Below are 72,089 nucleotides of genomic sequence, written 5' to 3' on the forward strand. Positions count from 1 at the left end.
GCTATTGTGAATAATGCTGAAATGAACATGGAAATGCAGATATTTCTTCGACATACTGATTTCAAATCCTTTGGATATATATCCAGAGACTGAATCATATGGTAATTCTATTTTTAGATTTTGAGGAACCTCCATACTATTTTCCAAAATGACTGCATCAATTTACATTCCAACCAACAGCATACAAGGGTTCCCTTTTCTCCACATCCTCACTAACAAATGTCATTCAACTTTTTAATAATAGCCATTATAACAGGTGATATCTCATTATAGTTTTAATGAGAACAACCTGCTGCCACCACAGACAGCATTCACTTCACCTCACATGCCACCTGCGAGCCAGTTACTGGCCCACCCACCTTGTCGTACTACAAGCACCAGTAGAGACCTCTTGGGAGCCAGAAGCTTATCACACTACTGCTATTGCCATAACCCATGCCATATATGCTGTCCAGAAGCTCGAGGACATGCTTACCCACCCAGCCCACTGCCACCATGGCTGGCACCTAAGTAAGCCACCTGGAGGCCCAAGAGTGGACCCATTAACACCAGTACTGGTTATGCTACACTGAGGCCCAAGGACAGTCATGCTCAGCCCACTGCTGCCAACACTAGGTCCTGAAGACTGACCCATTAGCATCCCAATCTCCAGAAAAACTTCACCATAGCCTCCACTAATAACCGCAACCTAAGTAACTGAGGAAATCACAGACACCACTGATGTTCACAGCTGAAAAAATTATAAAAAGGCAAATAATTATATGAGATAATTCTGCATATAATCAAAATTAAAGCCAAAGTGCTGTACCCAACAAACAGACACATCTTCAGGAACTCCCCCCCAAAAGCAAATTCAAAAATTAGAAGAAGGACTGTTACACAAGAGACATAAATATTCATGTAAGAACACAGGAAACTTTAAAAAATAAAGAAATATGACACCTCCATAGAAAAACAATAATTCTCCAGATTCTAATCAAAAAGAAATTTACAAAATCCTTGATAAAATATCCAAAATAATTATATTTTAAAAGCTCAGTGACAAAAGAACAAAAAAAAAATACAAAAAAATCAGACAAATAATTCATTATGAATGGGAAATTTACCAAAGAGATAGATAACAGAAAAAAGAACCAAACAGAAATCCTAGAACTGCAGAATTCGTGGAATACAATAAAAAATACATTAAAGAGTTTCAACAATAGACTACATCAAGCAGAAGAAAGAATTTTAGAACTTAAAGACAAGTCTTTAGAAATAACCCAGTCAGAAAAAAACAAGGAAAAAATCATACAAAATCATGAACAAAGCCTGCATGACATAAAGGACACCATAAAATAACTATTTGAATTTATTTGTTTCAGAAGTGAAAAGCAAACCAAATAGAAAATACATTGGATGAAATAATAACTGAAAAGTTCCTAAGTCAAACAAGACATTTAAACATTCCAAAAAAAGGTCGGGATTTCCAAATAAATAAATACAATTCCACAGCATAGTATAGTCAAATTGTCAAAAGTCAAAGACAAAGGAGAGAATTTTAAAAACAGCAAGAGAAAAGTATGGAGTCACATATAAAAGAACTCCTGTAAGAATAAATGTGACTTTACCAACAGAAACCTTATAGGCCAGGAGAGAATGGATATATTCAAAGTGCTGAAATAAAAAAATATATACTCCCAGTAAAGGATACTATACCCAGTAAAATTATCCTTCATAAATAATGGAGAAATAGTCTTTCCCAGACAAGCAAAAGCTGAGGGAACTCATCACCACTAGACCAGCCCTTCAAGAAATGCTTAAGAGTGACCTACACCTGGAAGCAAAATCACAATATCTGCCATCATAACAAAAAACACAAAAGTATAAAACTCACCTGTAGAGCAAACACACAAATAAGGATGGAAAAGGACTTAAATACTGCCACTACAAAAATATCACCAAACCAGAATGATAAACAACAGAGAAAGAAACAAACAATATACAAAACAACCATAAATCAATGATAAAATGACATGAATAAGCACTCACATATCAAGAATAACCTTGGATGTAAATGGACTGAACTTTCCACTTAAAAGATATAGACTGGCTGAATAAATTTTCAAACAAATGACTCAACTATATGCTATCTACAAGAAAATCACCTCATCATAAAGACACCTATAGAATGAAAGTAGAGGGATGGAAAATATATTCCATGCAAATGAAAACCAAAAGTGAGCAGGAGTAGCTGTACTTGCATGAAATAAAATAAACTTAAAGTCAAAAACAGAAAAAAGAGACAAAGACATTGTATAATGATGAAAATGATTCCATGAGAGGATATAACAATTTGAACTATATATGCACCCAACACCAGAGCGCCCAGATGTATAAAACAATTATTATTAAATCTAAAAGAAGAGATAGACTCTAATACAATATAGTGGGGTCTTCCACATCCCACTCTCAGTAGTATACAGATTAACTGGACAGAAAAGTAACAAGATACATTGGATTAAAATTGTACTTTAGACCAAATGGACCCAACAAACACATACAGAACATTTTATTCAACAGCAACAAAATATTCATTGACACATGAAACATTCTCCAGGATAGACCATGTGTTAGAACAAAAAATAAGTCTCAACAAATTTTTTTTTTTTGAGTTGGAGTCTCACTCTGTCGCCCAGACTGGAGTGCAGTGGCTGCTCCCGCCCACCGCAGCCTCGACCTGCTGGGCTCCAGCGATCCTTCCGCCTTAGCCTTCCGAGTAGCTGGAATTACAGGAGTGCGCTACCATGCCTGGCTAATTTTTTTTTTTTTTTAATTGTAGAGATGAGGTCTCGCCAAGTTGCCCAGGTGGGTCTCGAATCAACAAATTTTTTTAAATCATATTAAATTTTTTCACAGAACACAATGAAATAAAATGATAAACTATTAGCAAGAAGAATTTCAGAACACACAAATACATGAAAATTAAAGAACACGCTTCTGATTGACCATTGGATCAAGGAAGAAATTGAGGAAATAAAAAAAGTTCTTGAAACAAATAAAAATTGAAAAATAACATACCAAAACCTGTAGGATACAGCAAATTCAGTGCTAAAAGAAAGTGAATAGCCATACATCTACATCAAAAAAATAGAAAGATTTAAAATAAATTATCTAATGATGTACCTTAAGAAACAGGAAAAGCAAGAACAAGCCAAGCACAAAATCGGTAAAAAAGATAGAATCAATAATGATCAGAACACAACTAAATGAAGCAAAAGCTTTTTGTTTTTGTTTTGCTCATCCTTTGCATTTTTAAAAATCTCTGTTTAATTTAGTTGTTCATATATAAACAAAATCTATAAACCACTAGCTAGACTAACCAAGAAAAGATAGAAGATCCAAATAAACAAAATCAGAAAGGAAGAAGGAAACATTACAATTGACACCACAGACATAAAACAGATCCTCGGAGACTATTATGAACAACTATACAGTAAAAAACTAAAAGAGCTAGATAAAATGAATAAATTCCTGGACACATACAACCTGCAAGATTGAATCAGGAAGAAATAGAAAGCCTGAACACAGCAATAATGAGCAAAGAAATTAAATCAGTAACAAGAAGTCTCCTAACAGAGAAAATCCCAGAATTGGATGGCATCATTGCTAAATTCTATCAAATTTACAATGAAGAACTAACATCAAATCTCCTCAAACTGTTCCCAAAAAAATTCAAGAGGAAAAAATCCTCTCTAGCACATTCTACAATGTCAGCATTATCCCGATACCAAAACTAGACAAGGACACAACGGCAACAACAAAAAAGATTACAGACAATATCCCTGATGAACATAGACACAAAAATCCACAACAAAATACTATCAAATTTAATTCAACAGCACATCAAAAAGATAATACTTCATGATAAAGTGGGATTTATCCCAAGAATGCAAGAATGGTTCAATATATGCAAGTCAATAAAGTGATACTTCACTTCAATAGAATGAAAACAAAAAACACATGCTCATTTTAATAGACGCAAAAAACATTTGACAAAATTCAATACCCATTCATAATTTTAAAAAAACTCTGAGAAAACCAGGCATAGAAGAAACATATCTCAAAATAATAAAGGCCATATACAAAAAACCTACAATTAATGGGGGACAGCTGAAAGCCTCTCCTCCAAGAACTGGAACAAAACAAGTATGCCGCTTTCACTGCTCCTATTCAACACAATACTAAAAAATCCTAACCAGATAAATCAGGCAAGATAAAATAAATAAAAGGCATCCAAGTACAAAGAGAGGAGGCCAAATTGTCCCTCTTTGCAGATGTCATAATCTTACATGTAGAAAAACCTAAAGATTCCACCAAAAGATTCTTAGATCTGGTAAGTAAATTCAGTAAAGTTGCAGGATAAAAAATCAATGTACAAAAATCAGTAACATTTCTATACACTGACAATGAACTAGCTGAGAGAGAAATCAATCTCACTTGCAAATCTACAAAAAAAATAAAACACTTAGAAATAAATTTATACAAGCAAAACTATAAGATAGATCTGATAAGTAAATTCAGTAAAGTTGCAGAAAGCAAAATCAACATACAAAAATCAGTAGCATTTCTATACACTGACAATGAACTAGCTGAGAAAGAAATCAATCTCATTTACAATATCTACAAAAAATAAAACACAGAAACAAATTTATACAAGCAAAACTACAAGACACCGATAAAAGAAATTGAAGAAGACACAAACTAATGGAAAGACATACAATGTCATGGATAGACAAAATCAATATTGTTAAAAATATCATACTACCCAAAACAATCTACAGATTCAATGAAATCTCTATCAAAATCCCAATGTCATTTTTCACAGAAATACAAAAACAAACCGTAAAATTCATACAGACCCAAACAAGAGCCCAAAGTTAAAAGCAAAAAAAGCAAAACTTAGAGGCATCACAATATCTGACTTCGAAATATATCACAAGGCTGTAGTAACCAACACAGCATGGTGTTGTTATAAAAACAGACACATAGACCAATGGAACAGAATAGAACATCCAGAAAGAAATTCATGTATTTACAGACCACAGATCTTTAATAAAGGCACTAAGAACACATATGGGAATAAGGACATCCCCTTCAGACAACAGCTCTGGGAAAATTGTATATCCATATGCAAAAGTATGAAACTGGACCCCTATCTCTTATCACATACAAAAATCAGCTCAAGCTGTATTAAAGACTTAAACCTAAGACCAAAAACTGTAAAACTACTGAAGAAAACATAAGGGAAACACTTAAGAACATTAATCTAGGCAAAGATTTTATGCTTAAGACCTCAAAATCACAGTCAGCAAAAACAACAATACTAAACAGCTTCTGGACAGCAAAGGGAAAAATCAACAGAGTGAAGAGACAACCTCTTGAATAGGAGAAAATATTGGTAAACTATTCATCCATCAAGGGACTAACATCCAGATTATATAAGAAGCTCAAACAACTCAACAGTAATAATAATAGTAATAATAATTTCATTAAAAAGTGGGCAAAAGACATGAATAGACATTTCTCAAAAGAAGACATACAAATGACCAATAGGTATGTGAAAAATGCTCAACATCACTAATCATCAGAGAAATGCAAATCAAAATCACAATGCAATAGCATATTACCCCAGTTAGAATAGTTTTTATTCAAAAAAAAATAATAGATGCTGGTAAGAATGCACAGAAAAGGGAATTTGAATTTATACACCTCTTATGGAAACAGTATGGAGATTTCTGAAAAAAACTAAAAATAGAACTACCATACAACCCACCAACCTCACTACTGTGTATTTATTCAAAGGGAAAAAAATAAGTATATCAAAGAATACCTGCACTTACACATTTATTGCATTACAATTCATGATTGCAAAAATTGAATCAATCTAAGTGTCCATCAGTAGATGAATGAATAAGGAAAAGATGGTATATGTACAGTACGCATGGCATACTATTCGGTCATAAAACATGAAATTGTGTCATTCGCAGCAACCTGGATAAAACTGAAGGTCATTATGTTAACTTAAATAATCTAAGCACAGAAAGACAAATATTGCATGGTCTCACTCATATGTGGAAGCTGAAAAAATCTAGCTTATGGAGGTAGAGAATAGAATGACAAATATCAGAGGCTGTGAAAGGCGTGTGAATGAGAGGGTGGGAATGAAGAGAGGTTAGTTAATGGGTAGAAGCATGCAGGAAGATAGAAGGAATAAGTTATAATGTTCAATAGCAGAGTAGCATCATTATAGTTAACAAGAATATATTGCATATTTCAAAGCAGCTAGAAAAAAGAACTTCAAATTTTTCCAACACTTAGAAATGATAAATATTCAAAGTGATGAATACCCCAAATACCCTGACTTGATCATTACACATTCCTTGCATGTAACAAAATATTACATGTACCCCATAAACAAACATTATGTATCAATAAAAAGACATAATTTAGCAAAATGGTTGAATAAAAATAATGTATGAAACAAACACTGCTCTTATATGGTAATAGCCGATTACATTCATAATGGAAGAAAGAGATCATTTGCAATAGCTACAAACAAATATTTGGGAATAAATTTAATGAGAAACATGCAGTGTCTATTTGAAGACAACTTTGAAATGCTACTGAAAAACACAATGCAAGACGTGACAAGATGGAAAGGCACCCGTTTTCTGCCCCCAGTGTATTCTATAATTATAAAGAGATTTCAACAAAAATACCAATAGGGTTGGGGTAAGGAATAAAACAAGCTAATTCTAAAATATATGTGAAAAAATAAAAAAGAAAAGTCAGGAAATTTCTAAGAAATAAGATGAAGGAGGAATGCTATTGCTAGATATGTAAGCATAGTATTAGGCTACAAATATTGAGAGATATTGGTGCATGATTAGACTTATAACTCAAGAGGAAAGAAAGGAAAGTCCAGAAAAAACTCAACTGTGTGCACACACACATACACACATATAAATTAATTTTTTTATTTTAATTTTTTTTATTATGAAGTTGTGGGGTACAGTTAAGGGTTAGGTATACAATTGCGTTTCATTCAGGCACCCTGTTGATATGGGGTGTTTCCCCGTTCCCAGACAGATATCTGCTACTGTTAATCCTATCTCCCTCCCCCCACCATAGTTTCCCAGTATGGTCAGTCATTTTCGTATAGTATTGCATTGGATGTTTAAGGTCCATTATATGAGTGAGAACATGTGATACTCGGATCTATTTCTGTGAGAGGTCACTCAGTATTATAGACTCCAGTTCCATCCAGGACGTCTCACTCTGTCGCCCAGACTGGAGTGCAGTGGACACTCCCGGCCACCGCAGCCTCGACCTGCTGAGCTCCGGCGATCCTTCCGCCTCAGCCTTCCAAGTAGCCGAAATTACAGGCATGCGCTACCACGCCCGGCTGATTTTTTGATTTATTGTAGAGATGAGGTCTCACCAAGTTGCCCAGCGGATCTCGAACCTGTGGGCCCAGGCAATCCATTCACCTCAGCCTCCCAAGGCACGGGGTTACAGGCTGAGCCACCGAGCCCAGCTAAATTAAATTTTTGATGAAGGTGGAAGGTGTCATTTCAAATTGTGATAAAAGAGAATTTGATTAACAAATTGTGATGTAATTATTGGGTAACTATCTGGAGAATAATATATACTTGGGAAATTATTCTATATCTCATAATTCACATATAAGATCCCCTTCCCAAAATGCCCTTTATCTATCTTTAATTAGCAATGCCCATTTGTCCCTCAAAATTCAAATCAAGCACACCCTTTCCCTTCTTCCTCTTGGCTGATCTAATTATCATAAAACCATCAAGTGGGACAGATCAAGGGAGGCATCTATGGTGAGAGGAGTGGACCTACGGTGGCCTATATTGAAATGTTAGAGTTGGAATGGGGTGAAAAGATATCCAAGCAGTCAGAGTAGCCTAGCATAAGGGGTCAGAACTCAAATAGGGTGCGATGAGATCCACAGGTAATGGGAGCAGCATACTATAAACTGGTACAGCCTGATTAGGGCAAATAAGACATCCATGCTAGAACCTGTCCTGGCATGAGCAATCAGTGCCCAAGTCATATTAGGAGGGCACCCATACAGGAGAGCCGTTCCATAGCAGGATTCAGCTAAAAGCGGTATTCAAACGAGATTGACCCAGTATGTAAAGTCAAAGCCTGAGTGGTTGAGAAGTAAATTTGCAAGGAAGAAGCAGGCTGGCATGGGGAATTAAAGGCCAAGCAAGGTAAGGAGAGCATTTTCACATAGGGCTTGGGCAGCCCTGTGTGGGCATTCAGGGGCTGAGTGAAGTAGGGAAGGTGTCCACACATGAGAGAGTCCCAATGAATGGGAGAGTCAAAATTTAGCAGGGTGTTGCAGGCATACTTGTAAAAGGATGGCCTATTATTGGGTGTCAGAAACTAGGCAGGTTGAAGAAGGCATTAATATGGGCTGGGAGCAGTTCAGCATTATGTGACATCAGAGTCTGAGTGGAATGAGAAGGATAGACACATACACAGACACACACACACACATAATTTTTCAAACTCTGTCCAATTAAAAGGTCTAGAAAATAATGAGTATATATAGCCTTAATATATTGGCTACTAAATTCCACTTTCCACTGAAAGAAATTGAGATTTTTCTGAGAAATAGCTAATTCCATCACTGGGGTGGGAAAGTATAAGATAAACTGGGAACATTTCATTCCAAAAGCAAGGCAGTACTCAAAGAATGATGGGCAAATGTCAAAAGGACACAGAAGCCAACTTAAAGAGATTCTTGCTGACCAAATCTGGAACAATATGAGTATCAAAATAAATAATGATAGTAATGGATTATACCATGTTGACCAAAACAGGAAACTACTCACTAAAATAGATATAAATAAATCTGAATACTGATGAGAAATAGGATATTTACATACTTTAAAACACAAAACACTTGTTAATTACAAGGTGGGGGAAGAGTAACTTTATGGTGAAGAAGCTTAGTAGAAAACATGTTAATCAAGTAATCAAACTGTGCATCACTGAAATTTTGCACCTGATAGAATGAGTGAACACAACATCGCCTCTGCAATGTTCCTGTCAAAGATGCATAACATGAAGTTAATCATGAGGAAACACTGGACAAATGAAAATTGAGGAGAATTCTACAGAATAACTGGCCTCTAGTTTTGGCATCAGGATTTTATCGGCTTCATATGATGAGATGGGAAGCATTCCTTCCTCTTCTGCATTTAGGAAAAGTTTGTGGAATTGGCATGAATTCTTTAAATGTCTGATTGAATTCACTAGTGAAGTCATCTGGGCCCAGGCTTTTCTTAAGTAGAGGCAATTAAAACTATAAATTCGATCTCTTTTCTTTACTATTCAGATTTCTTATTTCTTCTTTAGTCAGTTTCAGTCATTTGTGTCTTCCTAAGACTTTTTTCATTCCATCTAAGTTTTGTGATTTGTGTCATAGCATTTCCTTACAATAGTTTTTATTTTTCTAGGGTTTGTAAAATTCCTCCTTTTTCATTTCTGATTTTAGTAATTTAGTAATTTGAGTCTTCTCTCACTCTTTCTCTTCTGCGCCCTCACTCTCTTCTTCTCACTCACTTTCTCCTTCTGCCGCTCCCTTTTCTTTTCTTTCACTTTCTTTTTGGTCATTAGAATGGCCAACAAGTTGTGCTGATTTTATTGATCTTTTCAAATAATTAACTTTTGGCTTCTTGATTAGCTATGTTGTTTTTCAAGTCTCTGTTTCATTTGTTTTGCCCTAATCTTTATTATTTACTATCTTCTACTTGCTTTGGGTTTAGTTTGTTCTTTATCAATGTCTCAAGTGGAAGGTTATTATTTTTTTCTTCTTAATTATATGAATTTATAGCTATCATTTTTTCTGGTAAGTATTGTTTGCATGCACCCCATAAGTTTAAGTATGTTGAGTTTTTGTTTTCGTCCTTCTAAAAGTATTTTCTATTTTCCCTTGTGATGCCTTCTTTGAGCCATTGGTTATTTATGAGTATATTGTTTAATTTCCACGTTTGTCAATTTCCTAGTTTTGACTTTTTATTGTTTTCTAATTTTATTACATTGTATTCAGAGAACGTAGTTTATATAATTTCAGTACTTTTACCTTTATTTAGGCTTGTTTTATGTCCTAGCATATGGGCATGTGGTGTGTCCTGAAGAAGATACCACTTGCTTTTTAGAAGAATATATATTCTGCTGTTGTTGAGTTAATTGTTCTATAGATATCTGTTAGGTCTAGCTGGTTGATATTACAGATCAAGTATCTATTTTCTAGCTGATCTTCTCCCTACCTGTTCTATCAATTATTGAAAGTGAATTGTTGAAATCTAACCATTATTAATAAATTGTTTCTTCCATCAAGTTTTTTTTTTCTACATTCATTTTGGGCCTGCCTTATTAGATGCATATATTATTGATGAACTCACCTTTTTATCATTACAAAATGTTCCTCTTTATCCCTAGTGACATTCTTTTGAACTAAAATATTTTTGATTTGACATTAGTATAGGCAATTCAGCTTTTTATGATTAATGTTTGCATGGTATATCTATTTTGGACCTTTTATTTAAAACCTGTGTCATTGACTAAGTACCACATGTTCTCATTCATAAGCAGACCCTGAACATTTATCATAATACTATAAGAAAGAGATTGCCAGTTTCAGAACACTGTCAGGGGAGGTGGGGGGGACACATAACATCAATAAGTGTTCCTGATCTCAAACCAGGTGAAGTGGGAACAAAAGGGAGGCCCAAACTTTACCTGTAAGATGACCACTTATGTACCTAATCCTGAATTGTATCCCACATCTTTAAAATAAAAAATAAAGACCTATATCATTGATCTTTTTGCAAATCCAGTTTTGAAATCTCTGCCTTCTAAATCATTTAATTCATTCACATTTTATGTTATTAATAATATGATTGGGTTTACAAATATATTTTCACATTTTTTCTGTGTTTCATGTCATCTTGTTCTTCCTTTCCGCCTTATTGCCTTCATTTGTGTTAAATAAATATTTTTAGTGTAACATTTGAATTGATAATTTTTCACCATGTTCTTTTTGTTGTTGTTGTTCTTGTTGTTGAGTTGAAGTCTCACACTTGTCGCCAAGGCTGGAGTGCAGTGGCATGCTCACGGCCATCACGGTCTCGACCTGCTGGGCTCAGGTGATCCTTCCGCCTCAGCCTTCCAAGTAGCTGGAACTACAGGCACACACCACCATGCCCAGCTAATTTTTTGATTTATTGTAGAGACAAGGTCTTACCAAGTTTCCCAGGCTGGTCTCGAACCCCCAGGCTCAGTGAATCCTCTCACCTTAGCTCCCAAAGTGCTGGGATTACAGGCTGAGCCAACACACCTGACCTTCACCATGTTCTTAACATTTATTTTCTTAGTGGTCATTCTAGAGCTTTCAGTATAATATCTTAACTTACCAGATTTACTTCAGATTTATACTAACCTAATGGCAATGAGATACAGAAATGTTACTCCTCTGTATATCTATTCTCTCTTTTGCCTTTTTGTGCTATTATGTTGTTATGTTGTTAAATATATTACATCTATATATGTTACAAAGCCAGAAATACACTGTTAGAATTATTACTTTGTATAACTTAATGTCTTTTAAAACAGTTGAGAAAAGAAAGGGGAATGAGTAATACTGATTGATTTTGTTCCATGAAGCTTTTTATTTTTCACATCTGGTTCCATTTATTTCTTCCTGTGGATTCACGTTGTCATCTGGAGTCATTTCCTTCCTCCAATACAATTTTTCTCCCATTTACCTTCCTTGTGATGTTATTATCAAATAGAATAACATTTCTACATGATATAGGTCTAAACATATAATTTATACCTTTTAAAAAAATCTATTGCTTTTCAAATTAGTAAAGAGAAGACAGGAAATGTGCCCTTGTAATGTCTTTTATAATTACATAATTACTTTCGTCAGTGTTTTTTGGGTTTTTGTGTGAATTCAAATTAGCACTTGTAGCCAGCCTGAAGAACTTCTTTTAGTATTTCTTGTAAGTAATATTTGTTAGCAAATAATTCTCTTAGTATTTATTTATCTGGGAATATATATATTTTGCCTTCACTTTTGAAAGATAGTTTGACTGGATATAATATTATTCTTGGTTGATTTTCTGTTTCTTCAAAAATTTAAAAGACCATTCCACTACCATTTGTTCCCTATTTTTTTTCTGATAAGAACTCAGGAGTTAAGAAGACACAAACAAATGGGAAAATATTCCATGCTCATGGATAGGAAGAATCAGAATTGTTAAGATGTCCGTCCTACCAAAGGCAATCTACAGATTCAACACAATTCCCATTAAGCTACCAGCAGCACTTTTCTCAGACCTGGAAATGACAAGACAGAAATTCATCTGGAAACATAAACGACCACAAATAGCCAAAACAATCCTTAGCAAGAGAAACAAAGCAGGAGGTATCACACTACCAGACTTCAAACTTTACTATAAGACTACAATAATCAAAACACCCTGGTATTGGTACAAGAACAGGCACATAGACCAATGGAACAGGATAGAGATTTCGGAAGCAAAGCCTCAATTTCTCAATCAACTCATCTTTGACAAAACCTCCAACAACAGCCACTGGGGAGAGGAGAACCTATTCAGTAAATGATGCTGGGAAAACTGACTGATCACATGAAGAACATTGAAACAGGACCCCTACCTATCACCATACACAAAAATTAACTCTAAATGGATCAAAGACCTAAACGTAAAACCTCAACCTATAAGACTCTTAGAAAACAGAGGAGACATCCTTATGGAAATTGGAACTGGCAGCCAATTCCTATTCAGAACCCTAAATGCCCATATCTTAAGAAATAAGACAGACAAATGGGACCTCATCAAACTAATGAACTTCTGCAAAGCAAAAGAAACCATTAAGAAATCAGGGAGACAACCCACAGAATGGAAAAAAATATTTGACAACTGTATATCTGTCAAAGACCTAACATCTAGGATATACAAGGAACTCAAATGCGCCAAAAGGAAAAAAAAAACAGGCCCATTAAAAAGTGGGCAAAAGACATGAATAGACACTTCTCAAAAGAATATATACGGGTAGTCAACAGACACATGAAAAAGTGCTCAGCCTCATTCATCATCAGAGAAATGCAAATCAAAACCACATTGAGATACCACCTAACCCTAGTAAGAATGGCCATCATTAATGAAACAAACAACAACAGATGCTGGCAAGGATGCGGAGAAAAAGGAATGTTTCTACACTGCTGATGGGAATGCAAACTTGTACAACCTCTCTGGAAAACAGTCTGGAGATTTCTGAAAGAACTAGAAATTGACCTTCCATATGACCCAGCAATTCCCCTATCGGGAATATATCCGGAGGAACTCAAATTATTATATGAAGAATATACCTTCACATGAATGTTTATTGCAGCTCTATTCACAATAGCAAAAACATGGAACCAACCATGTTGCCCATCAAAGCTGGACTGGATTAAAAAAATGTGGTACATATATATAATGGAATATTATGCAACCAGAAAGAACGACAAATACATGGACTTTGCAGCAACCTGGATGGCTTTGGAGTCAATCATACTCAGTGATTTATTACAGCAACAAAGAACTGAGTTCCTTATGTTCTCACTCATAAGAGTACCTTGAACAATTATAATACTGTAAGGAAGGGATTGGCAGTAGTGGGAAACTGTCAGAGGAAGGTGGGTAGTACTGGCAGTTGAAGGAAACTGCTAGGAGAGGGAGGGGCATACCTCATTAACAGGGGTACCCGCATGATCAATGTTTGTATACCTAACCCTTAATTGTATTCCACATCTTTACAATAAAAATTTAAAAAGTAAAAAATAAAAAAAGAAGTCAGATGTTAATCTTATTAGAGTTCTTTGTGAATGTCTTTACATTTATCCTACTTAGAGTTCATAGATCTTATTGAATGCATAAATTAACGTTTTCCATCAAATTTGCTTAGTTTTTAGTCATTATTTATTTAATATTTGCCTGTTTCTTTCTTTCTCCTTTTCTTGTACTTCCTAAGATAAAAGTTGGTGCTTTTAATGATGTCCCACTTTTATATTTTTTTCCTCTGTTCTTCAGATTATAATCTCTATCCATATTTCTTCAAATTCACTGATTCTTCTGTAAATTCAAACCTGTTTAGCCCCTGAAGTACATTTTTCATTTTAATTATTGTATTTTCTTTTTTTTTGAGTTGGAGTCTCACTCTGTCTCCCAGACTGCAGTGCAGTGGCCTCTCTCAGCCACCGCAGCCTCGACCTGCTGGGCTCCGGCGATCCTTCCGCCTCAGCCTTCCAAGTAGCCGGAATTACAGGCATGTGCTATCACGCCCGGCTGATTTGATTTATTGTAGAGATGAGGTCTCGCTGCCCAGGCAGGTCTCGAACCCGTGGGCTCAGGCAATCCACTCACCTCAGCCTCCCAAAGGCGCGGGATTACAGGCTGAGCCACCGAGCCCAGTAGTTATTGTATTTTCTTTCTTTCTTTTTTTTTTGGTCAGAGTCTCACTCTGTCACCCAGACTGGAGTGCAGTGGCATGCTCGTGGCCATCGCAGCCTCGACCTGCTGGGCTCCAGCAATCCTTCCACTTCAGCCTTCCAAGTAGCTGGAACTACAGGTGCACACTACCACACCCAGCTAGTTTTTGATTTATTGTAGAAACCAGGTCTCGCCAAGTTGCCTGGGCGGGTCTCGAGCCCGTGGGCTCAGGCAATCCACTCTCCTCGGCCTCCCAAAGTGCTGGGATTAAAGACTGAGCCACCGAGCCTGGCCAGTTATTGTATTTTCAATCCAAAATTTGCATTTGAGTTTTTAGATGATTTATTTTATTGATATTCTCTTTTTCATGAGCTATTGTCTTTATACCTTTCTTTACTACTTTAAAGCATGGATTCCCTTAGTTTTCTGTTTAACCTATTTATAGTTGTGTTAAAATCCTTATCAAATTTAACATCAGAGCCCTCTCAAAGACGGTTCTGATTCTGCCTTTTTTTGTATGTCACATTTTTTTGTTTCTTTGTATATCTGGTAATTTGTTGTTAAAAACTAAACGTGTTAGATAATATATTGTAGCAACTCTGAATCCTGATATCTCAGTGTTTGTTGTTGTTTGCTTATCTGTTTAGTTACTTGACTTTGTTTGTTTGTTTGTTTGTTTATTTATTTATTTTGATTTGGAGTCTCGCTCTGTCACCCAGACTGGAGTGCAGTGGCCGCTCCCGGCCACCGCAGCCTCAACCTGCTGGGCTCCAGCGATCCTTCCACCTTAGCCTTCCAAGTAACCAGAATTACAGGCATGTGCTACCATGCCCGGCTGATTTTTTGATTTATTGTAGAGATGAGGTCTCACCAAGTTGCCCAAGCGGGTCTCGAACCCACGGGCTCAGGCAATTCACTCACCTCGGCCTCCCAAAGCATGGGATTACAGGCTGAGCCACCGAGCCCGGCCTAGTTACTTGACTTTAGGTAAACTCTTTCTCTCCCCTCATTGTGTAGAGCTTTCTGCTCCTATGGCTTGATTCTCCCCATAGGCAGAATCTCGGTGCTACTACTTCAAAAATGAAGGCAGGAGCCAATTACTCTTGCAGTAGTAACCCTTATGAGCAGAACTGTGACTTTGAAGGCAGCCTGGACTTTTTTGACTTATTCCTCCTTCTCTGCATGGAACTTATGCCCTACAGGCAAGTTAGGGTGAAAGTGGCTGGTCCCAGTATTCTTGGCCTGCTGTGCTTTTGTAGTTGGGTAGAGGAAGGGAACCTCAAATTTGTCTTTCTCAAATAGAACTTCTGCAACACAGAACTGGGGAAGATAAGAAATGCTAGTGGCCAACGCCCTCTGGAGAGAAACCATAGCCTTATGCTGGGAGCTGGTAAAAGACAGAGTCCTCTGTTATTGGCTAAACTTACCTGGAGTAGAGTTTCCATTTTATTGAGTTGGGAGAGGTGGGGAAGGAAGCAGTTCATGATTCAAATTCCGCAAAATCAAGCTGCTCTTACTAAGATTTAGTAGCTTTTCTTCTTCATTTGCTATAGGTTTTTAGGATAATTTTTATATGCTTGAAGTAATTTGTTTTTAAAATAATTTTCACCAGTTATGTTTGTTTTGCTGACAGAGCAGGTCCACACAGATCATCATGCCACCAATCTGGAAGTGCTTTCTCAAATAATTAATTCTTATTGATTTGTTTTTGTTGTCCTCTTTTAAAAAATGTATTTATTGTTAGAATCGAGGGAATACATGTGAGAATTTGCTACATAAGTATACTGCGTGAAGGTGAGTTTTGGGTTTCTGACAAGCCCTTCACCCTGCCAGTGGTGGGGATGGTACCCAGTGGGTGGCTTGGTGTCCCCCTTCTCTTCCTCCTTCCCACAACAGTGCCCAGCATCTGTTGTTCCCATCCCTGTGCCCATTGCACCCAATGTTTAATGCCCACTTATGAGTGAGAACATATAGTTCAAAGCATTTTATTTTTAGTGAAGGTGCTCAGGAACGTTCTAAGGATGAAAATAATGAATTCTCATTCTAGCACCAACACTTTAGACCAATTATTTACCCTGAGATTTTCTTCATTCATAATATGGACATCTTCTATACCTCTAAAATTATGGTGTTGAGATTACTGAAATAGTATATATAAAGTACATAGTACAGAAGTTGACTTATAGTAAACACTCAGTAAGTGTCGCTTCTCTCCCCTTCAAGCAGATGATTATCTCACTCAGGATGGATAGCTATATATTTACACTAGCACAGTATCTGGTATATGTTATGTGTGCAATAAATGTTAAACTAGATTGAAACACAGATGAATGAATGGAATGATATGTGGTCAAAGTAATTTTTAAAGTTTCAATCACTGATTTATCAATACAAAAATATGTTCATGTTTTGGTGGTACAGCTTGACTAATCAGAACTGAGGCTATCAAAAGTGGCTATGCCATAAGCAGAGCATGGTGAAAAATGAAATACGGGGTTTCTTCTTCAAAAATTATTAAGAAATTCAAGATGGCAACAGAAAATCATTAAATTCATGAAGCTATCTTTGCTCCCTTCAGCTCTTGAGTAGAATCCTGAGGAACTTCTACTGTGATGGGTGTTATTCCTTAGTCCCTGAATTTTGGAAGGTCCTAGTAGAGTGGGCTCAAAGTGAGGAGCAGGGGCAGCACCAGGTGGCAGAAGACAGATGGACAAGAGGGGGCCATAATTTAAGGCACTGTCTGTCTGTGTACCAAGTATTTGGAAATTTCAATACCTTAAAATTCTATTATAATGCAAAAAGAAAAAAACATGAATGTTTAAAAAATTCCATTTCAGTTGGGCACGAAGGTGGGTGCCTGTAGTCCCAATTTCTCAGGAGACTGAGACAAGAGGATCTCTTCAGCTCAGAAGTTTGAATCCAGACTGGGCAACATAGCGAGACCCCATCTCTAAAAAAATAATAGTAAACTTGGGGTCACATTATTCTAAGGTTGATACACAAATAGCAGGTCAAGAGTATCAGGGACCCTTGTGTAAGGTCAAACTCTATCAAGATTTGGTGCCACCTGATTCTCATATCCAACTTGCTGGGGCAACTCTGATTGAGGATTCCTGATTTATGGTAGCAATTCTAAAAATCATTTGATTAGTAATCTGGTTGTGTATGCTCCTAACAGGAGAATTGGAATATTATGTCTCCAAGACCCATGCAGCCTCCCAGGATGCGGTTGCCTGCCATTTCCCTGCCTCACTTTGACCTCTCTCCTCCATATTTTTCCTGCCTCCCAAATATCCGTCAACACACTAAGAACAATTTCAGCAAGCTCTGGTTTGACAGCAATTGTCAATCATATTGCATCTTAATTTATATTACTGCAGGAGTTTCAATGTTTAACAAGAACAGATCTACTTAGGGAAACAGAAATACATCCTATCATTGATTACAAGTGATGTAAAAGATGGTATTCTGGTTTACACCCATTTTTTAGTTCTTTTTCCTCTTTTAAAGATGACCAAAGGCAATGATAGTCACAGCTGTAGTTACCCTTCCCATGAGTTTACCTCTCCATTATCTTTTAGTATTTTATTCTAAAATGCTGCTACAAATCAGTGCTTTTTAAATTGAATGTGCAAATGAATCACCTGGGAATATTGTCAAAATGCAGATTGCTGAGTAGAACTGGGTTGGAGCATTTTTCAATAAGTTCCTAGGTGATACACTCTGCTATGAATAGTATTTAGAAATTAGTCCAAACTAAAACTTGGCTCTTAACTGTAATCCACAATCTTGGTTGTATTCCATTATTCCCTGAGCTTTAAAGCAATTATCTACACCTAAGTCATCACATTCTCTGAAGGTTGGTTTCTTTCAGAAAATTTTTCACTAATCTCAGAAGTTTGAGCCTTTTAATCTTTGAGCCAAAATAATAATCATCATACCATCAGAAAGGAGAAAATGCTGACTACTCACTAACATTGGAAACTCCCAAGCTTTTACTGTGCAGTTTGTGACTTCTAAATCTTTCAAATATGATCTCTAGTCATTTTATCATTTTCAGCCTTTTTAAGTATTATATTTTTCTCACTTTTTTCTTTCATGAAATGTGAAACATACTTTTAGGCCTGGAAATGTATTTAAAACTTCTTGCTTCCTAAGAATTCTTTTCACAGGTTACTTTCAAAGCAAAGCAATCTTATTCATGGTGAATACATTCATGGTGAGTTCAATCTAAAACAAACAACAAAAGAACTAGAACGTCATCTTCCAAGATTTGGTAATATCTCCATGGCTTAGTGCAAGTTGTAAAATCACATTTTTTATTAATACATCATTGAATAAAACCTGACCCACATTCCTTGACTTCTCTAGGTGCAGCACTCTCACCATGAATTTATGAGGAAAAAAAACCCTACTAATAGAATTTAGTAAACTTAGTACTAACTGAGAATTTGAGTACTCTAAAGCCTATGTAAATGCAACAACGCTTCACAATAAGCATTCAACATTCAATAGCTGAAGAAAAAATACAGTTTAATGAGACTCATTTGACATTTGGCAATATGACTGGAAATTGGTGCATCAACAGAGTGTCTCTTGATGAGAAAAAACTTCCTTTTTTGTGTGACAAATCTGAAATTTAGAAACAGCTGTTATTAACAAATTATCATTAATAACACCAAACATTTCACTGAGGATTCATAACTCAGAGGAATAAGCAAAAAAAGCATTCAGCAAAGCACTGTATACACATTCACATTTCTATCTTGAAAAGACATGGTATTAAAATATTTTTCTCCAAGAAACAACTCTTCTTTAAAGCACACCAACCCATAGTGACACCACCCCCCCCATCTTCTGGAATTTTGTAACATTAGATGTACAACACAAATGGCAATCATCTAGAATTGTCTTGCAGGCTATATTTTTTGTGTGGATCCTATCTCCTGCAACTAGATTATGAGCTCCAATGACAGGCACCATGTTTTAGAATTTGTATGTGTTCTTGTGCCTGTGACATGCTGGTAATATGTTTCAGTCTGTGACCATTTTTAAGTCACTCTTCCCTTTCTCCCGATTCTGCTTTTGTCTTGTAACTCTTTCTTTATACTGTTCTATAATCCAGAGGCAAATAGTAGTTCTGACTCTGAAGTATTATTTTTCTACTTTGACAAAAGTAAATCTGCACCAAAATGTAGTCTTGTAGGGTTAATATTTTAAATTATTGTAGCTTCTGAAGTTATCATCATAATCCATACAGAATCAATTGTATACCCACAGTGAGCAGGCAAAATTATAAAATGTAGACCCGTCGGTTATAAGTGCAGAACATTTTTTGTCATCTACTGTCTCAGACTAAACATCATAATGTTATACAACTTACCATTTTCAGCGAAGTTTTTGGACAATAGTAAACCAGATAACTCATTAACAAAGAAATTAATGAGACAGAAACAAATGGTACCAAGAATGATAGCAAAATTTTTGTCTGTCTGTCACCTAGAATTAAAAATCACAAAAAGGGAAAGTGTTAGAAGTTTATAACAGTTTTTGAAAGAAATTAGTTTATAAATAAACTCCTATTACATGGTGAAGAACTGAGTTAAACTTGCAACCTCTGCCATATTTGCCAGTGCATAGATACCACAGTTGTGTTTGAGCATAGCATTCCTTTCATTTGTGTGGTTTTTACATAGAACAACTACTTTACTATGACATCTCTTAATCTAACTCAGAAAAATAACGTCCCAAAGCACAATTCTTATTTCCTGATATGATTTTTTAAAATTTGCCACTCATTTAAGAATGGCAAAATATTAGCCAAGTGATTAAACAAACATGATCTATATATCCCTTAACTCTTAATAAGCCACATGTTTACTTCACATCATATGATGCTATAGTGAGCAAGAGTTGGTCTTCAGTGAAAATCTCTGTGTGAGTAATGGAGCTAGTCTTTTAAGGTCATCTTTTTAAAATTGTCTCATATTTTAAAAACTAAAAGGAGTTATATGGTTTTTCTTTTCTTTTTTGTTATTTTAGGAATGAAGTTTTAATGATTCCTCTGCATAGCAAGAAATGAGCAGTCACTACCCAAACTTTAAGAGTAGGCAGAATTTGTTCTTCCCAAACAAGTATCCCTCACTTGTTCTGGAATACAATAAAACATCTTGAATCTTAGCCCCAGACCTACAAACTTCCCTCGATCCTATCTTTTTCTTTGTCCCACTACCTTACAATCTTGTTTTCTACTAGTAAATAACTAGTCAAATTCTTATTCTCAGATAAGATTTGAAAGGATATAATCCAGAAAAATGGCTGATACAAGTTTTCTGGTATGCAAAATTAACAGTGGGAAAGCAAGAAGCTCCTTTTCAGAAGTTCTACTTGCTTTCCCTACATAGTCAATCCTGAAGAGAATATATTTTTATTTCCAAAAACATTACTGTCCTTGTTTTTGTAACTTGAAACACCCAATAAGAAATGTCCTAAAGAGATAAAACTACATGCAACTCAATACATTCATTCCTAATCAAATCAAATTAATTAGTTTCTAATCTCAAAGTCATTCAGGCAAAAGAAAGGCATCGGTGCAAAAGAAAGCTTAGTCATCTCTATCATTGATAAGACTGCATGTAAAACACATACAAGAACATATATTTTGAGAAGGTAACTAAAAATTCACCATGTCTGCTTTAGACAATGCATTGTCTAATGACAAAATGTAATTCAGGATATAATTTTATGAGTCTCCAGATTCTATATAGTAGTGACAAAAATGAAAAATATAAAACCAGTAAGTGTTCCTTCTGATCCCATATATCTGTCCTGTTTTTTCTCCATAATCCTTAGTGAGGAAAAAACCCCAGAATTATCTTTTAGGAGGGTAGGCCCATTGTAGTACACTTGGAATGTATTCCTCCAAATCACAGTCAACCAAATTGTTATCTGGAAGTTTTGAGAAGCTTATGTCACAATTTGCGGAAGAAACATCTCAGGTTGTGGCAAACAGGTGACTTGTTCTTCCACCAATGACAATGCACCAGCCACACCGCACTGACTGTTCAGCAGTTTGACCAAAAGCAGCATGATCCCTGTGCCACACTCTCCCTATTCACCAGATCTTGCCCCAGTGACTTGTTTTCTGTTTCCCCTGATGAAAAATGTCCTCAAAGGGAAATGTTTTGCCAGTGTGGAAGAGCTGAAACAAAAGACAGCAGAAGCACTAAAAGACTACAAAATTGACAAATTCAAAAACTGTTTTGAGCCGTGGAAAAAGCATCTGGATAGGTGTATTGCGTCAAATGGAGAGTACTTTACAGGTTACTGAGGTTTAAACATGCAAGAATAAATACACAAATTTTTATAAATAAATTCTGGGTTTTGGGGGGTCCCCCCTCGTATATTTGGCTTTTGTTTATTGCCTATCTCTACCCAATTTGATAATAAAATGTATGTCCAGTGAGACTAGGAATATCTTTGCTGTTGTGTCCCCAATGTCTGAAGAGTCTGAAACATAGTTGTTACTTAATAAATATTTGATTAATGAAAGGGAACAATAATAATTTAACAGAGAATCTCCATTTCAACTTTTGAGAAATGATCTTAAGACATTTTCTCTCCTTGGCTACACTTTAAAGATGGTTTTCCTTCTTAATCTAATTGTATACTTGCTTGAAAAATTCCAAAGGCTGTTTCAAAGACCAACCTTGGAATAACATTGTGAAGACCCTATAGCAGTATTCTTATGGCAATTCATCTACAACCTGGCAACAACTGGACAGTATCAATCAGCTCTCCAGATGGACAACAATTTAAGATAACCATTGAAACAAGACCAGCTCCCTGTGGCATTCCCAGATACCCCCTCATTCTATTCTTTCCCTTTAAAATCCCCTAACCTCAGCCTAAATTTTTTTTTTTTTTTTTTTTTTTTTTAGTTGGAGTTTCACTCTGTCGCCCAGACTGGAGTGCAGTGGCCGCTCCCGGTCACCACAGCCTCGACCTGCTGGGCTCCAGCGATCCTTCCGCCTCAGCCTTCCGAGTAGCCTATCACGTCCGGCTGATTTTTTGATTTATTGTAGAGATGAGGTCTCGCTGCCCAGGCGAGTCTCAAACCCGCGGGCTCAGGCAATCCACTCACCTCAGCCTCCCAAAGGCGCGAGATTACAGGCTGAGCCACCGAGCTTGGCTAGCCTAAAATTTTGAAAATTTTTTTTACTTTTTTTTTTGTGGCATGAGTCTAACCATTTCTTCATCTGGCAGCTTTTGGAATAGAATCACCTTCTTTTCCACTAAATATCGTGCTTTATTTCGGCCTGCAAGCAACAAGTAGCAGAATTTGCCATTGGCAATAACACCACTATATTCATAGGGAGATAATAGAGATTTATTTATAGTAGAACAACATGACAGGAGTTGAATGATCAATAGATATGCCAGTAACTGTCTGTATCTACACCAGTATATGTATTTATAGCTGGGATTATATTTATACCTGAAAGAACAATGCTGAGTTGATTTCTTTCCATTTTAAACAATTATTAGCAATTTCTATTTTTTTTTTTTTAGAAAGTAGGATTTATTGAGAGGACAGAAAAGCTCCCATGGCGAGAGGGGACCCGAGAAGTTGCCCACTTTCTACTCTTAAAGCTAGTATATTGTGAAACACAACCTTATATTACCTTACTTTCTAGGCTTTTAAGTTTATATGGCTATGTAATTGAAACATCTCTTATCATAAGTCACTTTAAATCACTGTTGGAAGTAATGGAATATGCATTTTACTAATCATGATATCTTAATTAGGAAAATATTCCCTAGGCCTAGTACTAGACACTCAGAGACAAGTGCCTGCTGACCTATACTTGCCTTAAGATTTCTGTTCTCATTATAATACTGTAAGAAAGGGATTGGCAGTAGTGGGAAACTGTCGGGGGAGGGGGTGGGATTGGCAGTTGAGGGAAACTGCCAGGAGAGGGAGGGGCATACCTCATCAACAAAGGTACCTGCATAATCAATGTTTGTATACCTAACCCTGAATTGTACCTCATATTTTTATAATACATAAAAGATTTCTGTTCTCTTGAAAACTAAAAACTTAAGAAAATATTGATTGAAATAGGCTTCTGTCCTCTCCCCAAAAGAACTAGAATATTATTTCTACTTGCTACCAGAAAATCAAGAATGTTGATAATAGAAGTATTGAGGACTTTTAGTCCTAAATGAATATCAGACTTTTAATAAATCTATGGTTCAACTGAAGTGCTTGCTGGTTTATCACCTGTTTATAGACTATATACAAGAGACTTTGATTTCCAGAATTACAAAATACACTGAAAGCAAATTAACTTTACTAGCAAATAGTTCATTATTTAGTTACTATCCTTTTAACTCATACCTTCCAAACATTGTTTATCACTCCACTCACTCCAAACTCCATCATCTGAGCAATAAATATTCACTTTGCTTCTTACTAAGAAGCATAATTGTTGGCTTTTATTTCTCATGATGTGTATTATTTCAGGTTCAACTGTGGTAGTCTGAAAGCCAAGGAAAAAATAAGATGCCATTATTTGTTCTAATTGCAGCTAGACAGATTCCATAACTGTCATTTTTAAAGTGGGTTTTGTTACATAAGATGCATGTATCAAAAGACCAGAAAGGCATAATTCCAGCAATGGTTATCTCTCTCAATGGTGGGATTTTTTTAAGTCATTTTTCTTCCCTTCCTAGTCTATATTTTCATATTTTTCTATAGTGATAATAAATTACTTGCAGTAAAGGGCAGCATGTGTGAGAGGACCAAATTCCTAGGTAGCCATGGCATTTATAACACCTAGTGTTTGGACTAGTGTCAAATTTCTCAGATTCCATAAAAAACATATGCTACATGTACTGAATTAACCAAAAGACAGAGTCATCGTGTGAATGTTGTTTCTATGGATACTATAGGGTTCATATATGCAAGGCTTTTTTTTTTCCCTTATGCATATTTTGGTTTATCTCTATAAGACCTGTGTAAAAGTGCTCAGTGCTTGGCATGAAACTACTGATTCAGATATGAGAATATCACAAAGCTGGGTGATCTCAGAGAAAATAAATCACTGAAGCAATTACTTCAATTTCGCATTTCAAAGAGCTGAAGAATTTTTCTCATCCAAAATAATAGTTTTTCTTTCATTGTAACTTATATTGGGAACTAGTATAATGTAGCATAGACTTAAGTTGACTGGAAATCAGATCTGAATTCTAGTTCTAGTTGTGTGATTTCATTTTTAAGTCAATTTACCTACCTGGGACCTGTAAGTCAATTCAATAGCCAATTTTCTCATCTACATATGAAATGAATTGATTAGAACCAGAGCTCTCCAACTTGTGTCTATCACTCTCTAAACTGAAAACCAATGAATACAATTAATTTATTTAATTTAACAATATGGGGTTAAAGCCATCACCACACTGTTGGTGCTGGTGGGGGAAGGTAATTAGTCTTACAACCATGGCCTACTTCCCCAGTTAGCCCTTCTTTCCTGGTACAAGAAACTCTCTTGTAGCCTTGCTATACTCTAATTTTGATCTGATGGCTGTTCCTCAAGAAGTGGTCTTTGTGTTTGTAAAATTTTTAAATTTTGTTTTGTTTTTACCTGAGGCCTCTCCACAATCCATTTGAGACCCTCAGCAACTTTAATGATATAAAATTGAAAACAAGTGACTAGATTATCTCTAAGGTCCTTGGTAGTTTCAAAATTGGTATAATTGAGTATACTTTCAGACTGTAAGCACCTTTCTCTTGTTCATTCGATTATTTGTCTTTCTGGAAAGTAAACCAAGATACATAATACATATAATGTTCTAGTCCTCATGTGGATACAACTGATTTTGATTCTCATGCTTGCTGTTTTATTTAAAAGGCTATGTCTATGATTGTTTCAAATACATGCAATAGTCATACCACCCATTTAGTGTCATCTTCTGTGATCTCAACTTCATAAATGAGACACCGTGCTGGAATAGGTCCTCCAGGCATACTCCATTTCAAGTTAATTTCATATGAATTCATCAAAGTAAGATGGAGATAGTCTGGTGGCAAAGGCTTAACTGAAAAGCAAAAGGAAACCATTTCAACATGGAGATTGTTGAAGTTTATCAGTAGCCCTTATCCAAAGCTGGGGACATCTAGGAACAGAAGCCTCCAAAAATAAACTCAGCGACTCAATATTATTCCCTATGATGTGAATTAAAATCAAAGTTGCTTGCCAACCAAGTAAGTTCATTGAGAAACTTGGTTATTTTACAAACTCCTGTTTTGATATCACACACTGACAAATATTTAAGCCCAAGAGAAAAGTTAGGAGATCCAAATCATTACAATCACCTTTCCATTTGGTAGCATTCAAAACAACCACCACAACCAGTACTACCACTACGTTTACTAATAGCTAGCCCTCATTTAGTACTTAATGCTTTGCCAGGCATTATCCAAGGATGTTGTATAATCATCTCATTCATGTCTCACAATAAACCAGCCTACGATGTAGTCTTCTACTATCCACGTTTCACTAATAATAAAATTCATTCAGAGATGTTAAGTAACTTGCCCAAAGTTACACAACTAAAAAGTGGTAGATCCAAAATTCAAACCAAGGTCTGCCTGACTCCAGAATCTGTCACTTTCATAACTGTTAGAACTAAGAACACACATTCAGAAAATATCCAACCATTTGTCTATAGAGACCTGGGAATGCATGATCCCAGAATTACTCTATCACTAACACCTTATCAATTTATCTTCTTATCTTCCATACTTTTATATTTAATAAGCTTTGTCATACACTCTTCTGGACCTCCCTCCCTCCCTCCCTCCCTCTCTCTGTTGTAAATGGCCTGAACTAGAAACGATGAATTTGAACTTATTAGTTGGTTTACATCACCTATATTTTGAAGCTGAAAAATGAAATAGCTGGATCTGATAGGCTTGGATTCTGATGATCCATTAACACAAATATAGAAATCTTTATAGTCTGATGACTCCAAATAGGGAAACCTGCATCCAATATTTTTTCCATTAGCCTTGATGTAATGAGCACATTGTAATGCATGATCCAAGCCTTCATACCTGTAAAAAGAAGCCTTGTGATAATTATGTTTAATGATATCTTCTAGTATCATGGTGCTCCATTTTCAATTATCTTAAGATACAAATTTAAAAATATTTATTGAGTACCTGCAATATGCCAGACTCTGATAAGTGCTAGGGATACTACAGTAGGGAAAGCAAACATAGTTCATTATTTCATGGAGCTTACAGTCTGATAGAAGTCTTCACAAAATCTCAAAGGTAAGGAGTCTTACTCACGTACTTAGGTTATGTTGGCCCACCAACAAGGTCTGTGAATCACTGAATGACATTTCTATTAAGAAAACGTGGGATTGATAAAAAATAATCCTGGATGACACTGCCTTTTAAAATATTTTACTGAGGAAGTTCTTTTAAGAGAATGCAAATTTAAAATCAGGTTTAGAAAATATTGTTAAGTCCGGGCGCGGTGGCTTTGCCTGTATTTACAGCACTTTGGGAGGCTAAGGCAAGAGGACTGCCTGAGCTCAGGGGTTCAAGAGCAGTCTGGGCAACTTGGTGAGACCTCATCTCTGCAATAAATCACAAAAATTTGCCAGGCATGGTGGCATGCCCTGTAGTTCCAGCTACTTGGAAGGCTGAGGTGGAAGGATCACTGGAGTCCAGCAAGTCGAGGCTGCAATGGCTGTGAGCGTGCCACTACACTCCAGCCTGGGCAACAGAGTGAGACTCCAACTCAAAAAAAGAAAATGAACAAACAAAAACATTGTTACATTTAATGAAATGAGCAAAAATCCCCTAAGGATACATCACCCATAAAAGATAAAACTCAGGAAGGCTGACTGGGGGGAGGGAGAATAAAGAAAAGGAAACGTTGTTTGGCAAGTGAATGTTTAACTTTCCCATTCTGTCCTAAACAATAAATGTTACCATACAATTCAAAGTCAGCTTTATTCCAGTAATAAAGCTACTAGGAATTAGGGAGATTTGCCTACTGATTTCCAAAGCAAAAAACGCCTGGTTTATTTTCCTTAAGAATAGCTTGCAGTGAAAAGTGCAGTATTATCTATAAAAGCAGCCAAAATTCCTTTTGAAATGTCAGTGTAGCAGCTGATAAGGTGGTGGTACAAATAGCTGAACTCTACTAAATTAACTTTATGGCAAGTATTTTAACTTTAGGCAGAGTTTGCAAAATTGTGGTCTCTTGGTTAGTTTGCCTGATTAGAGTCTGAGAGACTTGATATATAGGTTTGACTTTATACAGATATACTTTGTGCCAATGGCCAGGCCTCATGATGCCTTTATTTTCCAATCTCTAAAATGTTCGAATTTATTTCTCCCTAGTGAAATACTGATATTCACTAAGGGAAGCATCACTATCATGAAGATGAGGATAAAGTTATAGTAATATGAACTACAATGTACAAGAGAGTCGGACAGGGACTTTGTCTTATTCATGCTTCTGTCCTTTTTTTCTAGAACAGTGCCTGGCATTTAATAGTTGCTTAATATTTATTGAATTAAGAACAAATGATTTGGGCCTTACAAGTTTACCTATCTAATTCTAGATGAGAAAAAAAAAAGACTGCCAAAGGAGAAATACTTGCCCAAGACCACCAAGTTAAATAATGCTAGAGCAGAGATCATAACCCAGTTCTCAGGATTATTAAAAGTTTATACCACTAGTGGCTCATGTCTGTAATCCCAGAACTTTAGGAGGTGGAGGCGAGAAGACTGCCTGAGCCCAGGGGTTCAAGACCAGCTTGGGCAACTTGATGAGACCTCGTCTCTACAATAAATCAAAAAATTACCCAGGCATGGTGTCATGCGCCTGTAGTTCCAGCGACTTGGAAGACTGAGGTGGAAGGACTACCTGAGTCTAGCAGGTCGAGGCTGCAGTGGCCATGAGCGAGCCACTGCACTCCAGCCTGGGTGAGAGTGAGACTCAAAAAATGAAGTTTATATCTTATCATTTATATATTATAATTTTCTAAAAAAAGATGCTATGATCATTTGGTCCCAAAAAAATCACCAATAGTAACACTTAGTCCTCTCTTGATTTATCTATTATCTAGTAAATACATAAATTCAGATATTTATCTATCAATTTTCCAATGCTATCATGATTTATTTTATTCATTTAATAAATATCTAGTGATAATCTCTTATGGACATACAGCACTTTGGAAACAGCCAAGAAAAATATAAGAAACAGTTCATGCCCACCAATCCTTTAGAGATTTGAAGAGACAAAGCACACATATATGAGAAAAATTTAAATACTGTCCAGACAATAAATAATTAAGAGCTATAAAAAGTAATAGCTCAGGTCGGGCTCAGTGGCTCAGCCTGTAATCTCAGCACTTTGGGAGGCCTAGGTGAGAGGATTGCCTGAGCCTGGGGGTCGGAGATTAACCTGGGCAATTTGGTGAGACCTCATCTCTACAATAAACCACAAAAACTAGCCGGGCGTTGTGGTGTACGTCTGTAGTTCCAGCGACTTGGAAAGCTGAGGCAAAAGGATCACCTCAGCCCGGTAGGTTGAGACTGCGGTGGCCGTGGGCATGCCACTGCACCCCAGACTAGGTGACAAAAGACTCCAACTAAAAAAAAAAAAAAGTAAGAGTTCAGGGAAAAACTGAGCAGAAGCTGACACGATAAGTAAAGGGTTAATGAAATTGAAGAACAGATGAACCTTGAAGGATGGATGAGTTGGTGAAAGAGAGAGTCAGAGAGAATTTCAGAGGGCAATGCACACAAGGGCATAAAAGGTCATAGCATGGGCAAGAAGAAAAAATGGAGAGATGGATCTAAATGGGGTGGAACATTCACACCGGTGATAGGAAAAGGTAACACTGGAAAAAAAAGTGCTACAGTGAAGCAGAAACTTGAATGACAGCCCACATCTTATCCTGGGAGCAATGAGTAGCCACCAAAGGTTTTTGAATATGAAAATGGCAACAGAGGAAGACAAACCTGGCCACAGTGTGCAGAATGAGTAGAAAGAGAAGTTAGAAGGGAAGAAATTGGAAGAAAAGAGACCATCATTTTGGAGGCAATGACAATCATCCAAGTGTAGAATGAGGGGAGCCTAATGAGAGGTCTCACAGTAGGTGGGAAGGAAAGAACAGATGTGTAACCTTACAAAGGAGTGTCAGAACATGGTGCTCTTGTTACCCTAAAACAATTAAGGAAATAGAAGAGTCAATGGCCAAATTTAAAAGACTCAAAAGAGTCAAATGGCCAAATTTAAAAGACTCAGTGACAGTTAACAAAGCTAGAGAGTCAGAAAAGGGATCCAGATTAATAGATAATGACTTTTTATAAGGCAAGAATATAAAATATGCCAAAACTTTTTAGGTTACACCTCCATCTATCTAAAAGATATGAAATTAATTCAGTACAGAAACAATAATTGCATTCCTTATATCACCCATAGAATGCCTTCCAGTATCTGCAGTCTTACTCCCATTGTGAAAACCCCAAATAAGTCATCATCATCATAAATATAACTCTGAACAAGTACAATGGATTCAATTTAGTGAAAATATAGATATTTGTATTGTACACTGATTTTGTTAGATATTTTCCTAATATAGAATTCTAGTTATAAAAATACTTACCAGTAAAACAAGTTGTAATTGGTATCAAAATGCACACCCATGCCAGGTTTCCAAGAACAGATTAAATATTGCCAATTGTAATATACACAATCCATATCTTGAATTTTAGTTTCCAGATTTCCTAAAGAATGAATCAACTGTGAATGCTTGAAAGGCATGGTGATATATCATTTGTGAAACCACTAAGCAATGTTATTTCATTTTCTATGATCTCTCCAGTTTATTTAGCAAACAACATAATCAGGTTTATTCCAGAAGAAAGTTACTGGAAAACACTTCACTGTAAGTGGGACGTGCAAAATAAAAAAAATCATTTGAAGACTCATTTATTGATAATAGTGTAAGCATATGCAAAAGTTCAAAATTAATTATTGTTTGGTTTTTTAGTTGCAGTCTCACTCCATCACGCAGACTGGAGTGCAGTGGAATGCTATGGCCACCCCAGCGTCAACCTTCTGGGCTCTGACCATCCTTCCATCTCAGCCTTCCAAGTAGCCGGAACTACAGGCGCATGCTACCATGCCCGGCTAACTTTTTTTAATTTTTTTATTTTTTGAGTTGGAGTCTCATTCTGTCGCCCAGACTGGAGTGCAGTGGCCGCTCCCGGCCAGCGCAGCCTCGACCTGCTGCGCTCCAGCGATCCTTCCGCCTCAGCCTTCCAAGTAGCCGGAATTACAGGCATGCGCTACCATGCCCGGCTGATTTTTTGTATTTATTGTAGAGATGAGGTCTCGCTGCCCAGGCGGGTCTCGAACCCGCAGGCTCAGGCAATCCACTCACCTCAGCCTCCCAAAGGCACGGGATTACAGTCTGAGCCACCGAGCCGGCTTTTTATTTATTGTAGAGACAAAGTCTTACCATGTAGCCCCGACTGGTCTTGATCCCTCAGCCTCAGGCAATCCTCTCGCCTCGGCGCCCCAAAGTGCTGGGATTACGGGTTTGAGTCACTGCACCCAGCCAAATTGATTATTTTAAGATGCTCTGAGCACTTGAGCAAATACTCACAAATATTTACTAACTGACATAAAAACTGGAAACTCTATTAATATAGAAATATGTAGGTTTTACCAAACATATTTACTGATTTAAAGAATTCAGAAAGGCTAGTCACCAACTACAAAGAGGATTCTATTTTGCTTCACTCTGTCACAGTATCTACATTACATATGGTCTGGGTTAACATAAGAGTTAAGGAATTTATTCCCAAAGGAATTGTTCTGATAGTATTAAACATGAAAACAGAACTTTGTTTTGACCTTGTGATGATATCCAGTAAGTAGCTTCTAACCACGAACTTTGAACTTCTGATCCATTTGTGCATTGCCCTGGCAAAACTGTGTGTATTTTTGCTTCGATGCCCTTGTTAAGATCAAACCCATCTTTGTAATGTAGATTCTTAGTAATAATGGTCTGTTTGATAAAAAGATGAGACAAAGTCAAGCTGAGAAACAACGATGGTATAGTGGGTCACATTAATAAGACTATGAAGCCATTAATACCCTGGAGAGATCCAAATATCTAATACACTCCTAGTGATTATCTAATACAACGTCACACCTCTGTATGTCATATTTTTGATGAGATCATTTGAATCTTGACATCTTAATCAAAACAAAAACTTCTGGAAGGGGAAAAAGGCTCTATGGTAGTAACTTGAGCTATAACTACTTGGAATCAAATAGACAATTTTCACATACCACGTATACATCACATGGCAAATTATTTGTGACATTTTGAATATAATATGAAAACTTCAGGAAGAACATAAAGTAAAATCCTGGAGGTAAGAGGACCGAGTTGGACAGATTGTGCGCTTCTGGAGGATGAAAATCATATATTATTTGCTCTTAGATTGCTAATACCTAGCAGAGTGTCTAACACAACAAGCTGCTCAATAAATGTTTGATTTAAATCGTCCCTTGAAACTACCTAACTGAATTATGGAAGTAACAGAATGCCTTCTACAACAGAAATATCTGAATAAACGTACTTGCTGAGTATGCAAGTAGTTAATAACTCAATAAACGTCCATTGAGCACTCACTACAATACATACAAAGAACCATAACTCTACAATCCTATGTGAGGAGAATACAAGTTAAATAAGGTTTGATTCCTTCAGAAAAAAATGCTCACAGTTCAATAGCATATGTAAGACCTATATCGAAGTGCAGAAGTAACTGTAAAATATGGTAAAATGCATAAGTGCTCTTCAAGTCCATATTCCATGAAACCAAATATATTTTCCCTATACTTCCAATGTCAGTCTTAACATCCTAATTAGAAATAAGAATTTCCCTCAAAAACCACCTAACCATCACTCTGATATCACAAGTACATGCTTTACTTACCTTCCATCTTTTACTATCAGTGTTTCGATATTTTAATTCATATTCTATCGTGCATTCCTTAAAATTATCCAGAGACAGTGGAGGTTGCCATTGCAAATAGAGATAACCTAAATATCCAGGATCCACTATCTCAAAATCCTGAGGAGGATTAACTGAAACAAAATCAATAAAACATTTTTATTTTATTTCTGTATTTTATGGAAAAGATTGCTAAATCCAAATTACTTCCAAATGTCCACCAACTGATAATGAATAAACAAAATGTGGTACATTTATACAATGGAATATTATTCAGTCATGAAAAGAAGTAGCTACTGATAATGCTACAATCTGGAAAAATCTTGAGAACACTGTGCTAAGTGAAAGAAGCCAGATACAGAAGACCGCATACCAACCATGTTTCCATTTATATGAAATACCTAGAATAGGCAAATCCATAGAGACAGAGAGTAAATTAGTGAGCTGGCAGTGACTGGAAGTAAGGGCAATGCAGTTTGACTGCTCAATAGATATGAGATTTCTTTTAAGGATCATGAAAATATTCCAGGCTTTGAGACTGGTAGTAGTCGTGCAACTTTGTGAATATACTAAAAATGGGATAGTATGTTTTACACGAGTAAGTTTTATGTAAATTATAGCTTAACAAAGCTGTTAAAGACCTAAATTAGGCCGGGCATGATGGCTCATGCCTATAATCCCAACACTTTGGAAGGCCAAGGTGAGAGAATTGCCTAAGCCCAGAAGTTCAAGACCAGCCTGGACAACATTGTGAGACTTTGTCTGTACAAAAACTTAGCCAGGAGTGGAGGTGTGCACCTGTGGTCCCAGCTACTTAGAAAGCTGAAGCAGAAGGATCACATGAGACCAGCAAGTTGAGGCTGCGTTAGCCATGATCGTGCTACTGCACTCTAGCCTGGGTGACAGAGTGAAAAAAAAATCTAGATTAAGACTATATGGCTGTTCCTTCTTTGCGAAATCACATATACAAAATGTGACTTTATCTCACTAGGTATGAATTTTTCATAGAAACAAGAAATTCAACATGGCATTGTCTCTGTGATATATCTATCAGAATTTGGTCTAGGATGGGAACATAAAATGTAATATAATTACATAATTCTCTCTAACAGCAAGAATAATCAATACTAACTCAGTGTTTACTATATGCATATAACATTGTGGCAGACAAAAACAGGGATTGAAAATATAAAATATGGCTACTGTGGATAAGTGCGTTAAGAATTTGGAGAACAGGCAGATCTTGTTGATCTGTTCTGGTTAACTGAACCCTCTAGTTAACAAAGGCTCAGAACTATCACCAGAGTATGGTAAACCAGGGCCATTCTTTGGAAAGACTCAAGAAAAAGTGGCAGGCAGCTGAATGACACTGGAAGGGGCACAGTGGGAGGCAATGGTTCCATCTGGTGATTTAAAAAGCAGCAGAAACAAGCCTAGCTCAGTGGTTCATGTCTGTAGTACCAGCACTTTGGCAGACTGAGGCCAAAGGACTGTCTGGGTCCAGGGGTTCGAGACCAGCCTGAGCACTTGATGAGACCTCATCTCTACTATAAATCAAAAAATTAGCCGAGCATGGGGGCCTACACCTGTAATTTCAGTTACTTGGAAAGCTGAGACAGAAGGCTGCAGTGGCTGTGGGCATACCACTGCACTGCAGTCTGGGTGACAGCGAGACTCAGAGTCAATTTTTTAAAAAAAATCAACAACAACAAATTATATATATTACATATATATTTATGCACAGTCAATAATTCTGCAAACGTTCCTACTAGCAAATCTAGTAGTACTATAGTTTTGCCCTCATGCTGCCTTTTGCTAATAATTTTCTCTCATTTCTGCCACATTGTTCGTTTATAATACTTGATAATACTTACTTAATGAGTTGAGAAAAAGGACCCACAGAAAAGAAACTGAGGCACAAATTATTTGACCCGGAATTCCCCTCCTCATGTACTTATAAAAAAAGGTCTCTATTGAGGATGAAATGACAAATCTATTGTTTCAATTCTTAAGGTTAGAATCTTTGTCAAATGGATTGTTCTAATTACCATCTTCAAGAAAAAGTTCATCAGGCATTATTTAATAATTTTATAATTATTTTTAAATACTACTTTACATTTCTGTACATTTTTTTTCCTATGTATCTAATTGTCATAAAAGTTAAGGACAGCAATTTGAAAAACGTTCCAGTTTAGTTAGGTACCAGGAAATGAGGCTTCAAATATTTAACCTGTTTGTTTAAAAAGACTATACAAAAAGTTATGGAAAGTGTCTTTTTTTTTTTTTTTTTTGAGTCAGAGTCTCACTCTGTCACCCAGGCTGGAGGACAGTGGCATGCTCACAGCCACCACAGCCTCAACCTGCTGGGCTCAGGTGATCCTTCCGCCTCAGCCTTCCAAGTAGCTGGAGCTGCAGGCACGTGCCACCATGCCTGGTTAATTTTTCTTGATTTATTGTAGAGATGAGGTCTTGCCAAATTGCCCAGGCTGGTCTCAAACCTGTGGGCTCAGGCAATCCTCTCACCTTGGCCTCCCAAAGTGCTGGGATTATAGGCATGAGCCACCATGCCTGGCCTGAAAGTGTCTTTTAATTAGGTTTTTATTCCTCAAAATGTTTGTCATCATCAGTTACCTTGTTCTTGAAGCTAACTAGTAAGAATGTATCTTTTATGCATGGATTTCCTAAAACATTTCCAATAACAATCCATCTACTAGTTAACCACTTCCACTAGGTAGGCTGAAAAGACAGTTAATTTTCCATTAAAATGTATTTAATTTTAATTTCCCTAATTTAAAAACTACCGCATTAAAATCCATTTACCTGTTATCTCAGTGTCTGAAGACAAAGTATAGCCAAATACCGTGCTTATAAGAAAGGTACATAGGCATGTGATATCCAAACAAGTAACAGCCATTTCTCCAAGATGCAATACCTTGATATTTTTTCTCTAAGAAGGAAAAATATAACATTTCAACTTTATTTTACATCAAATAATCAAAGTAAATGCGATTTAAAATACTTTTAGGAGTTTTCTATGTGCTTTCTACCAATGAATGGGAAAAACTGTGCTCCCTTGGTGCGGGATTACAGGCTGAGCCACCGAGCCCGGCTCTCATCCTTCTTCTAAGAGTAAAAACAAAGCAAAACAAAAACCCCTGTAACTCCTCCACGCACACTTTCTATATACTGTGAACCAGTTACAATGACTTCAAATAGCCTTCATCCTGCAGACTGAGTCAGACCCACCAGAGTGTTCTTATTGGTGGACAGGGAAGTTATGAAATCATTACTGTCCATAGCAATCTTCTCCCCCTAACAACGGAGAAAACACACTAACAAATACTCTTTCTGATTTTTAAAAAAATGTATTTGAAAGTTATCTAATCATTGAGAAATCTCAGAACCAAAACTTCACATAGCTCAGAATTGGGTGCAATTTCTTCATAAATATTAAATCATCTTCTGTCATCACTGTTCCACTTTTCCCTGTTTCATGTCTTAGTAAATGGCATCACTGTCCTCCCAACTGCCCAAACCAGAAGCTTTAACTCCTCCCTCTCCCATTTAATTTTTCCATTATCTCTACCACTTCCTAAATTGAGTAACTTATCATCAGATATCTCTTTAGTCAGTCTTTTCTGCCTCAGATCCATTTTCCACACCACATATAGCAAGGGTGACTTTTCTGAAGGGCAAATCTGAACCTCTCATCTCTTTTAAAACTATAACAGCATTTCACAACTACAGAATACAATTTAATTATCTTCTTATTCTTAAGGAATATTGGTTTTATGATCAAAATTAAAAGATTCGTGCCTTCGCATACCTACTCAATCAAAAAATACTTTTAAAGAAAAATCATTACTCCCATTTTCTCACACTTCTTTGAATCTATATTTTGGAACCAACAATTTCACAGAAAGTTGAGGATTAAAGGTCACTTATTCCAACATCGAGGGACTGCTTTTGTCTCCCGTATAGATTAATTCAGCAGGACAGACCCTTTCTCCCCACCCCACCCTCTTCATCCTACCTGGTCCATCTGTAATATTCTAATGTTGGTAAGCTTCTGTTATTACTTAATAGAATCTTGAAATCAAACTGTTAGAGCCAGAACACATATGTCAGAGGCAATGTTAATCAAATCCTCCTTTATATATTCGGAAGTAAAACTCAGACTTGCTCAATGTTACACAGCAAGTTAGTAACAGAGCTGGAAGTAGAACAGAGATCTCATGATTCCCAGTCCCATGCACTTCCACCCTATTCAGCTGGGTCTCTTGTACTTGACTCAGGATTATGAAAGCGTTTTCTCTGGTATCCCAGTGTTTAAGTTTTTCTTCAATTAGGTAATCAGGATGAATCAACACAGTGCTATTTTTTAAATTCCATGCCTCATAAAATTAGAAGAAATTGCCATTTCTCTTGCTGAGGTCGTTTCTCCTCAATTCCTCCTTCTCTGCTTGCCAGCCTGTGGCTGCCCACTGACACATGTGTAAGTAATAGGTAGCTTTAGTCACCAGAAGATTATAGATCTTCCACAGATGTACTCTCATAGATTAAGATGAACACACTGGTTACTGGTGGGCTTAAGGCAATAGATCTGACACAAAGAAATTCTTCCACATGCCTGTAAGGAGTAAGGCAATTGGACTTTATTTAAAATGTTCTCAGAGAAGCCTGGCTCAGTGGCTCAGCCTATAATCCAGAGCCTTTGGGAGGCTGAGGTGAGTGGATTGCCTGAGCCCACGGATTCGAGACCCGCCTGGGCAACTTGGCGAGACCTCATCTCTACAATAAATCAAAAAATCAGCCGGGCGTGGTAGCGCATGCCTGTAATTCTGGCTACTTGGAAGGCTGAGGCGGAAGAATCGCCGGAGCCCAGCAGGTCGAGGCTGCGGTGGCTGGGAGCGGCCACTGCACTACAGTCTAGGCGACGGAGTGAAACTCCAACCCCCCCCCAATAAAATGTTCTCAGAGAGATTCTAACCAAATTCTTTCTACCCTATCCCTATTGTAGTTTAAATTTCATAGCACTGTGTCACATACAGCTAAGTAAACAGTTAAACATCATTGGCTTCTGTTCCATGTACAGATTACTGAAATCTGACTCAGGTTATCAAATAACATTTTGTGGACCAGATCGACACATCTAAGCAAAGGTAGGAAATAGGATAACTGGCTTCTGGAGTCATTTATGGATAAATCAACAAAAGGAGTTCATGAATTATACCGAGGGCTCAACCTAGTCTTTCTTACCCAAATTAATATGAAGATAATTCTTTCTTCTGCTTCTGGGTTCCAGAATTGTCACTAGTGCAAAGAGGGGTTGTATATAATATATGGTTACCAGGAACTCCTGAGTTTTTCACAAGTAGGAGGGGGACCTGTAGACAAAGGGAAGACCGGAGAAGGAAAGTCAGACATAAAATATATAAAAAAGTTTTTTATATACTCCACACCCTAGACCACAGTTAATAACCATTCATCCAGTCTTAGCTTCTTATTTTTTTTATTTTTAACTTTATTTTGTTATGAAGATTTGGGGTACAAGTCAGGATTAGGTGCATAAGTAATGCATGTGTGTGCAGGTGAAGTTTGGGCCTCCAGCTGGACCTCACTTCTCCTGGTTTAGCATCAAGTACCCTTTGGGTTGTTACATGCCCTCTTTTCCTCCAACCCCTGGCAGTGTCCTACGACTGCTGATCTCTCCCTTGTGACATTGTGATTAATGCTCAGGTCCCACCTATGAGTGAGAACATGGGGTATTCATTTCTTTGTTTCTGTGATAGATCACTGAGTATGATTGTCTCCAGCCCCATCCAATTTGCTGTGAAGTCCATGATTTTGTCCTTCCTTATGACTGTGTGATATTCCATCATGTATACGTACCACATTTTCTTTATCCAGTCTACTTTCGATGGGTAGCACGGTTGTTTCCATGTTTTTGCTATTGTGAATATTGCGGCAGTAAACGTGTGCATGCAGGTGTCTTTTTTGTAGAACGATTTGTGTTCCCCCAGGTGTATTCCCAGGAAGGGAATTGCTAGAATGCATGGAGGGTCAATTTCTAATTTCTTTAGATATCACCACACTATTTTGAATGAAGAAATAGCCAGAGAGGAAAGGAAGTTGTCCAAGCTCTCACAACTTACTGGTGGCAGAGCTAGGACTGAAAACCAGGTCTTTTGAAGCCTTTTCATTAACTAGAAAATGAATTTTCTTATCATAAAAAGTCTGTCCTGCATCTATCTTACTAGAAGTCTCTTCCCCACAACCTTTCTCAACCTATTGTCACCATCCAAACCATCAAACCTACCACACAGTTTTATCATCATGACATTTCTAGCAGAATAAGACAATGATATTCACTGGGCACCTTTTTCTTTCCTGAATACTATTCCAGCTAAATCTTACATAAGATAAAAGGTGCGAGTGGCAACAAAGTATCTGCCATAATAATACCTCCTACTATTTATTCAGCAGTCATAGCCTCCCAAGCACTGCCTTGTGCTAGGCACTTTATATGAATTACCTCAGATTATCCTCACAGTCAGCCTTGAACATATGTACTATTTTTAGTCTCATTTTATTTTTTAATTCACTTGCAAAATTTAACTTAATGTTTCAAATGGACACAATAATTGCACATATATATGAAGTACAGTGTAATGTTTCAGTACATGAATAAATCGTGTAAAGATCAAGTCAGGGAAATTAGCATAATCATCACCTCAAACATTGATCAGTTCTCCATGGTAAGAAAATTCAAATTCCTTTCTTCTAGCTTTTTGTGAAATATATCATGCGTTGTTATTAGTTAGTCATTCTACTGTGCAATAGAACACTAGAATTTATTCCTCTTCTCTAACTGTAATATTGTGCCCATTGTCAACCTCTCCCTATCCTTCCTCTCCTCCACTATCCTCAGCCTATAGTAACCTCTACTCTACTGTCTATGTCTATGAGATCAACGTTTTAAAAACCAGAAATTGAGACATAGAGAAGTTCAACAATTTTCTTCAAGTCACACAGGCTTGGATTTGAATCTAGACAATCTTGTATAAGAGCCTCTAATAGTAGTCAATACACCAGGCATTTTCCATGCCTAAGATCAAAGTGGAAGACAGCTTTCTGTTTCTACTCAGGTTCATACAACACTATTGTTGAGACGGTTTCCCACTGAGAAAGAATCTCCTTTGGAATGGCAAACCTAAAGCAATTTCCTCTTTTCAGCCCCACTTCCCCACCTCTTCAAAGGCATGCAACATAATACCCTCACTCAAAGAGTTGGCTACAATCCTTGCATTATTGGAGAAATTCCAGGTACTTACCAATCATATGGTTTCTCAAGAAATGGATTATCATAGACAGTTATCACAGGCTCTCTTTTTCTCTCCTCTCCACTTAAGAAACTTTAATTAAATTCCCGAATAGTTTCCTTCCTTTTTGATAATCAAGCACATTGCAAAAGTTAGATAGATGTTCCTGAAATAGTCAGAAGGCCAGGACATAGAATCTACACATCACAAGATGGGGGGGCGGGTTATGAGCAGGGCCAAAAGCCATCTAAAGTAAATTTAGAATTACAGCAAGGTGTTGTAAAAGCTGACAGGACTAATTGCTACTTGGGTAAAGTAACAGATATATAGCTGAGGAGCTTGTTACAATAAAAGGCAAAATGGCATAAGTGTCAATCTGGGTTTTACTCTTGCCTCAACTACTGTGTTTATAGGTGAATTTTACCTAAATTTGCATCTATAAAATGAAAGTAATGATACAAGTAAGGCAAGGGTGACTGGAAGATTAAATGAGATAATGTATGTGAAAGTGAAATGAGAATAGAAAATTGCTCTATATACTTGAGAGGTTTGCTTCTGAGCACCTTGTCACTAAGCAACACTTGAAAATAACTTGTCTCAACCTACACACTTGTCCCTAATAATTCAAAAAGTAGATCTGTACACAGTTGATAACTAGGCGCTTATTATTATTAATCTCCAGTCTCCATCACTTCTGTTGATGTTGATCCATTATGCTGCCTTTATTGGTCTTTATCTTAATATCAATAATTTCTTCCATTTATTTAGATTTTTATAGCTTATAAAGAATTTTTTGACTTTTTAAACAAATGTCTAGGTGCACAAGGTTGATGTTGCATATTTACAAACAGTAAAACTGGGGCTTCAGGAAGTGATTTGACTAGCACAAACTCCCACAGCTGATACAACTCATACAGAAAGGAAAGGAAAAAGATGCAGAAACAGAAAAACATTGTAAGGCTAATAGTGCATACACAATATGGCTTTTCAGAAATGTTCTTTGTCTATGTTGTCAAAAAAAGATTATTCTAAAGTATTGAAATGATCGTAGGTTTTTGGCTTTATTTTATTGTAAAGGCAGTGACCAATTTGTAAAGACAAATAACTCTTTATTAGAAAATGATAAGTAGAATTTTGCAATGTCACTATATTGGCTTCTAAAAAACACATAAAAAACTATGGACACACTTTGTGTTGACTTTGGGTAAAAAAACATGTTATAAAGTGTGATTTTTCATTCACATTGTTTAAGGTATCTAAAATATCAGCCAAAGCATTTAGAATAGGGCTTGGGGAGAAAGAAAATGGGAAAATAGAGAAGTAGAACCAGAGGAGAGAAAATTTTTTTAAAAAGTAGTGTGATTGCAGACTTAAATGTCATTTGCAAGTGAAATGATAAATTGATATCTTCTTACATGAGAACGCATTGACAAGGAGACCTGAGTTTTAGCACCAGCTTTGCCAAGTGACCACGAAAAATAATAATAATAGGAACTATCATTTATTTAGCCCTTACTAAGTGTCAAGCTCTATGCCAGATGCTTGACATAGATTAGTTCATGTAAGTCTTATAAACGTTGATGGCTACTATTACTATCCCAATAATACAAATGAAGCATTTGAGGTTCAGGAAGGTTAAGTATGTTTCTCAAGATTATACAATTTAAGCAATAAAAGATGCTTATATTTTATTCTAAAGACTGCACTCCTTTTAACATATAATACTGTCTTTCAAGTAAGCTCACACTGTGAGACTCAATTTCCTCAAGTTATCCCTAGGATATCATTCTCAATTTTAATGGTTAGTCGACCATGTATTTACTCATGGTTTCAGGATGTGACTCAAGAGCACTGGCTTCCTGGATAACTGGTCAAGGAGACCATCCAACACATATAAATATCTATTCATACCTTTTGAAGTATGGTCATGACTCTCAGTATGGTCATAATCAGAACCTCTGGAACCTGCCAAGTCTTGAGATCTGACAACATGCTGAGGTTAATACATGGCTCAATAATAGTCTATGACCCATTGATGAGTCAAATATAATTTAGGTAATAACTAGTAAATAACATATCCTGCAGGGAAGTAGCTTATAAAAAATGCTGAAGATGACTCTGTATATTATCAAACACAAACAGCCTTTGAATGAGACAGATGCATCATGTTTGCCCACTAGTCAAGTGATGTTAAGTCATGTCCCACAGAAATACACAAGGAACGTAGGAACATGCTGAAAGATGAAAATCATTGTATGCAAATGAAATACAGGTAGGGCTTCTTTTTAATGAGTATCACTTTAACAACCAGTTCTATATAATATGATTATATGTGCATCCTGCTGAAATTGTACACTAACATTGTTTATTGATATTTAGAAAAGATGTTCAATAAATCTATAAATCTTGTAAAAACATTGGTAGTCCTCCTGTTCCATCATTCTTTTTTAGATGTTTTCCTCTATGATGTCCTGCATTCGTCCAGCTAACAAATTCCTGAAACAATGTCAAAGCTAGAAAATTCGGTTTTGAGCTACCATAGTAACATCTAGGTTCAAAGTGTTAATTCTTAAAGCAGTTTACACATTTTAGAATTTGCCTCAGCTGGGCTTGGTGGCTCAGCCTGTAATCCCAGCACTTGGGGCGGCTGAGGTGAGTGGACTGCCTGAGCCCACGAGATGGAGACCAACCAGGGCAACTTGGAGAGACCTCGTCTCCACAATAACTAGAAAACAACTAGAAAATTAGCACACGCCTGTAGTTCTGGCTACTTGGAAGGCTGAAGCTGAAGGATGGCTGGAGCCCATTGGGTCGACACTGGGGTGGCCGTGAGTGTGCCACTGCACGCCAGCCTGGGCGACAGAGTGAGACTCCAAGTCAAAAAAAAAAAAAGAATTTGTCCCTCTTGGAAGGTTGAGGCGGAAGGATTGCCTGAGTCCAGCATGTCAAGGCTGTGGTGGCTGTGCGCAAGCCACTGTACTCCAGCCTGGGTGACAAAGTAAGACTTCAACTCAATAAAATAAAGTAAAATAAAGTGAACTCAATGTTCACTATCTAGGGAATGGGCTATCTGAGACCCAATCGCCGCAACTATACAGTATGTCTATGTAGTGGACAGGCGTACGTACCCCCTGAATCTAAACTTTAAAACAAGTGAATTCAAGAAAGAACAGAAGGGTAAAAATTGGAGACAGTGAGTGTAGATAACTATTAGGGATAGGAATAAAACCAGTGTTTTTCCTGTTCTCATACAATCAATATAACACAGAATACTTCATCTCTGGTCACCAAAATGTGTGAGGATTTCCCCTCCACAAATAACCATTCTCCAGTGGACACCAGATGAATTTCTTCTAACTGAATTCAGTTATTACACTGTCTACCTGGAGGTAGCATCAGATCCCACAGTTTAAGAGTTCAACCCCTCAAGACTGCTCCTACTTCAGATGCCAGCAGCAAGTCCCAAGGTAGCAACCGGTGTTGTTGACTGATTAGGTATAAATCAGGGTTCCCATGACCCTTACTGAGTGTGGTAAATTTGCTAGGACATCTCATAGAACTCAGGGAAACATTTTACTTACTTTTACCCATTTATTATAAAGGATATTACAAGGATACATATGAATAGCCAGATGGAAGAGATGCACTGGGTAAAACATGTAAGAATGGATGCAGAGAAGGGGTGGGTGTTCAGCAAACCAGAAGTTTCCTGAACCCAGTTCTTTTGGGTTTTTATGGAGACTTTATTATTTAGTCATAATTGACCATTGCAGCATTGATCGTTGGTGATCAATTCAACTTTCAGCCCCTCTTTCATGGTTGGTTCCCCTGGCAACCAGCTCCCATCCTGAAGCTACCCAGAGGTCCTCAGCCATCAGTCATCTTATTAGCATACAGAAAGACACTTATCACTGGAGATTCCAAGGATTTTAGGAGCTTAGTACACCCCCCTACCCCCCACACCTGTCTTCAAACGCAGATCTCTTACATCAAAATGATCACATAAGTCAAAAAATACTGGCACATTACTAGAATTCCATTAAGTCATTAATATAGTCAGCATTGCATAACAATGTTAAACGATAAACCACATATACCACAGTGGTCTCATAAGATAACAAAACTGAAAAATTCCTATCCCATAGTAATGTTGTAGCCATTGCAACGTCCTAGCATAATTACTTAACATTTTTTCGTAAATTAAATGCTGCCTAAGTGTATAGTGTTTAAAAAGTCTACAGTAGTATCCAATAATGCCAGGCCTTCACATTTACTCACCACTCACTCACTCAGTGACCCAGAGCAATTTCCAGTCTTGAGAGCTCCATCATGGTAAGTGCTTTATACATATGTACCATTTTAAACTTGTTATCATATTTTTACTGTACCTTTTCTATTTTTAGATATGTTTAGATACACAAATACCATTGTGTTACACTTGCCTACAGTGTTCAGTATAGTAACATGCTGTACACGTTTGTAGCCTAGGAGCAATGCGTTATACCATAATAGCCTAGGTGTGGAGTATATTACACCATCTAAGTTTGTGTAAGTACACTCTATGATGTTCACATAATGGTGAAATTGCCTAATGACGCATTTCTCTACCTTCTGCGTGCAATTTGAGGTTTCATTTGCTGTTTTCTTGATTTGTTTTCTGCAGCAAAACTCATCAGAAATTCTGGGTCTGATCTTGATTTCAAAATACAAAATAGGAACATATAACCATTACTGTATTTTGAAAATTTTGAAACTGAAGGATCAAACAATATAGCTGTGCATATTCCCAAAGAAATTTAATAAGTGCATCTCTCTAGGCAAAATTATTTTTATTCTGGCTTAGCTAGGCAGCCTATTTGGAACAGAGATATGGAAAGTGGCTAGTTAACCATTTCAGGGCTCTTGCTGTCTCCTCTCTCTCCTGGTTCTCTCCTCTTCTTTTTTCTACTTTTCTTTTTTCTTTTTCTTCCTCTTTTCTTCTTTCTTACTGATGTTTTTCTTTTCCATTAGTGGAAATTAGTATAGTTTGGGATCACTGGCTATTCTTACTTTTAAAATACTGGGGCAATCTCTCTTCTCAACACAGTTTTCATTAGTTTTTGGCCTCTTAATAATATTTTTCATACATTACTTGCTGATTAAAACCAGCTTGCAAACTTGCAAGTTTATTTTTTTAAGTGCTTATGGCAAAAAAAGTTATTGTTTACTTGCACGTGGGCAGAACTTTATTGTTTTTCAGAGGGCTGATTGTCTTTCATGGATATGAACTGCGTCCTTAAGAAAACTGACTTCTTATAATCATCTGCTTAAAGACACTAAATCCACCTCATAATCCTAAATGGTAGGTCTACTCACTTCACCCACTTTCTTGCTATTTTGATACTGCTTTTAAGCCTAGGCTACACAATGTCCCCCAGAGTCTAAGGTCCCTCAGAGTCTCTGTTTTTATAGCCTGTGCCTAATTTATACCTTTGCTTGCTGTACTGGTGCTGACATAGTCCTAGGCATCTGTCCAAATCTTCATCTCACAGGCATTTCCTGAGCATTCATTTTGCACTCAATGCTGCGAACAGGAAAACAAGCAAGATAAAATGTTCTCTGCCCTTGAGTCAATTGACAAGTTAGACCCCTAAAAAAGTTATGACATGGGCCTTCTCTGGTAGAAATGTGTATTGGTATAATCTTTTTTGGAATTAGGATGGCTGAGCTTCCTAGCTGTCCCTTAATATTCATTCTCCCCTCCTTCAGAATCAACAGAACCCCCAAGTTTTAGCTGGGCACACAGCCATACAAAATGAAGACCACATTTCTGAGTGTCCTTTTAGCTATATGTGGCATGTGATTAAGTTCTGGTCTAAAAGTTACAAATGAAAGTTTTATCTCCAATCTCTGAGTTAGACCTTTAAAGAGAATGGACATTTTCTCTCCTTACCATTTCCCCCTTTTCTCGATCCTGCTTGTTAGAATGTGGTCTGGTATTAAGCCACCTGTGGTCAAGCAGATGAAGGAAACACCCTAGACATGACAGAACAAGAAGTTTGGAGTAGCCCAAGGCCCCTGTTGACCTCATGCAGTACAGTTGCATACTTTTCATGCAACTCTGGCTGGATTAGCTATCCCCAGACAGTTAAGTGAGAGCAAAATAAACTAATTTCTTACTTAAGCAGAAATTTTGACCTAAAATTAATTAGAAGAGTTTTTAACAACATGGCTCAAAATTCTGTAATAGTTCATATCCTTTTAACCACAAATTTCCAAGTAATCGAAGAAATATGCACTTGCTGGATTCCTCATTTTCTAAGTAACCTTTGAGTCTGAAGCTTCTGTAGCATTCCTGTGAAAGGCCACATTTAGCCTATATAGCACTTCCTTTGGCTAAAGCCTCTCACCAAGAAGCTGGGAAATAAGCCATACTCAGCCACTGGACTTGCAAATATCATGCCCGCAAAATACTGAAATAGAAATTTTTCACAGTGACAAAATCAATGTAACAACACTTCAATGTCCCCCTTTGAGGTCTTCAAAGTCCTAATGCCGTAAATAAGAGAATGTAAGATCTGAAGGCCCCTCTCTGGGACTCTGGTGGTTTTGCTACAGTGAGCTGCTCACAGGTACCATAGTAGTCCTTCCACCATCACGAGCTGTTGCCACAGTTTTCTGAATGATGTTCTGATGATGTACTCACACAACTTTAATCCTTTGCTGTCTCCACATTTTCCAATGGCTGGTAGCTCACCCCAAATGATTTTTGGTTATTATCAGAATGCTCTGAAGTTCAAGTTTTCTCTCAATAAATCAGTGCTAATTCTATCAACAGTGTATACTGTTCTTCCAGCAAAGGTGCTAGAAAAAGAAGATAGCTGATTCCATAATTAGAAATTAATCACAGTTTAAATTCTCCTATTGGGACTATACCTAGAGGAACTCAGATCATTCTACTAAAAAGATACCTGCACACATATGTTTGTTGCAGGTCTATTCACAAGAGCAAAAACATGGAACCAACCATGTTGCCCATCAAAGTTGGTCTGAAATTTTTTAATGTGGTATATATACACAATGGAATATTACACAGCCATAAAGAAGGACAAACATATGGATTTTGCAGCAACTTGGATGGATTTGGAGTTGATCATACTCAGTGACCTATCACAGAAACAAAGAACAGAGTACCATATGTTCTCACTCATAAACAGACCTTGAGCAATCATAATACTGTAAGAAAAGGATTGGCAGTAGTGGGAAACTGTCAGGAAGTAGGGGTGGGATTGGCAATTGAGGGAAACTTCTAGGAGAGTGAGGGGTGCAGGGTACCTGCATAATGAACATTTATATACCTTACCCTGAATTGTACCCCACAGCTTTATAATAATAAAAAATAAAAATAAAACAAAATCACAGCTGAATGAGCAAAATCAAACATGCTTAGAGAAAAGAGAACTACAAGTAGTAGAATGATCCCTGTAGAGCATGCCTTTGTCTTCCTCTAAGTATCCATGGGAGTGCTAGCATGGCTAGTATACCTCATACTCTCCAGCCCCACTTCACTGCTTACAAGAGGGTGAGATGCTCTTCAGGAGCTCCTAAGCCCTCCTGATTTTCATGATATGACCAAAAGACAATGAGGTATATGTACACATTTCTATATATAAACAAATTCTTGGCTTCCATCTATCACCATGGCTTAAATACAGATGCAGAAACAGAGACCAGAGAAGTTAATTGATGTACCCACAATGTTCTTTCATTCTAGCTTGTATTTTTAAGTATTAGCATTGTAACCATTTTTCAGCTTTGCAAAACTTTCAGTTCACAGACCTGCTTCTTTTCTTCCAAGTCCACCAGCTAGATTTTGCCTTCTTCCCCTCTTTATTCAAATCCAGATCAGCTTCCATCCTTCAAACTAATCTTGTTCCTCTGCCTTTTTATCATAAGTTCCTAACAAAACCCAGCCCTGTATGAATCTCTCAGATGTTCTTCGTGTCTGTACCTGAGCAGGTGAGGGCTGATGAAAGAAGTCCCACAATAGATTAATTCCATGATAAATTCATAACATTGAATTTTAAATAAACCCACAGTACTACCCAGGAATCCTATTTACAAGTCTCTGTTCAGTTTCATTCCATTCTTGACAATGACTAACCTTATTTTGCTCTTTAATCCTCTCATCCCTTCTCTCCCATCTCAGCACATGACCTTGCCTCTTACTTTAAAAACAAAATCAAAACTATCAAATGGAAACTTTCTCATCTTCCTGATTTGAAACATGAATCTTCCTACATGTTCTCTTCTTTCCCTCCTGCTTCTCATGTGTGTTTTGAATTCCAATCCTGCTCTCATTTTCAAAAACCTTATGCCCCCAATTTTTCTTCTCTCGCATATATCATCTTCAGTATACATAAGATGTATTCATGAATATACACATCTCAGCTGGTTACATCTTATTGCATTTAAACACGCTAATTTCTTAGCAACCTTAAAAATAAAAGCAAACTACCTTGCCCACATATTTGTCTCCAGCTATTCTCATCTTCCTCACAGTCAAATTTCCAGAAAGAATTGTCTATTCTGGCTATTTTCACCACACCTTACCTCTCAGTCTTCAGCATTCCATTCCCTTCTAGATTCTTCCTTCACCTCACCATTAATACCTGACTCTGCTGAAATAGGTCCTACCAGAATAATAAATAATGGACCTGCATGTGACTGAATGCAATTGAAAAATTTTAACCCACTATTGTTTAACTTCTCAGCAATATTCATCTGTTTACATTTTCTTCTTTAAACACGCTTTTCTTGGCTTTTCTGACATGATTCCCAATTTTCCTTCTACCTTTCTGGTCATTCTTTTCATTTCATTTTTAGGCTTATATTTTGCTTATCCTAATAATAAATGTCAAAGTTCTTTAAGGTTTGGGTCAAGGCCTTCATCTCTTCTGATTCTATGTTATCCCCAGGTAATTTTATCTGCCCCCACAGCTTCTATTACCATCTATATGCTATATATTCTCCAGCTGAACCACTATTCTGAGCTTTAGACCTATATACTCATTTGCTTTCTCAACATTTGCACTTAGAAGTATCAAAACAGACCAGGTGTGGTGGCTTAGCCTGTAATCCCAGCACTTTGGGAGGCCAAGGCAAGAGGATTGCCTGAGCACAGGGGTTCGAGACCAGCCCGAGCAATTTGGTGAGACATTGTCTCTACAATAAATCACAAAAGAAAAAAAACCAGCCAGGTGTGGTGGTGTCCTTCTGTCATTCCAGCTACTTGGAAGGCTAAGGCAGAAGGATCGCCTGAGCCCAGCAGGTTCAGGCCGCAGTGGTCATGAGTGAGCCACTGCACTCCAGCCTGGGCAACAGAGTGAGACCCAAACAGAAAGAAAGAAAGAAAGAAAGAAAGAAAGAAAGAAAGAAAGAAAGAAAGAAAGAAAGAAAGAAAGAAAGAAAGAAAGGAAGGAAGGAAGGAAGGAAGGAAGGAAGGAAGGAAGGAAGGAAGGAAGGAAGGAAGGAAGGAAGGAAGAAAGAAAGAAAGAAAGAGAAAGAAAGAAAGAAAGAAAGGAAGGAAGGAAGGAAGGAAGGAAGGAAGGAAGGAAGGAAGGAAAGAAGGAAGGATCAAAACATGCCTCAAATGAAAAATGTTAAACACAAAAATCATAATCTTCCATCTGAAAATGACTTTTCTTGCAGTGTCCATTCAACAGTAGAAGCCAGGGAGTCACCCAACACATTTACATCCTCCATATTCAACTCACAATCAAGTTCAGTTCATTTCTCAAATATCACTTGTCGGTCATTAAAGGATATTTCTCCATAATATTTCTAAGCTATGTAAACAACAAGCTAATCAAAGAAATGCATGAAGAAAAACCTATATCTTTCCTGCAATACTGCTAAATTTCACTTGGGCATATTATCTTAAAATATTCAAATAAACCTGCAATATATGTTTCCAGAATACTGAGTGAAGTAATTCAGGTTTTTTTTCTGCTTCAAAGAACGAAATACATGGAGATTATAAATACTCAAAACATTGAAACAGCTTGTCATCATTTTTCTTTTCTCTATTCCTTTATCAAATAGTAGCACAACTTCCCAAGCAATGTCCCAAGCCAGAAACCTAGGAGTCATCCTAGATTCCTCTTTCTAATTTATCCTCAGCCACCATTTCACGCACGTATACAATGTCCTAAAGATTCCATTCTCTGAAAACTTTCAAGGATCATCCATATCACTCCGTCTTACTGTCATGACCCTAATCCTAGCCATCACCATCACTTGACTAATCAACTGCAATAACTTCCAAATGTATTTTCCACTTTACAGTAAGCCAAGTTCAGGCCATTTTCCACGCTGGTGTAGCTAGTGTGACCTTTTTAAAACTCAAATATGTTCAGATTCTTTCATTGGCTTCCCATTGCTCTCAGAATAATTTATAATAACTCACAATTCAATGTGCTTATGGCGTGACAGTGCTTTTTCAAGCACTTAATAAGCTTAATCCCCACCATAGCATTATTAAAATAAGAAAACTGAGGCACAGAGAAGCTGCATGATTGTCTCAGGGTCTCATGGTTGACAAGTGATGGAACCAAGATTCAATGCCAGGCAGTGTCACTGCAGAGTTTGTGCCTTTAACCTTTATGTTGTATTGCTTCTCATAAGATCACACATGAACCCTTTGGCATGGCAATCAACACTATCCATTATCTGAACCATATCAACACTTTTAGCCTCATCTTCTACTTATAGGTCTAAAAAGTAGGGTCTTGTTTTATCTCTAAGCCTTTGTCCACTGATACCAGTCCTGCTTTACCTAGCCTAGTCAGAGATTACTCCTAATTATTGAGATTTAGCTCAGGTACTACTTTCTTCTATAAGATTTCTGTGCTTCTTCCCTGAGACTGGATTGTGAGTCACCTTTGTTCTCTCTACTGAAATATTAGGGAATAAAATTCTGCAGTATTTTATTTTATTATGTTTTTAAGTCAGAGTCTCACTCTATCACCCAGGCTGGAGTGTAGTGCCATGCCCATGGCCACTGCAACCTAAACCTGCTGGGCTTAGGTGATCCTTCCGCCTCAGCCTTCCAAGTATTGGAACTACAGGGGCACGCCAGTATGCCTGGCTAATTTTTTTATTTATTGTAGAGACAAGGGCTCACCAAGTTTCCTAGTCTGGTCTCGAACCCCTGGACTCAGGCAGTCCTCTGACCTCAACCTCCCAAAGTGCTGGGATTACAGGCTTGAGCCACTGCACCCAGCCACATTCTGCAATATTTTAAAAGACATTCACCATTTAGTGAAGAGGACTGTCTTCTAAACAGAGAAGTAGCATTGTTTTTAGATAAACATTTATGTTTTTCTCTTTTTTCTCCTATTTCAAGACGATAGCCAGGCCATTTTATTCTTCCTTACCCAAGAAGGTTCCTTCTTCCCTGCTGCCAGGACCAAAGAAGAACTTGTCTAGGCTTTTGTTTTCCCAAAACCCATGTTCATGGGAGAGATCATGCTTGGGGTTGTCAGTGAGGGTCTCAAGAAAACAGATGTAATTATTCCTTTTAGGATACTGAGAGAAGGAAAAGGGATACATACTTTGGATAAAAAGAATGCAGAGATGTAGTCGGGGTTAATGATAGCAGGAAAAACAAGGAATAGCTCAACATTTGATGGCAGCAGTCTAAAAAGGGGACAAAAACTCAGAAAAGTTTCAATAAGTGTGCTAGGCCCTGGACATAGAAATCCAGTCTGAGCCGGGCTCGATGGCTCAGCCTGTAATCTCAGCTCTTTGGGAGGCTAAGGCAAGTGGATTGCCTGAGCCCACGGGTTCAAGATCAGCCTGGGCAACTTGACGAAACCTCGTTTCTACAATAAATCAAAAATTAGCTAGGCGTGGTAGCACGTGCCTATAGTTCTGGCCACTTGAAAGACTGAGGCGGAAGGCTCACCAGAGCCCAGCAGGTCTTCGTTGGGGTGGCTGTGAGCTTGCCACTGCACCCCAACTGGGGCGACGGAGTGAGACTCCAACTAAAAGAAAAGAAAAGAAACCCAGTCTCAGCAATGATCCAGTTCTTCAAGCACAGCATAGGAGTAGCAGCAGCAAACATGAAAGCAACAGTCCAGGTAGAGAGGAAAAAATGACTTATCAGGGAGATGAATAATGATTAGTGATGTAAGACCAAAAGGGCCTCCCTAATACAGATTGTTCCTGAGTTACAATGGTTCACTTTACAGGTTTTCAACTTTACAATGGCGCAAAACCATCTCAATTTCAGTGTACTTTGAATTTTGATCTTTTCCCAGGCTAGCAATATGTGGTACATGAGATATTCAACACTTTATTATAAAATAGGCTTTGTGTTATTCTGCCCAACTATAGGATAATGTAAGTGTTCTGAACGTGTTTAAGGTAAACTGGGCTAAGCTATACTGTTTGGTAGATTAGGTCTACTGAATGCATTTTCAACTTATGGTATTTTCAACCAACAATGGGTTTACTGGGACATAACACTTGTAAATTGAGGAGCATCCATATTTTGGTGTTGCCTAAGGCTTATGTTTATTAGCATACCTCAATAGGAGGCTCAAGTACTGACTACATATCTTACTTTCTTGGCAGAATGTTTGAACACAGGGTAGTTTAAAGAACATTTTCAAATGTGAAATTCCTTGCATACCCATTTGTGGACTGAATTTACACAAACATAAATTATAATAAAATAAGTTCCAGGAAGAAGGCAAGCACTTAGAAGCACAGAGGACAAATACTCAATCTGGTCTTGGGAGTGTTGGTCGGGTAAGAATTCTTGAAGGAAGTAGTGCCTAAGTTATTTCACAGACAAGGAGTAGGTGTTTGGCAAGAAGATGAGGGGGAATTTGGGGGAAAGATTTCTCCACAATGAGAACTGATTAAGCAAATGCAGGGAGTTGACAAAACTTAATGAATTCAGAGATTTACACATAGTCGTTTGTTTTGGCTGAAGAATAACGTATACATAGGTATGCTTTCTGAGCCATGTTAAAAGATTTTGGACTTAATCGTGGAGGCTATAAATTGGTACTGAAGAATTTTTAAAACTGAAGGTTATATCTAATAGACAACCCAGCTTAACACATATAAGCTTTACGAATATGGCTTTTGCCATGCTTAGGAGAACAAATTTGAGCAGGGCAAGGAGGGACACAGAAGCAACAACACAGGAGACTTTTACAATAGTTCAGAAGAGAGATGATGAAGGCCTATACTATGATAATAATGCCCTAAAAAAGATGGAACATAGCCTTAGTGACCAGCTGAAAACAGAGAACTGGGGTGACTGGAGAGATATTTAGGCCATTGACTTTGCGTTTGCAATTACGCAGCTCACAAATGAGACTTCCTCCTCCAGTAAAGCAGGAGGAAGGACAGGAAAATGTGATATCATGGAAACAAATGAAGCAAAAGATATCAAAAAGAGAGTATTTAAAAGCAAAGTGCCTCATAGGAAAATAATTTTTAAAAATACGTGGGGTGGAAGGGAGTGCAAGGGAAAGTGGGGAAAGAAATGAAATGTGTCTATTGCATTTGAAAATAAGAAGTAATTGATGGTCTTGGTAAATGCCATTATACTTGTGGACCACTTTTTACTGAAGCTTGGTTGTGTAGGTTGTACAGGATTTGGTTGTACAGGGAAGGGTCAAGAAGATGCCTTAAAGAGAGAAAGAGGGTTACAAATACAGAAAAGATAGAAGGTAATCATGAGAAGGGATCCCTGAGAAAGCAAGAGGGTGGCAAAGGATCTAAATCACAGGTGGAGAGATTGAACTTGGACTGATGGAGGGCGAGTTGTTTCTCTGTGAAAGAAAAAAAGCATGGGTGAAGATGCAAATCAATGTGTATGTAAACTACAGGCAGGTGGGTGGATAAAAGATCCAGCCAGACCTGGTGGCTTTTATTTTCTATGCGAGGTAGGAAGCAAGCCTACCTCCTGAGAATAAATGCATAACAGCTGAGTAGAAGACATAAAAAGAGAGAAGAAAGTTTGCAATAGCCACCAAAAAGGATGCAAAAGAACTGAAAGAAATCCAGAAGAATATGAGTAAGGACATGTAGAAGGATGACCTGTTTAGCACTGATTCATTCTTCATCTCTCAGCTCAGATGTCACCTGCTCAAAAAGATGACGTGGAACCCCTCTTACATGATTTCAGAGCACTGACTACCTTTCCTTGAGAGACTTAACATGGTTTTACTCTTCTGATAATTTGTGACATTATATGATTAATTTCTGCTTCATTAGACTGTAATCATATGGGTGAAGTCAGGGATCATATATATTTTGCTCGCCATTGTATCATTTAACCCTTACTTTTCCATCTCTGAAATGTGGAGAACATTTATCCCTCAGTACATGACCAGAATGTGGATGAAGTTAGGTTAGCATCAAACTAGAATTTAAGATATAAGAGGCCAAGCGCAGTGACTCAGCCTGAAATCCCAGCACTTTGGGAGGCCAAGGCGAGAGGATTGCCTGAGCCTGGGGGTTCGAGACCAGCATGGGCAAATTGGTGAGACCTCGTCTCTACAATAAGTCACAAAAACCAGCCGGGCATGGTGGCGTGTATCTGTAGTTCCATCTATTTGGAAGGCTGACGTGGAAGGATCGCTTAAACCCAGCAAGTTGAGGCTGCAGTAGCCGTGAGTGTGACACTGCACTCCAGCCTGGGCGACAAGAGTGAGACTCCAACTCACTAAGGCCTATGTATGTGTGTTATTATCTCAGTTTTGCTCAAGAGGAAAGAGGGCTTATTATGTGCAAGTTAAACAGCTAGTTAGTGGTAGAGTCAGAATTCAATCCCAGGTCTGCCTCACTCCAAAATTTGAGCTCTTACTCCTATTTCACATTGCCTACTAAGGTTTTAGTGCCCACACATGAACCCTTCTAGGTGTATATGCATTTGAAAGTCCCCCACCAACCTCCCCTCTGACAAAGAAAACAAACAAAAAATTTGTTCCAGGCCAAGGGTGGCGACTCGGGCCTGTAATCTCAGCACTTTGGGAGGCCAAGGCAGGAGGATTAATTGAGCCCAGAAGTTCAAGCCCAGCTGGACAACATAGTGAGACTCTGTCTCTATTATAAATTTTTTAAAAAACAATAACTTCACATCCAAAGTAATGACTTTAGTGGTAAAATCTCCGGCAAAAGTGACTGTAGCAGGCCAGTGAAGATAATATTTATGGACAGGCACCTGTCAACTGCCTCCCACATCACACTGTGTAGACACCAGTCAGACTACTCTAGGTGACCCTGTATGTTGTCCATCTCTCCAGCTTAAGTCTCTGTTCCACAGACAGAATAGAAGACATAATTCCAAAAAACTTAGCTTCTCAGCATTGCCTCAGAGTGGCCATAGGGGCAGCATGGAATATATATATAAGAGCCACATAGATCTACACAAGATACTTCAGCTCTCTCGATCTCAATTTTCTTATCTATAAAATGTCTGCAGCACAGTGGGCACAATAATTCAGTGGTTAACTGCTTCGCCTATCAATTCCTTAAACACTGAAAAATATATCAAAATGAACAAGCAACCCACCCCACCCTGACTTCTCCAAGTTGCAGCAAAATACAGGTGATATATTTCTTTGATTTTCAAAAAATGCCCTGAAAACAACCATTCATTTACAGGTAAGATCTTAGCATTGTAAAAAATAAAAACAATTCAATAGGTATTCTGCCTCTCCTTTGTTTTATTCTACTGTTCACATAATTATTTTGAACATTTTTATTGCCTTTCATAACATTAGGCAGAGTTGGGACATCTGATTTATTTTACAGACAAAGAAATTAAGATATGGAGGAGTGGGATGCCCAACCTGAGGTCACACAGCTGTAAGGGGAGATTTAGAACTGGAAACCAGATCTCTTGGTCCTTTGTTTAGTACTCTCCCTGCTTAAAATAATGATGATAATGACAATAATAAATCCTTGCAATTTACTTGAGTCTTGAATTCTAAAACATTCTATAGTTATTAAGTTTCAATCAAAAATAGCTGGTAAAGCGTGTACCTGTAGTCCCAGCTACTCATGAGGCTGAGGCGGGAGGATCACTTGAGCCCAGGTGTTCGAGCCCATCCTGGGCAATATAGCAAGACCTTATCTCTTAAAAAAATTTTTTTAAATAACTAATAAGTCTTTGGTGTTCATGTCCTGGTTTTGTGTACTTTCTTACATATTAAAATAGAAAACGAATCTGGAAGCATCCAAAGTGAGTACAGTTTGTAAAAGTGGTGGTCATACTTAAGTGTTCACTATGTATTCTTTCAGAGGCAAACAAGCATCAAAAGTATAAGATGCTAGTTCATTTCAGAGCAACAGCAATGAAATTTGAAATCTGAATTTTAATAATCCTGCTATATACATAAAACCATAATATATGAACAAATGATATCACACATATACAGGACATGCATATTCCATAAATTAAATGAAAACATATAAAGACAGTGAAATCATTCATTTTAGAGAAGCTCTATGGTTATCTCTGAGCTTAAAAGAGAAATGTTGCTACAAAGTAGGAGTCTCATTTATAGAAAAAAAATCACATAGAAAATCTCAGAAAACATCTAAAATGCAACTATCCATACCATCTCCAAAGGACGAGGTTTGCTTAAAAGAGGTATGATTTCTATAGAAAATAAAAGTCAATAAGAAAACAACAATAAAAATGAAAGCAATAGTGCTATCCATACTGATGATCCAGCACTCATTAGTTTCATGTGAAAAAATGCAGTATTTGCTCAAATTATTTATATATCAAATCAAACTATTTTTCCACAAAAAGATTCATGAACCCATAAGAAAAGGTGAAGAAAGTTAAACAATTATTCAAAACAAGTTACCTCTCACCTCCAAATTTCCTTCTCCAAGTTAAAGTTCCAGACTTACTCTAATATGAACAATGTGTCCAGTTGTAAACAAATTCTTCAGCAACACCATTAAAGTCTGCCTCAATGAACAGCTTCTTAGCTTAATGGTGTTTAAATGACCTTAGAACTAAAGCATTTCTTTTATGTAGGAGGAGCTCTACTTTATCCATGAAAACTACCAACTGTCGTGAGAAAATTTGCATTCAAAGGAGGTCAGCATTCAAGTTACATTTGTCAAAAGATTCAGAGGAAATTACAAGGTTCATTTGAGTGGTTTTCTTTCCCCTCTAATTAGTTCCTGCTAGGGCATTTTAGTACACCAATGTTATTTCACTATGTGACTCACCACTTTGGGAATTAAAAAATAATCCAAAGGTAAGCATGTGATTGCCAGGTTTATGTTGTTTCTTCAGAGTGAACTACCCAAAGGCATCATTGTTTCAAATACCTTTAAGTACAAAAAGAGTCATAAAAAGACAATGAATCCAGAAATCTGGATTCTGCTCTAGGTTTGTCCTCCCAGTCAGCTCTGTGAAATTGGCCAATTGTTTTCACCTTTTTGGGTCTCCGTTTCAAATAATTTATTGAATGAGATCTCAGAAGTCATTTAGTCTAACCTTCTATTCCCAAACAAAAATTGCCTCTGTACTTTACCTAAGAAATTGTCAGTTTCTCTTATGAAAACTGAGTCAATAGAACTAGATAATGTCTAAAGTGTCTCTGATTTCTAAAACCCTTGGTGTTGTAATTAAAATTTGGTAAGTGCTATGTATACATTTATTTTCCTATTGAAAGTTTATCATTATACAAACAAACAAGATTTTACTTCAGCTCAGATAAAATTTAAAAACTCAAGCCACTACCAAAGTGTCCCTCATTCTTCAAGTCTCCAAAAATGTTTTGTCTGCCCTTGATGTGATCTCCATGTCTAGGAGTCATGCAAAGCCAAAGGAAGCCAAGATACTTTTGATGCTTTTCTGGAGTAGAGTTATAAATAAAATCAGTGATTTATTCCCAAATGGGAATGGATTGAGGTTGGATTCAGTCTCTACACCACCTAATATTCCAATGGATAAAAATTATCATCTTCCTTGCTTTGGAATACAGGTTCATACTTGATAACTTCTCTCATATTATAAAGATATATTTTACAATAAATATGTAAACAAAACAAAACAAATAAAGAGTGAAGTTTAAAAGAATATGGGACCATATGTTCAGCCTTCTTTCTATTACTAACTTTGTTATGTTTCATGCCAACATTTTTTTTTTTTTACTTTTAGATGTCTTTTTTAAAAAACTCATTTCCATAGTTCATTTTTCTCCCTAAAATAAAGTCAGGAAGGAAGACGAAGTTGAGAATTGTTTAGGGAGTTTGGCATTTGCTTTTCAGACATCAGGTAGTTTGGCTCTTTCATAATCAATTCTGTCAGAAATTACTTAGGCCAACATGCAGAATTTTATAATCAGAATTTGCTGACACAATGGAAATAAAAAGAACCTAGATTCAAAATCTTCTTTCCTGTTCCTGAGATTACAATTCCAATTAACTCATTTGTCCTCTTCTATTCAAAAACAAAAGTTCTCTTCAACCTTCCTGTTTCCCCCAAATCTTCTGGCACTTTCAAATATTTCACTGTACTATAACTTACCTTTTAATGCCACGGATACAGCTTCATGATATTCTTATATATACCATGATATGAGAGAGGTGCAATTCGAAGACATAGAAGCATATAATAATATTTAAATGATACAGTACATTTATTTGTAGATATACAAACCATAAGTTAAATTTAGTTAACAAAATGCAGTTGGAAATAATAATGCATTATGCCTCAGTTGTTAAAGTCCATTAGATATTCCTCTCCATCTTGATTTGATAACTTAATCAGTGAAAGCATTGCCTCTTGGCATGAAGAGAAATACGTAAAAGGACAATTCATTTTAATATACTAAAAGTTCATTTGAATGCTTTCTAGCTAGTACTATCAATAAAAATCAATATATTCTTAACTTTGGAAGTTGCCAATGATACTTATATGCTTGTCCCTTAGAAACCATTAATCTCTGCTCCGGATGCAAGGTATGTAGCAACTCCTAAGAAAAGAAGATTTGGGAGTAAACTTGAATGGTGTAGAGAAAGCAGGCTTGGTAAGACTAATTGGGGCACTTCCTCCCTGGTTGGAAGTTGGTCTTCACCAAAATTGAGAGGGTGTAAATGCAAATTTGATGCAGATCAGGGTCAGTGTCACCCAAGGAGAGGAGCGTGGAATGAAGAGGTACATCAAAGCCTCAGAATGGGAAAACTTTTCAGGATAGTTGGATCAAGTAATTCTTTTCAGAGAACTTGGCAAGATGATACAAATGATTCTGCAAGCAGTCAGCAGTCCCTGGAAAGGGGCCAGCAGAAACTAGGCAAAAAGATTTAGGCCTTGGCCCCAATTTCGACAGAGAAAGAATTGAGCTTCCAGAATGCAATCAATTAAACAGTCAACAGCAGATGGTGGGGAAAGAGGTAAGAGTTAAAGCCTGACACTTACAAAGGTTCCCAGGGGTCCAAATCAATTCCAAAGGCACAACACACACTAGGCTATTTCCAGACTTCTACCTACTAACAGAATGGTTCTCACTGGGCCAGGACTGAGACTTCCTAGGCTGACACCATTAACTACAGCTAGGGGCTGAGGAAGACAAGGACTTTCCATGGCCTCTTTAGCAAGAATATATATACTATTTTATCTATTACCCCCCTCGATGGCCAAGTAGATATTATTTTAGTTTTATAAATGGCTAATAACTCAAGTTTCAATAGGTTAAGTTAAAAATTCAGAAGAAATAAAGTTTAGTTCACCTAGATTTGACAGTCTTAGGCTCTTTCTGTAGTCATTCCAGTGCTGAGATTTTTTCTGACACCACAGTAGCTGAAATGGTCGATTGACAGGGATTATGATATCATTTTCCTTTTGTTAATATCTATCATTCCCAACTAGTCTGTTGACCATCAAAACAGGAAATGGGTATTCCTGAATTGCTGTTCAAATGAGGTAATTAGCAAAGACAGCATTTAATGTCCTTGGTAAGGTTAAAGGGCATTAAATAGGCAAAAAGAAAAAAAATAAACAACCTTTGACTTGACTAGTTTATTTGTATCTATACATGTATACACATATTTTCTTGTTTGTTTGTTTTTTGAGTCAGAGTCTTACTCTGTCGCCCAGACTGGAGTGTAGCGGCACACTCAGGGCCACTGCAGCCTCGACCTGCTGGGCTCAGACGATCCTTCCGCCTCAGCCTTCCACATAGCTGGACCCACAGGTGCACGCCACCACACCCGGATAATTATTTATTTATTGTAGAGATGAGGTTTTGCCAAGTTGCCCAGTCTGGTCTCAAACTCGCGAGCTCAGGCAATCCATTCGCCTCGGCCTCCCAACGTGCTGGGATTACAGGCTGAGCCATTGAGCCCGGCCAATACACATGGTTTTTAACAAAATTATCTGAATTTGATAGCAGTTTTTAAACATTCATTCAAATGTCAAACTTTTAGGGTTCTAAGGGCATTTTTAGAAAATCAAAACACCTCCAGAAAACTGACTTGCAAAGTTATCTGGTAAAGTTGGCATATTTTAAAGAACATTAATTGCTATAAAGAACACATTCTGTAAGAGAGAGGGCATCAGGGTGGCCTGTTTTCCCCCAAACACAATTTTCATTGTGCTGAAACTAACTGATGAACTCTGAATTCCCCTCCAGGCTGCCACAGATTCAGGAGCAGGAGACCTGAGCTGAGAGTCTCAGGAAACCACAAGAGCTGGAAAATACAATTAGCAACATCAGTGTCCCGTACCCAGATACTTGGTGGGAGTAAGAATTAACACCAAACAAGCATGAACACGGACTGCAGAGGTCAGCAGTGCCAAACTCTATTTTCCATTCATTCACATTCATTCAACAATTACCGTGCTGAGGCACAAAGGTGAGTTAGATACTGTCTCATGTAGCTCACATTCTAGTCAAAGGGATAGAAACTATTAAATATTTATAGTACTGTGTGTAACAGTACATTATGATAGAGGGAATCATTGGCAGCAAAGGAAGCTCAGAGGAGAGAACAACTAATTCTACCTGCGTTGTGAAAGGGTGAGCATCTTCAAGTAGAGGTACTCTGGGGTGCCACCCCAGCTCCGGATAACATCAAGTTGTTGGATAATTAAAAATATATTTGATCTTTGTCCACAGTTCCCTTGCACTGCATGCCTAAAACCTTTGGAATTTCTTGGGAAATAGGAATATCTTCTGTTATTCGTGAGTCCCTTTCAACCACACCTGAGTTTATGCTAATAAGGTCACTCTTGGAGGAAAGGGCTGTTAGCCAGAGGAACCAACCACTCTATTAACGAGTTGCTTGGTGGCTCAGCCTGTAATCCCGCGCCTTTGGGAGGCTGAGGTGAGTGGATTGCCTAAACCCGCGGGTTCGAGACACGCCTGGGCAGCAAGACCTCATCTCTACAATAAATCAAAAAATCAGTCGGGCGTGGCGCATGCCTGTAGTTCCAGCTACTTGGAAGGCTGAGGCGGAAGGATCGCCGGAGCCCAGCAGGTCGAGGCTGCGGTGGCCAGGAGTGGCCACTGCACTCCAGTCTGGGTGACAGAGTGAGACTCCAACGCAAAAAAAAAAAAAAAAAAGTTGCAACTGTCATTCCCACTCCTGACCTCCAGGGTTAGGAGAAGGGTTAGAGATTGAATCAATCACCAATGGTCAATGATTTGATCAGTCATGCCTACATAATGAAATCTCCATAAAAAAACCTTAAACAAAAGGATTTGAAAAGCTTCAGGGTTGGTGAAAACACTGAAGTGCTGTGAGGGTGGCATTCCTGGAGAGAAGATGGAAGCTCTGTGGCTTCCTACCCCATGTCTTGCCCTATGAAACTCTTCCATTTGGCTGTTCTGAATTGTACTCTTTATAATAAGCTGTTAATAGTAAGTCCTGTGAGTCACTCTATCAAGTTATTGAAACTTTTTGTTGTCCTGCTTCGCTTAGACCAGATGACAGAAAACCCATTACTATTATATCCTCTGTAAAAAAATGTTAAATGTAGGTTTTGTCCCTCTTCCCTACCTTGGCAAGGCAAGGTGAATCTTTTCTCTCTCTCTCTCTCTCGCTCGCTCGCTCTCTCTCTCTAATTTGCTTTCTAAATAAACTATATTTGACAATCTAAAAAAAAATGTTGAATGTACACTTCCACAAAAGAAACACTGACTATAAACAGTCAAATAGTTGTAACTATGCACCAACCTCATATAAATAATGTTGTAATCCTGTTAAAAATTCCTCTATCTCTGTCTATGTAAAAGAATCCTTAGCTTCTCTACTTCGGACACTGACTCCATTTTTTTGGAGTTGATGTTTCCAGATGGTTTATCCTCACACTTTGCATTTGAATAAACTCACTTTAGATTAGATTCTGACTCTTCTGATTATTTTATGTTGATATTTCTTTATACTAGTTTCTTTATCACTTTTATGGTCCACCTTTTTGTAAAGGTGGAGGGAGATCTTTTAGGTAGCTAATCAAGATAAAGTTGTCTGATAAACTGTGCCAGAGACTGCTAAATGTTTCCTAATATTCATTCTCCTATTTTTTTTAATAATAGAAACTCATGAGTTTTAGCTGTGTACCTGACCTCCCAGGTAGAGACTACATTTTTCAGACACCTTTGCAGCTTGATAGGAAAATATAACTGAAATCTAGACCACAATATACAAGAAGTAATGTGTTCAACCTTTGGGTCATGTTTTGACAAGAAAATCATCTGTCCTCTTCTTTCCCTTACCCCACTCAACCAGTAGGCTGTAACCCAGATGTGATAGTGGAAGCCATATTTGACCACATTGACAAGGTCATCATACTAACAGATGGCAAAACAACAAGGTAAAAGGACCCTAAGCTTTGGATCACCTCTTTGAGCCATCATATTTTGAGATCTCTTGATTATAGCAGATTACTCAGTAACCTAACTAATACAGAAACAACTCTTCATTAAAGTGCTAATTGATATTAAAGTGTTACTCTTCCCAAGGACGTTTGCATATATACTCCAAAAATCAAAGAATGCACAGAATCCAAAGGGAAAATGTGCTAATAATGTTTCAAACTCAGTGACAGGCCAGAGGTTTGGGGGTTTTGTTTCATTTTGTTTTGTTTTTACCTCCCTAGCATAGCAGCAATTACCTACTCTGTCATTCCTTTAAGTCCAGGCTTGACTAATCTTTCACATATCTGTTTCTCACCTTAGCATGTGATTTCCTTACTAGCCTCTATAAATCCAGTTCCTAGAATATAGATGTTCAGTAAATATCTATTGAATGCAATCATATTTACTCTTAAAAAAAACTCCTCCTCATATAACTTTTATTCTAATGATGCAAATAATCAAATAATAAGGATAATAATGATAGTATAGTCTTGTTGGTTTAAACTGCATGTCTGCCAGCACATTCGATAATTACTCATGTTTAGTCCTCACAGTAACCCCTTGATATAGAGATTGCTATTGACATTTCCATTTTACAGAAGAGGAAACTGAGGTTCAGCAAAGTTAAATAACTTTCCCAAGGTCTCTCATTTAGTAAACGACTGAGATGGGCATTTGAATCCAGCATTGTTTGATATTAAAAGACACTTTTTCAGTAACAACATAGTCTAACATATTATTTTCCAGGAAAGGCCTGGCAATGTGTAAGGCAGCAAAGGGAAAGATCATCTTGAATTTAAGGATTAGTTACAGATAATTAAGCTAACCTAAATGACATGTTGTAAATTGCCAAGTCAATACAAATTATAGCTTGTTTATTAAAAAACTTTTCCTAGTTTACTGATCAATGAATACCTTCACTTTGAAAATCTGTACACAGGGAAAAATTTTTTATCTGGTATGAATCTTGGCACAGTTATCTAAAAACTGAAGAAATTTGCCCCAGGATTATCATAAGAGGGACTTCTGTTTTGTGTAAATGTTTCAGAGGAAAATGGAAGAAAAACATTATAGACATAAAATAGACTTCACAAGATTCACTTGAATATAGTAAATTATTTAAAGCAATTTATTAATCAATTGTATTTCTAAATTTGCTATCATCAGAATATGCAGACATATACAAAAGTAGAACTAGTACAATGAAATTTCATGTACTCATTATCTAGATGCAACAATTATCAAGATAACAAAATATTTATTAATATATCACATCATGAGAACTGATATTCCTACTCTCAAGTCAGGAAGTATAGTGACAGAATCTTTTTTTTTTAGATTAGAAAATATAGTTTATTTAAAAAGTGAATTAGAGAGAGAGAGGAGATTCATCTCCCCAAGGTAGGGAAGGGGAGTGACAGGATCTTAAACTAGCATGACTGAAACAAATCTGAAATCACTAGTCTAACTCCCTCTCTTATAGACACAGAAACCAAGGCCCTGGAAAGAGAGAAGATCTAATCAAAGTCACTTATTTAGTGGCAGAGCCTATATAAGAATCAGTTTCCACTAGATTACACTTCCATTTAAAATTAAATGCTTTTTGATTTATTTGAATCATTTGAAAATGATTAATGGAATATGGTAAAACTTCTTTCTCCATAAATGCATTAAAACAAACTAGGCTTTGCTGCAGCATTACCAGATTCTACCTAATTTTTTCCAAGAATAAAAATTACACAACAATTCTTTTTCATTCGTCCTCAAGTATCTAAGTCAAACATGTTAAAAAAATAAACAGTTCTTCAAAAAAGTTCAAAGAAATAATCAAACAGGATTTTACCGTAACATCGTGATCTTTCTTGCTTTGTCCTTGATAACACTAAGACAGGAACAAACACATAATGAACTTGTTAATGAACTATTAACAGGAAACCAGAGTGTACACATGTGTGTCCTTGGATTGAGCCTTAATAAAATTAGGAAGTGAAGTCCCAGCTGGAGACTGGACAAACCAGCAGAAAATTCCTTACAGCCAGGCACACTAAATTTCAGGAAAAATAAAGATAAAAAATAAACATTAATTTTCTCAAGTTGTCAGTTTATTAATGGTATGTGGGGTTTTTTTAAAGTTTAAATGGGTTATCAGAGTAAAAAATACCTCATCTACAAATCCTTTTATTTAATTTAGAAGAAAACCACAGGCTTTATAGATCATACGCAACACATGCTAGCACTGACTTTAAAGTAACTGTATCACCAGAAAAGAGAACAGTCGGATCTTTTACATTGATACGAGTGTAAATCCTGAAAACTACAGAGGTATGCCAAAAAATGCAAACACATTTTAAGAAAGGGAAAAACTGTAATAACATTGTAATGCTCAATATATACTGACAGCAAAAGATGAATACAAGTCACGTTTGACTTCTGCAATTACAAAGAGGTTCTCAAAGTGGTTACTATCAGCATAAAAGGAATACATAGATAGCATCTCTTAAAATGTGTATACATTTTTTTGGTACACCTGGTATTTTAGATTGGCAGTATATCTTTGAAGAAATGTTTTAGTTCTTTCCTCAGACTAAGACCTACTAGCTCCCTAGGCTATTGCAATTTAGTGATTCATTCAGTAATTTGTTCAATAAATTATTGAGTTCTGTGCTAGGTAGTTGGGATATAGCAATGAACAAGTTGACAAATTCCTGTACTCATTGAGCTTACATTATAGAAATGGAGATAGACCATTTAAAAATAAGCAAAAATAGATTTGGTAATGGTAACACCATTTAAAAAAATCCAGGTGAGAGACTAGATAGTAACGGGTGGGGTGATGGAAAAGGGCTATTTTAGAAAGGATAACCAGGAACGGCCTCTCTAAGGAAGGACCCATGAAGATAACTGAGTAGAGAGTGTTTCAGGACAATGGAATAGAAGTGCAATGGTCCTGCAGAGGGATTCTCACTGATGGGTTGCGGCAAAGAGGGCTGTGTTGCTGGGGTAGGGTAAGCAAGGAGGAAAGCAGTAGAAGGAAAGATCAGAGAGGTAGAGGGGATAGTTTGTGTGGTACCTCATAGGCCATTTTAAAGACTGTATTTCACTCTGAGTGAGATGGGGAGCCATTGGAAGGTTTTAATCAAAGAGATGAATTATATTTTCAAGATCACTCTGGATGCTGAACAGACAATAAACTGAATAGGTGCAAAATGGAAGTGAGAGATGACCTAAGAAGCTCCTACAGTTGTCAAGTTGTCAAGAGATGATGGTGGCTTGCACTATGATGGCAAAACTGCCATATTCTGAATATATTTTGAATGTAGACCTGCAGTGATTTTCCAAAGAATTAGATGTAAATTGTGTAAGAGAAAGAATAATAAAAAATAACGCCAAAGATTCTACTTTAAGCTGGGAATGGTGGCTCATGCCTGTAAACCCAGCACTCTGGGAGACGGAGGTGAGAGAATTGCCTGAGTCCAGGGGTTCAAGACCAGCCTGGGCAACTTGGAAATACTTCGTCTTTACAATAAATCAAAAAATTAGCCGGGCATGGTGGCATGTGCCTGTAATTCCAGCTACTTAGAAGGCTGAGGCAGGAACATCGCCTGAGTCCAACAGGTCGAGGCTGCAGTGGCCATGAGCGTGCCACTGCACTCCAGCTTGGGAGACAGAGTGAGAATCCAACTCAAAAAAAAAAAAAAAGATTCCACTCTAAGCAACCATGTAAATAGAGATGCCATATATGGAAATTTTTTCTTTAATTTTTAATTTTAAAGATGTGGGGTACAAAACAGGGTTAAGTATAAATGTTCATTATGCAGGTACCCTTGTTGATGAGGTGTTCTTCCCCTCCCTCGGCAGAATCTCATTATTGCCAATTCTGCCCTTTCCCGGCAATTTCCCACTGCTGAATACTTATCTTACAGTATTATGATAATTTTTCAAGGTCTACTTATGAGTGAGAACACGTGATACTCAGTTCTTTGTTTCTGTGATAGATCACACAGTATTATAGATTCTAAGCCCATCCTAGTTGCTGTGAAGTTCATAATTTTGTCCTTTATGGCTGCATAACATTCCATTGTGTATATGTACCACTTTTTTTTACCCAGTCCTCTTTCAATGGGCAACACAGTTGGTTCCATGTTCTTGTATTGTGAACAATGCTGCAATAAACATGCATGTGCAGGTTTCTTTTTTCACGGAGTGATTTGCGTTCCTCTGGGTATATTTCCAGCAGGAGAATAGTGGGGTCATAGGGAAGGTCAATTTTTAGACCTTTTAGGAATCGCCGAAATGTTTTCTGAGGTTATACTAGTTTATACTCCCACCCACCAACAGTGTAGAAGTGTTGCCTTTTTACCTCATCCTCTCCAGCATCTGTTGTTTTGTGAGTTATTGATGATGGCCATCCTGACTGGAGTTAGGTGGTATTTCAGTATGGTTTTAATTTGCATTTCTTTAATGACTAGTGAGGCTGAGCATTTTTTCATGTATCTGTTGGATGCTCATATGTCTTCTTTTGAGAAATACCTATTCATTCATATCTTTTGCCCACTTTGTAATGGGGCTATTTGTTTTTGTTTTTGTTTTTCTTTTCGGCATGTTTGAGTTCCTTGTAGACCCTAGATGTTAGGCCTTTGTCAGATATACAATTGACAAATATTTTTTCCCAGTCTGTGGGCTGTCTCCCTGCTCTCTTGGTGGTTTCTTTGGCTTTGCCGAAGCTTGTCAGTTTGATGAGGTCCTACTCGTCTATCTTATCTCTTATGACATGGGCTCTTGGAGTTTTGATGAGGAATTGGTTGCCAGTTCCAATCTCCATAAGGGTGTCTCCTGCATTTTCTAAAGTTCTTACTGTTTGAGGTTTTGCATTTAGGTCTTTGATTCATTTAGAGTTGACTTTTGTGTATAGTAATAGGTAAGGGTCTTGTTTTAATCTTTTGCTTGTGGTCAGCCAGTTTTTCCAGAACCATTTACTGAATAGGTTCTCCTTTCCGCAGTGGTTGGTGGTGGAGGGTTTGCGAAAATGAGTTGGTTGAGAAATTGAGGTTTTGCTTTTGGAAACTCTATCCTGTTCCATTAGTCTATATGCCTGTCCTTGTACCAATACCAGGCCATTTTGATTATTGTAGCTTTATAATAAGGTTTAAAGTCTGGGAGTGTGATACCTCCCACCTTTTTTTTTTTTTTTTTTTTTTGCTGAAGATTGTTTTGGCTATTCATAGTCATTTATGTTTCCATATGAATTCCTGTATTGTCATTTTCAGGTCTGAGAAGAGTGCTGCTGGTAATTTAATGGGTATTACGTTAAATCTGTAGATTGCCTTTGGTAAGATGGACATCTTAACAACGTTGATTCCTCCAGTCTATGAGCATTGAATATTTTTCCATTTGTTTGTGTCATCTTTATTTGAGAAATATTGAAATGAGGCACATTGGGGAAGAAGCAGACTTGGTGCAAGAATAAAGAATTCAGTTTTGTACATGATGAGTTTGAGCTCCTCCTCAACCTTCCAAGAAGAGATACAGAGTAGACAGCAGATTCATGAGTCTGAAGCTTAGGGGAGAATTCAGAACTACAGGTAAAGATTTGAAAGTTAATCATATACAAATAGTACTTGGCCTGAGACTGAATGAGGTTGCCTCATGATCATTTGTTTGGATTGTGTAGCAAGATTAAACATGAATGTTTCTTTTTTTTTTTTTTTTTTTTGAGTTAGAGTCTCACTCTGGCATCCAGGTTGAGTGCAGTGGCATGCTCACGGCCACTGCAGCCTTCACCTACTGGGCTCAGGCGATCCTTCCACTTCAACCTTCCAAGTAGCTGGAACTACAGGCACACAACACCATGTCTGGCTAATTTTTTGATTTATCGTAGAGACGAGGTCTCGCCAAGTTGGCCAGGCTGGTCTTGAACCTGTGGGTTCACTTTGGCCTCTCAAAGTGCTGGAATTGTAGGCATGAGCCACCATGCCCGGCCAAACATGAATATTTCTAAAACTAAAAAATTAGGAACCCCAGAGAATTAACGCACTATTAAAGAAAGATGAACACTTAACAGTGGTATCAATGATCAAATATCGCTAAACTAAATGATTTTCATTGACTTTGATCTTTTTGTCCTTTGTTCTTAATTACCAAAGTATATTATCCCATATGGTAACCTGTCAGAACTAATCCTATACTCTTCCTTTAAACTTATTCTAAGTTTTAAATAGTCAAAATTTCAGCAATGTAAACACTGCATTTTTTTTTAACTTTTAACTTTTTTATTTTAAAGATGTGGGGTTAGGTATTCAGGGTTAGGTATACAAATGTTCAGGGTTAGGTATACAATTCAGGGTTAGGTATACAAATGTTCATTATGCGGGTATCGTTGTTGATGAAGTGTGCCCCTCCCCTCCCTCCCCTGGTGGTTTCCTTCAACTGCCAATCCCACTCCCTCCCCTTGCAGTTTCCCACTACTGACAATCCCTTTCTTATAGTATTATGATAATTGTCCAAGGTCCGCTTATGAGTGAGAAGAAATGGTACTCTGTTCTTAACACTGCATTTTTACTCACTAAATTTCTAAAAACCACATAGATTTCTCTTTACTTTATAAGACTTATTCTTAGAAAAGTTCTTATACTTTTCTAGAACTTCTATTTACCTGACTAGTGACATTACCACATTAAAATATGAAACTTTCTTACTTTTGATATTTCATTCCCTTTCTTTTCAATTGAAATTTCAAGACCAATTTAAAATTTTTGTGATAACTAGGGAACAAAAACTGAAGATTTTCCTGAAGAGGCCATGTGTGGTGGAGTGCATCTGTAGTCCCAGCTAATAGGGAGACTGAAGCGAGAGGATCACTTGAGCCAGGAGTTGGTGACCAGCCTGGGCAGCATACCAACACCACACTTCTAAAAAATAACAATAATAGAACTAATGAAGTAAAATAAAAAGATTACCCTGGAGAGAAAGCCATTCAAAGTTTTATAATCTCAGGACTCAAAAGACACTTTTATTAAAAAATGCTTCTTCTTTCCTGTGTCACCAAATTGCTGCACTGATTTCCTGTTAGTGTTAGTTTAAGTTTATCTTTTTGGTAGATTCCCCATCAATTCTTGTGTGCTACATTTAAATATTGAGAGCAAAGCTGTATACCATTTTCCTTAGTTCTGAGCTGCTCTCTAGCATACATTTGTGGCCCACATTCAGACACATTTAGTCGCTGACAGAAATACAGATTGATACACTAAATCAATAAACCCAATGTCCTACCATAATATAGTGGTGAAAGCCAAAACTCTGGAGCCAGGTTGCCTAGGTTTGAATATCAGCTCCATCATTTATTGACTGTGTGATCCTGGAGAGTGTACTAAAGCTCTCTGTGCCTCAGGTTCTTCATTCTTTAAATAAGGATAGTAATAGGGTTTACTTCACAGGGTTGTAGTGATAATCAAATGTATTAGTATGTGTAAAGCACCTACTATGTGCCTGGCACATAATAAGCCTATGTGTGAATTAGATGATGGAAGATATTGATTGGAAGAACAGGCAGTAAGGTGAATAAAATAAAGTTCCACCTGTCCATTAACATGCTAGGATTTACTCCTTGCCAGCCACTGGAGTTACAAGTGTCAATATTGGCATCAATCATTTGTGTCTGGCTCCCAAAACAGGACTTGTTTTCTCTTTTAAAAAAAATTGATATTCACATAAAGTACGCAAGAGGGCTATGTGTAGAAGTAGGTGTGTGTTAGTCTTTCACTTTTGCACATTTGCACAGCATGACTAATCTTTTTTTTTTTTTTTTTTTTTTTGAGTTGGAGTCTCACTCTGTCGCCCAGACTGGAGTGCAGTGGCCGCTCCCGGCCTCGACCTGCTGGGCTCTGGCGATCCTTCCGCCTCAGCCTTCCAAGTAGCCAAAATTACAGGCATGTGCTACCACACCCAGCTGATTTTTTGATTTATTGTAGAGATGAGGTCTTGCTGCCCAGGCGGGTCTTGAACCCACGGGCTCAGGCAATCCACTCACCTCAGCTTCCCAAAGGCGTGGGATTACAGGCTGAGCCACCGAGCCCAGTGACTAACTCTTATCTTGAGTATTTTGCAAGACACAGAGATTAAGACTGGTAAATTTTAGTAACGCTTAAGGAATGAATGTATAGAAACATGAATGCATGCATAAATGAAAAAATAATTCTCAGAAGAGGAAGGGTAAACATAATGGCAAAATTTCAAAAGGAGAGAGATGGAAAAGCAAGAATCACTAAGCCACCAAAGACCTCATTGTCACACTTGGCATTTGTACTCAAGCTTCTTAATTTTTTTTTTAAGTAAAGGAAATATTTTCAGTAAATGCTTAACAGAAATTTCTCAATTTCTCTTGTAAATATGTAACAGGTCTCTCCTTTGGAGAAAATAAAGCAGGGAGTGTGTCAAGATACAACATCCACAGATAATTTAAGTCCCCAAACATCAGATAACAATGACTAGATCCTTTCCTTAGTTTATCAATTCCATCTGCTAGAGTGGATTGAAAAATCTCAGGAAATCAGAAGATAAAATAGAGAATTTCAAAGAATCCAATACAGGAAAGCAGTATCATTTCTACTTCTTCCTAAAAGTTGAAAAGCCTAAATTAGGGGAAGAAGGTAATGGAGAATATCCTACAAATCGTTCAAGTAAAATTAGTCCCAAATGTAAACCTGATTTGTGACATTTGTTAAGGAATTCATAAAGACTTAAATATCCTTTGCACTCTTTGATAAGTATTAAAATGTCATTTTTCCCTGAATGACCTGTGATGAGGTGACCAGATGCAAATATTCAGAAGCCTTTACAAAGACCTCACTCATGCCCACATGCAAATCAGGCATTGCAAAAGGTACATATGGATACATAATGTCTGCCTTTGAAAAGTAGAGGGAAATCAGGAAAAATAAAGGACTGGGACGGGAAGTATGGAATCAAGGGCTAAGTTGTTGAGGATGAATTCTAAGGACATGTAGATGAGGCAAAGGAAGAATACATATAACTCTCCTGAACTCCAAACCATTCTATCAAATTGCTAACTAGAAATTTTCACTTGTGTGTCTCATAGGCAAGTCAACCTCAACACAACTAAACTTGCATGCATCTTGTTCCTCCATCCTTCAGAAGTGGTTTTCCTTATGTTTCCCATATTTCAGTGAATGACACTATTATCTAGTTGATCAAGCCAAATAACATTATC

The 72,089-nt window shown here is 37.3% G+C and overlaps 1 protein-coding gene across 1 annotated transcript; it reads right to left on the minus strand.

Annotated features, from left to right (window-relative positions):
• Positions 1-19,138: 19,138 nt before the first annotated feature.
• Positions 19,139-35,598, minus strand: IL13RA2 (interleukin 13 receptor subunit alpha 2). Its single transcript, XM_008063019.2, has 9 exons — positions 35,470-35,598; positions 32,632-32,783; positions 31,538-31,691; positions 30,282-30,402; positions 26,513-26,697; positions 25,534-25,679; positions 23,980-24,121; positions 19,963-20,078; positions 19,139-19,211 (listed from the first exon to the last, which is right to left on the minus strand). The coding sequence occupies exons 1-9, from the start codon at positions 35,561-35,563 to the stop codon at positions 19,161-19,163; spliced, it is 1,161 nt and encodes a 386-aa protein (XP_008061210.1). The 5' UTR covers positions 35,564-35,598; the 3' UTR covers positions 19,139-19,160.
• Between the last annotated feature and the right edge of the window lie 36,491 nt (positions 35,599-72,089).

Source organism: Carlito syrichta, unplaced genomic scaffold (assembly GCF_000164805.1).
Source record: "Carlito syrichta isolate Samal-C Ts95f unplaced genomic scaffold, Tarsius_syrichta-2.0.1 Scaffold306442, whole genome shotgun sequence".
Classification (NCBI taxonomy): Eukaryota; Metazoa; Chordata; class Mammalia; order Primates; family Tarsiidae; genus Carlito; species Carlito syrichta.

What these genes read in the sequence shown, in the direction of transcription:
- IL13RA2 (XM_008063019.2), bottom strand. Translation starts at nt 35,563, where the DNA reads ATGGCTGTTACTTGTTTGGATATCACATGCCTATGTACCTTTCTTATA. An exon ending in TTACTGGATATCATCACAAG is followed by an intron (nt 30,403 to 31,537) that starts GTCAAAACAAAG and finishes TTCATTCTTTAG; the next exon opens with GAAATCTGGAAACTAAAATT. An exon ending in CAAAAACTTCGCTGAAAATG is followed by an intron (nt 19,212 to 19,962) that starts GTAAGTTGTATA and finishes TCTAAATTTCAG; the next exon opens with ATTTGTCACACAAAAAAGGA.